General features: G+C 35.2%; 1 protein-coding gene across 5 annotated transcripts; it reads right to left on the bottom strand.

The window, feature by feature from the left end:
- Positions 1–33,835: 33,835 nt before the first annotated feature.
- On the bottom strand, positions 33,836–67,051 carry LOC131161520 (probable magnesium transporter NIPA6). Of its 5 annotated transcripts, XM_058117338.1 has the most exons (10): positions 66,482–66,940; positions 66,182–66,382; positions 43,214–43,270; positions 43,025–43,115; positions 42,753–42,913; positions 42,546–42,673; positions 42,074–42,211; positions 35,251–35,343; positions 35,055–35,172; positions 33,836–34,393 (listed from the first exon to the last, which is right to left on the bottom strand). In XM_058117338.1, the coding sequence occupies exons 1-10, from the start codon at positions 66,642–66,644 to the stop codon at positions 34,263–34,265; spliced, it is 1,281 nt and encodes a 426-aa protein (XP_057973321.1). In that variant the 5' UTR covers positions 66,645–66,940; the 3' UTR covers positions 33,836–34,262. The 5 variants fall into 5 exon arrangements, with proteins under 5 accessions (XP_057973321.1, XP_057973324.1, XP_057973322.1 ...); XM_058117341.1 differs by lacking the exon at positions 66,182–66,382 and having other exon boundaries at positions 66,482–67,051; XM_058117339.1 differs by lacking the exon at positions 35,055–35,172 and having other exon boundaries at positions 66,482–66,880.
- Between the last annotated feature and the right edge of the window lie 5,038 nt (positions 67,052–72,089).

Below are 72,089 nucleotides of genomic sequence, written 5' to 3'. Positions count from 1 at the left end.
TCAGTATGAAAATTTATGTTACAAAGTTCCTACTAATGCAGTGAGGGTGGTATGCTCAGTATAGTAATTATGTTATGAAGTTCCTACCGATGTCGGTGGGGGTGGTATGCTCAGTACGAAAATTATGTTATGAAGTTTGTACTGATGCTGGTAGGGAAGCTATGCTTAGTACGGAAATTATATTATGAAGTTTGTACTGATGCCGATGGGGAGGAATGATCATTATGGAAAGTAAATAGGCGTTGGGAGTTGAAATTATGTGATCTGTTGTATTATGTAAAATACCTATATGTGGATTTACGTACACATGGACACTCATGAGCTAATTGTGAAATGAAAATGAGGAATGAGAGAGTGTTAGTTTAATTGCATAAATAATTAGGGCGAAGTAAAACTCTCCGAATGAGGGTTTACTGAGTAAGGTGAGTGCCCTGATAAGTATCAGTTGTAACTGCACCTGAGTTAATTGGGCAAGGTTATAAATGATATCAGAGCAGAGAGGCATTACATGTATGGGTGTATAATCTCCCATATCCTCAGGAACTTTGCCGATAAATATTGGGTACATATGTGCGAGTATAAGCAGTGGTATCAAAGCTTATAAAATTATGTTTTATAATTATATAATTATGAGTACATAGATGTATATTTTCTCAAAAGATATAATCATTAAAATGAGTGTATTATGATATAACTAAACTCATGCGCCACACACTGTAAATAATTTATTTCGTTTTACTGAGAGGTGTCTTACCCAAATATTCAAATATTTTAGGGAACCGTAACAAATAAGGAGATATAGCTCATTGATAGATAGGAGCTGGTACCCTGATAGTCAAGGTAAGTGTTTTGTGTTGGGGATCTATTTGTGTAATCTCCTAGAGAATGTTATGGATTTTTGGGTTGTGTATGGATGTGTTAAACTCTGGTTATTTGTATTCTTGATAGTATATAAATATTGACTTCTGCTGTTAGGAATATGTGTATATGATGAATTGATTACCCAGTACCCTATTTCGGGTCAGGTTTTCCTGATATGGTATCATAGTTTGTGATGTGGCAGATGATTGATTTATTGATTATTGTATATATATATATATATATGAAAAATAAGGGCGTCACAGTTTGGAATCAAAGCCAAGGTTGCTAGGTTCTGTAGACTATAGTAAACAGCGAAATACAATACCAGAGTGTAGGAATGGGCTTTGATGAGAATAGGAGATGGGTAGGTTGAGATATGAGTTAGTTATTGTTACAGGAGGATATTGGGAATTTAGGGTTCTATCTTGCAACTTGGAGGAAGGAGTTTCATGGTTGTTTCTATGATTTTCTTGGGATGACGACTTCAGAAAAACCATAGTAAACTATCTCCGATTCTTGTTTCCGAGTGGTAGGACCGAATCTTAAATTGGGATTGAGGATGTTAAGATGAATGGTTATAGAAGATTATTTTATGGGTTTCATTTGTTGAGTGTATTAGTGGTGTTATGATGATAGAATTCTAAGACTATTTTTTATCATTTTCTGGATGGAGCCTGGAAGTAGCAATGCACATGCTGGAGGTGACGAGGCAGGGCCTTCCGGTATGGGCGGGGTGTAACGACCCTAATTTCTGCTATGTATATTTTTTTTAACATACTACTAATACTCTGATACCATAACATATAGTCAAAGTCAACTCAGACCCATAGGTATCAGGGGTTTACCTATTTATACATACATGTCATCGAAGCAACGAAACCATAATACACTTAACATATATATAATACCAAAGATTCATGGTTCTACATATACACATATTTACCCCAAAAATCCATCATGTCTCCGATATGATACTTACCCTGCAACTGGGGTAATACTAACGAACTCCTTTATCATGGAGCTCACTCCACTCGTCTGTCCTGATTTCCTGAAATATTTGTAATGTTAGGGTGAGACACCTCTCAGTAAGGGAAATAAACTAATATCAATGTGTGGCAACATGAGTTTTATCATGTTATAAACATATATTTTCAATAATATAACTATAATTGTAACTGATAACACATGGAAAACTATACTTTTAAACATAATCTTATTATATCATAATGAATTTTCATATTATTCAATTCATCTATTAAATATGTATAATACTGATATATTATACCTTGGATGTATATCTGACTATCATGAGTTCACCCCCCATGATTCAGGTTGTGCAGCCCGTAGGCTATATTTAACGCTGGCTGGCCTACTAGGTTAAGTCAAACATGACATATCTACACACAATTGCCTACCCATCCTAGCCTGCCCATCCTACTCTCTGTCAAACCTCTAACGGATCAGTACACAAAGGGTATCCTACACATCGCCTACACTTCAAGCTAATTATCCTCTGACCCACACTTCTTGAATACTATAGTTGCACTGTCATCTATACACTAATCTGGTCTGCCCATCCTACTTTCCGTCAAACCTTTAACGGGTCAACACACAGTGGGTATCCTCTCTTCGATCTAGCTAGCTAACTATGGTATCGTGCTCTTAACATACGTAACCATCCGGATTCTATTACTATATAATACATTTCACATAATATATTTCTATTCATAAATAACATTTTCATATTTATGAAATAAACTCTGACTTTTACATATTTTTGAATAATAGCTGTCATTTCATAATTTCTGAATAAATTTTCATATTAAAATTGATCACGGCATCTGCGCCAGCTGTCAAATCACGATATCTGCACCGGCTATCATTTACATGGCATCTGCGCTGGCTGAATTCTCACGGCATTTACGCCGGTTATATTATCATAATATACTGAAAAATATCTTAATTTCTGTACTGATCATCATTTTTCTTAAACTATTGTCAAATCATGTGTTTTCTGTGAAAACATAAAATATTCTAATCATGTTATAAGTCCACAATAAAATCATTTATACTCACGTCACACAAGTGAGTACTACTATATCTTATTATCTAACCTAGAAAACATATTTTATTGACAAAATAATATTAAATCTGAAAGTAAGGTTTCCTTAGTTCAACATCAGTATTCCCAAAACTAATTATTTCATACATATTATTTATGAAACAAATACTGTATAACATACGTTAAATTTTCTAGAAAATACCTGACTTAATCTATTCTCTTATTTGTTTCCTAGTGAACCTGCTGAAACTCTAAATCTACGTCCCACAACGTTCGAAACTTAAAACCCTAAAAATTTATATTTCCAAAATTTAATCAACTCAACCCCTAGTATATTTATCATTCAGTATTTCCCATGCTCTATATACTCCAAATTAACCATTAAAATCTAAAATACCTTACTTACCCTGGTTTTGGAGTGATGCCTCGGAACCTCAAATAGAAAATCTACTCATGTAAACTTGTAGAGGATCGACCTCTGATCGTCATGGTAGTTTCTGATCATCGATTCAGACTTAAATCGGAGTAGAATTGTAGAGAGGAGGGGAAGGTTGCTCATGGGTTTAGAGAGAGAGAGGGAGAAGAAATTTTGTTTAATAAAAATGAAGCTTGTGGGTTTTCTTTATAGCCAATACTGCTGGAAATCCGTCAATGGTTTTTTCTGGGTGTCACAAAAATCATCAACAATTTGGTCTTTAACCAAACCTTTTTAACCATTTGCCTTGTTGCCTTGCCGCAATAAAAAGAAAATTGTCGATGATTTGTTTACCTCCCCACATAACCGTCGATGGTTTGGGCTGTTCCCAAACCTTCTTCCTCTTTTTCTTATTTATTTTTAATTATTTTATTTTTCCAGCCTCTGCATTCTCCCCTCCTTTTAAAAGTTTCACCCTAGAAATTTGTAGACTATACATGTATCAAACTCTAAAGGAAAAATTCACTGTACTTTTACTAATTATCCTTACTTATGGCAGAGGAATACCATGGTTACACATACGGTTCTGGAAGATTACAATAACAAAAATAAAATTCTCCCAAAGCCCACTATATTCTATAAACCAAAACATTTTTTATACATATATTACCCTGCACTGCATAAAATAAAATAAAAAAATTACTTACCTTACCTGATATGCTACTTTCCTTTTTCTGACTAACGCAAATTCCCACTTAACAGATGTGGGTACTTTTGTCGTATCTCCTCCTCTAACTCCCACAAAGCCTCCTCCACAGCATGATTCCTCCGCAATACTTTTACTAGTGGAATTTTCTTGGTGCATAACTCCTATTCCTTCCTATGTATCCAGAATTTGCACTGGTATTTCTTCATATGATAAAGTATCTTTAAGCTTCAACTCCTCATAGCTGAGTACGAGGGAGGGATTTGAGACGTATTTCCTTAGCATAGATATATGGAATACATCATGAATCTTGGATAGTGCTAGTGGTAAAGCTAATCTATAGCCAACTAGACCCACTCTCTCAAGTATTTCAAGTAGGCCAATGTACCTGGGGCTCAGCTTACCCTTCCTCCCAAATCTCATAACTCCTCTCATCGGTGCTACTTCCAAGAACACATAATCTCCTTCATCAAATTCTAATTTTTGGCGACGAGTACCTGAGTAGCTTTTCTGCCGACTCTGGGCTGCACTAATTCTGTCTTTAATAAGTTGAACTTTATTATATGCTTGTTACACCAACTTTGGCCCCAAAACTCGCCTTTCACCCACTTCATCCCAGTATAGCAACAAACAGCATCTCCTACCATATAATGCCTTGTAAGGTGCTATTCCAATGCTGTCCTAGTAGCTATTATTATACGTGAACTCAACTAGCTGCATACACTAGGTCCAACTACCCCTAAAGTCTAGCACACATGCTTAGAGCATATCTTCTAGTATCTAGATCGTCCGCTTGGTCTGTCCATTTATTTGAGGATAAAATGCTATACTAAATGATAAATGAGACCCCAAAGCCTCCTGCAAACTTCTCCAAAACCATGACGTGAATCATGCATCTCGATCTGAGACTATAGATACCGGCACACCATGGGGTCGAACTATCTCCTGAATATATAATTCGACCAACCTGTTTATGGAATAAATGTCTTTAATAGGGAGAAAATGAGCAGTCTTCGTCAATCAGTCTACAATCACCTATATAGCATTCTGCCCATGCAACGCCAGCGATAACCTTGTAACAAAATCCATAGAGATATGATCTCACTTCCACTCAGGGATGTGGAGTGGCTGCAACTATCCTACTAGTCTCTAGTGTTTAGCCTTTATCTGCTGGCACGTTAAACATTGCTCCACAAACTCAGCTATCTCCCTCTTCATCTCACTTCACCAAAATGACTCTCGAAGGTCTTGGTACATCTTAGTGCTCCCAGGATGTACTGTGTAAAGGGATATGTACGTCTCCTTTAGGATAGTCCTCTTAATTTTAGCATCTACAGGTACGCACAGCCTGGTACGAAACCTCAAAGCTCCATCATCTAAAATATTAAATTCCTCCCCCTATCCATCATGCACTTTCTCTATAAGCTCCACTAACTTTGCATCACTCCTCTGAGTAACTTTAATTCTTTCCTATAAGGTAGATTGTAGTATCAAATTAGCAATAAATTCCTGATGCTCACCCTTTACCAACTCCACACCAAGTCTCTCCAAATCCATATGAATCAAATGCTGAATCATCCCTACTGATAGTGCTGCTCCCACTCATTTCCGATTCAAAGCATCAGCCACCACGTTTGCTTTCCTTAGGTGGTAACTAATGATGCAAACGTAATCCTAAATAAGCTCCAACCATCTCCTCTGCCTCATATTTAATTCTTTCTACATGAAGAAATACTTTAGGCTCTCATGGTCAATAAAAATTTCACACTTACCCCCATAGAGATAATGTCTCTAGATTTTCAGCGCATAGACCACCGAAGCTAACTCCAAATCATAGGTAGGGTAATTTTTTTCAAACTCCTTAAGTTGTTGAGATGCGTATACAATAACCCTCCCATGCTGCATCAACACACATCCGAGTCCCTTCTAGGACGCATCACTATATATAAAAAATTCATCCTCTCCTGGTGCAATGATGAGTCGCTGCTTTAATTCCTGGAAACTCCGTTCACATTCATCCGACCACTCAAACTTCACCCCTTTTTTGGTCAATTTAGTCAACGGCCCTGATAATTTAGAAAAACCATCTACAAATTTATGGTAGTACCCAACTAATCCCAAGAAACTTTTGATGTCCTGCACATTCTTCTATTGCACCCAATTTACTACCGCCTTAATCTTACTTGGATCCACTGATATGCCATCCCCGGAGATCACATATTTGAGGAAAGTGACCTGCCTCAACCAAAATTCACATTTCTTTAACTTAGTGTATAACTTCTTTTCCCTCAATTCTAGCAATACTAATCTCAGATAATCTGCATGCTCTTCAAAACTCTTTGAGTAGACTAGTATATCATCAATAAAGACAACAACAAACTGATCTAAGTACTGATGGAATACCCAATTCATCAAATTCATAAACGCTGTGGGTGCATTAGTCAGACCAAATGGCATAACTAGAAACTCGTAGTGGCTATATCTGGTTTTGAATGCTGTCTTCGAAATATCTTCTACTTTTATTTCCACCTGATGGTATTCTGACCAAAGATCAATCTTGGAATAGAGCTAGGTTCCCTGTAACTAATCAAATAAATCATCAATTCTAGGAAGAGGATCATTGTTCTTGATCATCACCCTATTTATCTCCCTATAGTCAATGCACATCCTTAGCGTTCCATCTTTTTTCTTTACAAACAGAACTGGTACACCCCAGGGCGATACGTTGGGTCTGATAAATCCTTTATCTAACAACTCCTGCAATTGGTCTTTCAGCTCCTTTAACTAGACTGGGGCCATTTTATAAGGTGCTTCAGATATCGGTGCTGTTCCTAGAAGTAAATCCACGACAAACTCAATCTCTTGATCTGGTGGTAAACTGGATAACTCTTCTGGGAATACATATGTCTTGACTATCGGAATATCTGCAAGTTTCAATTCTTCCTCTGGAATCTCTTTTATATAAGCTACATACCGCTGGCAACCATCCTGAAGTAGCCTCCTAGCCTGAATAGCTGACACTAACTGTGGCGAGGTACATACAAGCAATCCCACAAATCCAAATTCTTGCTCTCTCGGAGGTCTGAAGATTACCTCTTTTTTATGGCAATCAATGCTAGTGTAGTTAGCTGCTAGCCAGTCCATACCCAATATCATATCGAATCCCTACATGTCTAATACTACAAGATCGGTTGATAATATTTTCTCCTGAATGCCCACTGGATAGTTTTTAAGTACCCTTCCATATCTCACTACTGATCAAGTTGGCATGGCTCCTGACAAATCATATCTAACAGTCATGTCTCAACTCCAGTCGACTTGACAAACCCCAACAACATGAACGAATGGGTGGCGCATGAGTCAAATAAAACAACAGCTTTATATGATAAAGCAATAATCATACTTGTCACAACGTCGCCTATTGCCTCAGAATCTGCCGATGTCAACGCATAGACTCTCACTGGGGCTGCAATCCTCTGCTGGCCACCATCCCTGGGTGCCTAGATATTCCCTCCAAATGGTTTGGGAGCAAGAGCAGTACTATACTGTGCATGATAGTCTCATACTACATGACTTGATCTACCACATCAGTAGTAGATATTCTTCCCTACTCGGCATTCTCCTCTGTGTCTCTTTCCACATGTAGGACAAACTGGATATGCCTGCTCACCCTGAATCTCCCATATCCTAGTCTCCTTTCTCAGAGCTCTATCGTGTCTGTCTCCTCTCCAAGGGCCTCGATTGGACCTTGCTTGAAATCCAGGAGGAGTGGGCCTCTTTCTCTAACTCAACATCCCCACATCCCTCTAGCTACTCTCCTCTGCCACTGTGGCTCTGTCCACCAATTAAGAGAAATCCTGCACCTTTAGGACTGCCACCTGTCAAGGGATGTCATACCATAAGCCCCTCAGACATTCTCACCTTCTTAACCTCATTTGGAACGATGTAGGGAGTAAAGCGCAACATCTCCATAAATTTTACTACATATTGCTGAACCGTCAGTTGCCCCTGTGTCAGATTCAAGATTTCAGCTATCTTAGCTTCTCTAATAGTGGGAGGAAAATAACGATCAAAGAACATCTCCTTGAATCATTTCCACGTCATGACCACTCGTACGGGTCTCTGTTCCTCAAGCAACTTCACGGCTGTCCACAATCTCTCAACCGCACATGTCAACCTATACGTAGCATATGGGACCCTCTGTTCATTAGTGCAATGAAGCACCGTTAGTATTTTCTTAATCTCCTACATCCAATTTTTGGCAACTGCAGGATCAGCTCCTCCTGAAAATTCTGGAGGATTTATTTTGGCAAACTTTTCTATAGAGCAACCCTAGTCTGCTAATGGTCCTCCCTACTCCCTAAAACTCCGTGCAATCTCAAATATAGCCTACTGAGCTACACTGCGCAGAACTGCGTCTAACTCATTACCCCCCGCACTAAAGGGGCCTGCACCATCATCACCACTAACGTGAGTGCTGCTAACCCCAAGGTCCATCCTAAAAATAATAATAAACATAGTTTAAGGACCCTGTTTACATATCATAACTAACATATTTATCTAACTAAAATCTCATATCATCAATTTAATCTGACGTCCTTATTCTCAATTTAAGATTCAGTCCAGTAATTGAGAAACACAACCTGATAATAGTTTACTATGGCTTTCCTGAAATCGTCACCCCAGAAAAAACACAGAAACCAGTATGGAAACCCTACTTCCCGATTACGAAACAAAACCCTAAATGCTCATCTTAACTTTGTAGCATCAACTTACCAAATTCCAAATCTATTCCTATACTTTGTTATTATTTCCGTTGTACACTAAAGTCTACAGAACCTATCAACCTAAGCTCTGATACTAAACTTGCAACGACCCCAATTTTTGCTATGTATTTTTTTTTTCACATACTACTAATACTCTGATACCATAACACGTTGTCAAAATCAACCCAAACCCATAGGTACCGGGGGGTTTACCTGTTTATACATACATGTCATTTAAGTAGCGAAACCATAATACACTTAACATATATACAATACCAAAGATTCACTGTTCTACATATACACATAATTACCCAAAAAATCTATCATGTCTCCAACACGATACTTACCTTGCAATTGGGGTAATACTAAAAAACTCGTCTATCACGGAGCTCGCTTCACTCCTCTATCCTGATTTCCTGAAATATATGCAATGTTGGGGTGAGACACCTCTCAGTAAGGGAAATAGACTAATACCAATGTGTGGCAACATGATTTTTATCGTGTTATAAATATATATTGCAAATAATATAGCTATAATTATAACCGATAGCACATGGAAAACTATACTTTAAACATAATCTTACTATATAATAATGAATTTTCATATTATTCAATTCATCTGTTAAAATATGTATATTACTGACATATTATACCTTGGATGTATATCTAACTATCATGAGTTCACCTCCCATGATTCGGGTTGTGTGACCCGTAGGCTAGAGTTAACGCTAGCTGACCTGCTAGGTTAAGTCAAACATGACATATCTACACACGATCACCCACCCATCCTGGCCTGCCCATCCTACTCTCCGTCAAACCTCTAACGGGTCAGTACACAAAGGGTATCTTGCACACTGCCTACACTTCAAGCTAATCAGCCTCCGACCCACATTTCTTGAATAGTATGGCTGCCTTGTTGGCTATACACCAATCTGATCCATCCACCCTACTCTTTGTCAAACCTCTAACGGGTTGGCACACAGTGGGTATCCTCTCTCCGATCTAACTAGCTAGCTAGCTACGGTACCATTCTTTTAACATACATAACCATCCGGGTTCTGTTACTACATAATACATTTCACATAATATATTTATGTTCATAAATAACATTTTCATATTTCTGAAATAAACTTTGACTTTACATATTTTTGAAAAAAATCTATCATTTTATAATTTTTGAATATATTGTCATATTAAAACTAATCACAGCATCAGCGCCAGCTATCATGTCACGACATCCACACCGACTGAATTCTCATGGCATTTATGCCGACTGTATTATCATAATACACTAAAAATTATCTTAATTTCTGTATAGATCATCATTTTTATAAAACTATTGTCAAATAATGCTTTTTCTGTATAAACATAAAATATATTAATCATGTTGTAAGTCTACAATAAAATCATTTATACTCACACCACACAAGTGAGTACTACTATATCATATTATCTGACCTAGAAAACATATTTTACTGACAAAATAATATTAAATCTGAAATCAAGGTTCCCTCAATTCAACATCAGTATTCCCAAAACTAATTATTTCATACATGTAATTTCTGAAACAAATACTGTATAACATACGTTAAATTTTTTGAAAAATACCTGACGCAATCTATTCCCTTACCTATTTCCTATTGAGCCTGCTGAAACTCTAAATCTAAATCTCATGGCCTTCGAAGCTCAAAACCCTAAAATTCATATTTTCCAAATTTAATCAACTCAGCCCCTAGTATATTTATTATTTAGCATTTCCCAGGCTCTATATGCCCCAAATTAACCATTAAACTTTAAAATACCTTACTTATCTTGGTTTTGGAGTGGTGCCCTAAAAACTCAAACTGAAAATCTGCTCCAGTAAACTTGTAGAGAATTGACCTCTGATTGTCGTGGTGGTTTCTGACCATCTATTCAGGCTTAAATTAGAGTAGAATTGTAGAGAGAAAAGGAAGGTTGCTCATGGGTTTAGAGAGAGAGAGGGAGAAGAAATTTTGTTTAATAAAAATGAAGCTTGCGGGTTTTCTTTATAGCTAGCACTACAAAGAAAACTGTTGATGATTTTTTTTGGTGTCACAAAAATAGTCGACGGTTTGGTCTTTAACCAAAACTTTTTAACCATTTACCATGTTACCCTTTCGCAGTAAAAAGAAAATCATCGACGGTTTTTCTACCTCCCCACGTAACCATCAACGGTTCGGGCTTTTCCCAAACCTTCTTCCTCTTTTCCTTATTTATTTTAATTATTTTATTTTTTTGGCCTCTACAGGGGGAGACCCTGATGCAGTGCTACATAGCATCACTGAGCAGGTGATGAAAAAGATGGCTAGGAGGTCAGGGGAGCAAAGCTGAACGATTGAGCAGTTCACGCGCATGAGACCCCCATCATTCTCTAGAGAGACCGACCCATTCATGTCTAAGAACTGAGTTTAGGATATAAAGGAGATGCTGGCAGTACTCCCTTGTACTGAGGAGCAGAAAGTGTCCTTTTCTGCATTCAAGTTGATAAAGGAGGCAAAACTCTAGTCTAGATCAGTGAGACCGTTAAAGGATCAGAGACCTGAGCCTATAGCGGTGATGTGGAGCTACTTCAGGGAGTGGTTCTTCGAGCGATACTTCCAGGCTACTAGTAGAAGGGCAAAGGCAAGAGAGTTATTGCATTTGATGTAGGGGCATATGACGATATAACAGTATACTGCTCGATTCATCAAGCTGTATCGATTTTCCCCATATATTATATACTAGATGAGGAAAATAAGGCAAGGAAATCCGGGGAGGGTTTGAGACAGATTTTGTATGAGTAGGTTATGGGCTTTCAAGTCCAAACCTTCTCAAAGTTGGTAGATAAAGCTACAGTGATTGATACCAGCTTACAGAAAAGTGCCCCAGTGCAGAGCTAAAGAAAGAGGCTCACACCTCTTGATTTTCAAGCAAGTTCCAGCCAAGGACCTTGGAGGAGGCAAGATAGCAGAGGAGGTTAGAGATAGGGAATGGGAGATTGAGCGATATAGGGCAAATTGATGCCCCCTCTCTGTCCTAGATGTTATAGGAGACACCCAGAAGAGTGTCGGGTCAGGGAGGTGATATGCTACTGGTGTTATCAACCTGGCCACATGGCGAGAGATTGCCGAGTATCTCCAGTAATTTCGCCTACTCCTATACCGTATAAAATAGGTCACTAGGCACCCCAAGGCGGACAGCATAGGAATACCGCCCCAGCATGAGTCTATGCTTTTATGCTAGGAGATGCTGAGGCAATAGGAGATGTCGTGACAGGCACTGTTTCAATATTGTCATATAAAAATATTGCCTTGTTTGATTTAGGGATGACTCATTTTTTTTATTGCCCAATAATTTTTTAAATTTTATAGGATAGAAACTCAGCCATTAGATATTAGTTTGTTAGTGTCTACACCGACTAGGGTTGTAGTGTTGTGTAGAAAGGTACTTAGGAACTTTCCAGTTTGTATTCAGAGGAGGTCTTTATCAGTTGACTTGGTAATTTTAGATATGCATAGGTTCGAAGTAATTCTAGGGATGCACTAATTGGCTACTAACTACTCCAATATAGATTGTTATCAAAGATAGGTAGTTTTCAGACCTCTAGGACAACAAAAGTACAGATTTGTGGGGTTATGTGTGCATGCCCCATCACAATTGTTATCCGCCATCCAGGTAAGGAGATTGCTTATGGAGGGATGTCGGTGGTATCTGGCCTATGTAAAAAAAGTGCTGGAGGGGAGTTAAGCTAGAGGATATCCTGATAGTGAGGGATTTTCCTGATGTGTTTCCAGAGAATTTTCCGAGACTGCCTCCTAATCGTGAGGTAGAGTTTGCTATTGACCTAGCTCAGGAAAACAATGTCGAATTCTAAAGCTCTGTACATAATGGCACCTGCGGAATTGAAAGAATTGAAGGAACAAGTACAGGAACTATTAGATAAGGGGTTTATTCGGCCCAATATGTCGTTGTGGGGAGCACCGATTTTGTTTGTGAGGAAGAATAATGGGTCGATGAGAATGTGCATTGACTATAGAAAAATTAATAAAGTGACTATCAATAATAAACACCTGCTTCCCCAAATTGATGATTTGTTTAACTAGCTAAAGGGGACACAGACTTTCTCGAAGATAGATCTACGGTCTATGTACCATCAGCTCAAGGTCGGGGTGGAGAATGTTCTAAAGACAACGTTCAAGACTCGGTATTGCCATTATGAATTTCTTGTTATGCCGTTTGGATTAAAAAATACCCTTGCAATGTTTATGGATCTATTGAACAGAATCTTCCACCAGTATTTGGACCAGTTCATAGTGGTGTTTATCGACAACATACTGGTGTATTCAAAGAGCCCTGAGGAGCATGAGGAACATCTAAGGATAGTGTTTCTAGTGTTGAGAGAGAGAAAATTGTATGCGAAATTCAAGAAGTGTGAGTTCTGACTGAAGCAGGTTACCTTCCTTGGACACGTGGTATCTAGGGGTGGTATTTAAGATTCTTTCGGTGTGGAGGGGATTCTTTTTGTCAAGCCAAAGGCACCATGGGGGAGTATTATATTCTAATGATGAGTAAAGATGTCGTTGATTAGGTTAATGATTAATGAATAATGACTAATATCCAGTTTCATTTATAAAAAAAAAAAAAAAATTGATTGACTTGATAATTGTGAACATATTTTCTGTTTTGGAAGTTTACGAGACAAATGGTAATGCATGCTATTGGTGTCATTTAATTGGAAGATCATTATCTAGGGTCTAACAAATAGCCTACTAGAATTTTACCAGATCATTGTTCTATGTTAATGGATGGAGAAGGTAGTAACCAATGTGAGGACCCTTGTTGGTTTGATAATATAATGGCTGAAAGAAGCAGCTTCCAAGATCTCAAGAGAGAATTTTGAGATCATCTAAATGGTAGGGTAATCTTAGTTATACACTTCCGAATAAGCTAAAGGAGAATAACAAATCTGAAAGATGGAAGTTCTTGTCTGATTTGAACATAGTAAAGAAAGTCGTTCCAAAAATGTTATTTGATCTTGATCAAAAGTAAGTGGAGATAGGGCTATGAGCAGGAACAAATAATTTTCAAAATGAATGGAAAAAAAAAAAATCAAAGGTGATCCGGCCGAAATTTGGACATGAACTAGTTGGAGCATATATGAAGCAAAAGGGGTTGTTATTGGGATTGTTTTATATTCCGAACCAGTGACCAACCTTGTAGAGCCACTGGCTGGTCTAACCAGTTGGACCGGCGAATCAAACTGGTGGTTAGGTTAGTGATTTTAAGGTTATATATATATAATGAAACTAATGACGATGATGTGATGATTGTTACTATCAAAAGCCAAAAGTGTATTAAAAAATAACAAGAGAATAATTAATTAATTCATAAATATTGAGGATGAGAGAAAGGGATTTTGATTCAATTTATAAATTGATTATATTTCGATATATGGTTGTTAAATAGCAATTTGGGATGATGTGAATCAAAGGAGGCTAACACAAGGAACAAAAGATTATGTCAGTGTTAGATTTGGGGGACTAGAAATGCAAATTAAAGTTATTGAGTGTTGGTTCTACAGCAAGGGGTATTAGAGTATGATTTCAATCTAATCCATTTATCAGTGTTAACTATCAATTTTGATAGGATTGTTTACGAATTTTAACTCAAACTTGTAAGGATGACGATGGATATTTTATGGGGTTATATTCAACAAATTTTAAGGATGAAATTTTTATGAGGAGAGAATGTAATGACCCCAAAAATAATATGTGAGTAAGCGTAATATATATATATATATATATAAAATAAATTAATATTATATTAAATTAATGAATTAAATGAACAAATAAAATGAATAGTATTATAATGAAAAAAAAGGGATATATATCTATATATAATATTAATATAATATGATTTTATATAGAATACTTAAAGCAATCTGATGAGATTGCAATTGGAAGAATTCCATCTTCTGGAATTTGTTCCCCCCCAGCGCTCTCTCTCTCTCTCTCTCTCTCTCTCTCTCTCTCTCTCTCTCTCTCTCTCTCTCTCTCTCTCTCTCTCTCTCTCTCCTCATTTTCTCGACGAATACTCGACTGATTGAAGAAAGGAAATACCACTAGGTTCCACTCTCGGCCACAAACATTTTAACCTGAGTGGATTCATGATTAGGGCATTGTAGGCACCACTCCTAGGGTAAGGCAAATTCTCTCTCTTCTCAATTTCTCTCAAATTTTCAACTAAATTGACGATCAGACACCATCACAGGATCTTAGGTTAGATCCTTATCATTTCAATCGGAATATATTTTTGATTTAGGGATCCTAAGCACCACTCCAAGGCCAAGGTGGGGAGTATAAATTATGTCAATTATTTTAGAAACTCAACCGGTTAAATTATAATGCGATTATTAAATTGGAGCATTGGATTACATAAGATTTTTTTGAATGTTTTGGGATTAAGTTAAATTGTAGGGATTTGATTAAATAAGATTTTTGTGAATGTTTTGGAATTAAGTTAAACTGTAGGAATTTGGTTAAATGGAGATTTTGGGGAGATATTCTTGGGATTAAATTAACCTACAAGATTTCAGTATATTAGGTCTTTGGAAATATTCATGGGATTAAGCTAAACTGCGAGAATTTGATCATATTGGTGTTTTTTTTTTAATATGTTAGGAATTAAATTTAAATATGGGAAGTGGATCATACCCACGTTAATCTTTAGAATTTAATAAGTTAATGAAAGCGTGTGAGCCTAGGGATGTTAAAAATAATTGTAAGTATGAGATTGAGTTGATTGAATTGGGGAAAATGTGATTTCAAGATTTTGAGCTCCATACACCGCGGGCGGGGATTTAGAGATTTTTAGTAGGCCTCTCAGTAAGTAGGTAAGGGGAATAAATTATAACAATTACTATTGGAAATTACTAGTTGAGTAAATATGTGAAAGTGAGAATAAGATATTTTTCCTATGATTATTATGATACGAATATCAAATTAAATTGTGTGGTATATGATTTATACTGGAAATGTATTTAAAACTGGGTTATGTGATGTGCACTGACAATAATGAGACTGTGATATATATATATATATATATATATATATATATATATATTGAAATGTTTTATGCGGAAATAAAGATAAGGGAAAATCCAGTTATGTTTTATATACTGAATTGTGATAATATGAGATCTGAAATAATAAAAATGATGAATTGTGTTATGTATATATAGAAATGTTTTCTATGATAAACGAGGAAATAAGAAATATTGATATGTTTTATTGAGAAATGTTGAAATACGTGAAATGAGATACATACTATTATGAGAATGGAATATGTACCGAAATGATGAGAATGAAACAGAAAATGATGAAAATATTAATGATGTGATGAGATGAATGAATATACTATAATGTGAGTACTGAATTACGAATATATACTGAGTTATGTTTGTATACAAAGAATGTGGTTATGCCGAATTGTGAAAATGAGTTCCTACTAATGCCGGTGGGGGTGGTATGCTCAGTACGGAAATTTATGTTACGAAGTACCTATTGATGCCAGTGGGGGTGGTATGCTTAGTACGGAAATTTATGTTACAAAGTTCCTACTGATTCCAGTGGGGTTGGTATGCTCAGTACAGAAGTTATGTTATGAAGTTCCTATTGTTTCCGGTGGGGGTGGGTGTTACTTTAGTGACATCTGTGTACCTAAAACCATCTCATAATATATAACATGCAGTGGAATAAGTAAAGCATTCTCCATAGTCTATTAACAAAGTCTAACCATCAATATACAACAAAGTATTTCCATTCTCATATTACATCTTAAACTAAAAAGTCAACTCACTTGGTCCACACGACCACAATACAAGCTCTGAGGTGTACAACATAAACATCTCACATCTGAGTTCTTGCAGACACTCACAAAAAGAAACTGTTAGCCTTAAAGGCTATGTAAGCTTAATTGTCTTGTTTTGATGATAACAACCCATTAGTGGTTCTAAGCAAGATTATCTTTGCACAATAAGCCTTAGTAAGAACAAACACAAATGCAAAGATTAAGTAGATTTCTAATAGGTTAGACATCATCAAAAATGGGGAGAATGTTAGCCCTTTCAGCTACGCTATCTTGGTTTATATGTTTTAATGATATTAACCTATTTGTTGTTTCTAGTATTTTCCATCCTTGCAGATCTTATCTAGTATAGGTACAAAGTGTCAGATACACAAAGGTACCAAATTAGAAGTAAAGATAGGACCGAGTAGACATCAAATAGGAAAGATCGGAAGGACGCTGACTCGGAAGCACCAAAGCACGTCCTGAAGTTTTTATTGTGTATAAATTAATTGTAATAAGGGTTGTGTGAGTGAGTGCATATTGTAACTCTTGCGGTGTGTGTCTTGCATGATTTCTGAGTAAGAGTTGAGTCATTGCATAAGCATACTAAGACACATGAGCATATAGGATCTGCACAAAAGTAACAAACTCACAATTCATAGTTTTCTAAGTTAAAATAAGAGTTTGTCAAATGAATCCTAAAACTCAAATATATTTTCAAAGGGACAAGTTTTTAACATCATAGTTTTACGAACATTTTTATACTTATTCCCCATTGTGTTAAAACAAGTTTTTTGTCCTAAAGGTTCAAAGAAAGTCAAGTATATTTATAAAAGGACACACTAAGCATATAAGATATCAAAATGGGTTTTCAAACGTATTTTATTAATTAAGATATCTTGTATTCAAAAAGAAACTCATTTGGACAAGTTTTTATCTTCATTAGACTTAATATATTTCATATACTTTTGTCCAAGAATGTTTTGAGTCATTAAAACACTTTTTGATAAGGAAAAACAAAGCAATCGTCACTACCGTAGTGCAACCTTGAGTCCTGAACACCTTGCGGTAATTTGGGCATTACTTTTTCTACAAAAGTTCAAATGGGACGATCTTGGTGTCCCTGGAAAGCTAAGACAAAATTACAAAACTTTTACTTTGATGATATTCAGGAACCTCGTCGACGAATACAGGGGATTTTTCGACGAGTTCAACGGGCAGAATGACGCTAACGGGCTAAAAACGGCTAGTTTGCCAAATAAAATATCTTTTCTTCCCCCCAACAGCTAGTTAACAGCTCCTAAGGCTCTTGGGCTATAAATACAAGCTATTACACTTGTATTAACATGGTTTTGAAGATCTTTGATCATTGTTAGTAAAAAATATCATTTTATACAAAACCTAACACATTGCATATTAGCTCTTCATTACATGTGCTCATTCTCTTTTGCTCACTTATTGTGTTTGATTCAATTCTTAAGAGAATAGTGTGAGGTTTGAGTTGTAAATCATATTTGCTCATTGTAAGGAGCATTCTTTGTAATCTTCCATCTTCTTGTGAAAGGTTCTTTGTGAACCAAGTTGTAAGGTTCTTTGTGAACCGAATCGATAAAGACTCTTTGTGAGCGGTAGGGATTTGTTCCTGAGTTTGTAAGGCTTGCTCCACCGCGGAAGGAGTGATTATAGTAGATTGTAGAATCCTTGGCTTGGTGCTAAAGCATGGACGTAGGCTTCGTGCCGAACCACGTAAAAATACCGGTATTGTTCTTTCTCTCCCTAATACTCTTTATTTTATATCTTATGCATGATTTATATTTATATTGCAATATAATTTCTTGTATCTTATTAAGAGTTTTTATTTTGTACAAAAATATGTATTCCGCAAAAAGATTCTATTCACCCCCCCCCTCTAGGCTATGTACTCCAGGTTGGGACTTCCAACAAGTGGTATCAGAGCGAGGTGCTTGTATTTTTGGAGTAAAATCCAGAGCGTAAAAGATCAAATGGAGTATTCGGTGAGCACCTCTTCATATGGATGATCCATTTATCAACCACCAATGTTCAACGGTTCAAACTACCATGCATGGAAAAATCAAATGTCCATATTCATTCATGCATATGACTTGGATTTGTGGGAGATCGTCTCCAAAGGAGACTTCTCAATCAAAAAGAAAAATGAGGATATTCCAAAGACTTTATTCGAACAATCACCAAGTGAAAAAAAGGTTAGTTGAGCTAAATTTTAAAGCAAAGCATATTATTTTTTGTGGTTTAAATGATGATGTACATAGTCTTATTTGTGAATGTCAAACCGCAAAAGAAATGTGGGATGTACTTGAAAACATCTATGGAAACACATCACAAAATGAACAATCAAAAATATGCATGCTAGTTAGAGAATATGAAATATTTAAATTAAATGATGGTAAAGAAATTTCTTCCACGCTCACTCGGTTCACACGCCTCATAAACAACTTGAAAGCATTTAGTAGAATTTATTCATTAGAAGATTATATTCAAAAAATTATCCAATCTTTACCTAAGTCATCTATGACCATTGAAGAAGTAAGAAATCTAGAAAAACCTAAGATAGAAAATGGTTTTGTCTTAGAATCATATTGTACTAATCAACAAGAAATAATTGAAGATAATGATATTGCATTCTTCACAAGAGAAGTTAAGAAACTTTTTAGTAAAAGAATACAACAAAAAGAAAAAGAAGAGTCATGCATTGAATGTTGCAATTGTATTAACTCTAGGCATGACATGATAAATTGCCTCCTAAATCAAAATGAAGAAATTTTCTAAATGAGGATCATAATGCCATAAATGGTGCTACTTGGGATCAAATCGATGGATTGGCCACCGATGATGAAAATGAGAAAGAAGCATATCCTTACTTCATGGCTAACGAACAAGAAGATGAAGTAAGTTCGGATGAGGAGGATTATGCACCTTCATATGATGAAATTGTGAGTAGTTGTGTTAAATTATTTGATGAATTACTTTTAGTAAAAAGGAAGAATAAAAATGTTGAGAAAAAGTTTGCTTTGTCAAAACAAATAGAATTTTCTTTAAAAGAAGAAAATGAATCCCTTAAAAGGAAAAATGAAGAGTTTGTTTTAAATTTACAAAAAGAGCATGAAATTTTGAAAGAAAAGATAGAAAATTTGGAAGGAAAATTGTCAAAATCCAAAGGCAAGGAACCTTGTCTTTGTTCTATCTTGAAAGAAGAAAATTGCTCTTTAAAAAGGGAAAATGAGGAGCTTATGGAAAAAGCTAGAAAAGACCATGAAATTCTTCAAGGGGAAGTAGGAATTTTGAAAAATAAAATTGAAAATATTTTGAAAGAAAATACTCTCTTGAAAAACAAAGTTGAAAATCATGATAAAATCATAAGAGGAAAAGAAAACATAAATAAATCTTTGGAAGTTAAGAAAAATAATGTTTCTAAAAAGAATTCAAAATCCTTTTATAAATCACAAGGTTATGTCTCAACAAGCAAAAATAATGCAAATAAGTCAAGACCCTTGCATGAAAAACAAGATTTGCCTATATTGTGAAAGAAATGGTCATGTTAGATATTTTTGCCCATTTAGAGGAGTTAGAGGCAAAGAAAGAAAAATGAGCTCTTTGAATTGTTTCCTTAGGACCTAGGATTAGGATTTAGGTTTCGGTAGATTTAAACCCCACCTAGGTAAAAGTATTTAATGAGCGAAAAATCCCAAATTTTGAATTGTTTAAATTACTTTGTTGGGAATTTTTGAAAAACATGTCAATATTGATGAGTTCAAATTATGAAACCAATGTGATGCTTTAATTGTATATGTCATTATCAAATGGTTCCTTTTTGAAAATGTTGGCTATTATTTATGGGATAAATAGCATGTGCTCTAAGTTTATTAAATGGAAATACCTTGTTTTCTCATATAAGTTTCTAAGGTTTTGAATTTAAGTTCAAAGACATGTTATGATAGGTAAATCCATCTCTTATGGAAAAGAGATGTATTTCTTAGTCACATAATTCGTTTTGATGATATATGCTCTTGTTTGAATACATAGTAGAATATCTAAACATAGCATTCGTGAATTGAGTTTTTAGTAAAAATAATCATAACAACAGGTGGCATTCTAAAATGAAGCATTTATTTTGATATCATATGTTTGAGGAATACCTTCCCATTAGTGGCAAATTAGGAGAACATGTCTCCTATTTTCTAAGAGTATTGTCAAATAAAACCAAGTTAATTGAAAGGTATATTTTCCTCCTTCTACTTTATCTCATGCCATGATTCATGATTTACATGTTGTGTTAAATTCATTAACAAATCATGTGTTATATTTGCATGATATCTTATGAGATATCTTAAAAGAAAATTTTTTTTTACTCATAAGATTCTTGTTAGGTTATAAGGGGTAATAATGTTTTAAATGCTTAAATAGTGTTTTGTGCTTAAAATTTTAAATTTTAGTATACATTATTATTATACTAAGAACCTTAGGAAAATCAAGCCAATATGAGAACTTTAGTCAAACATCCAATCTATTTCGCTTAATATATATATATATATATATATATATATATATATATATATATTGGTTATTATATGATAGTATTGGTTATTGCATACTTAAGTAAAGCCCCTAAATGGATAAAGGATCTTAACTAGTTAAATAATTTTTTAAATGCTATATACATATGTTTTTGTATGAATATCTTAAAATATAGCATATTTTGTCCATCATACAAAATTGAGCTTTTACGAATTAATTATAGACTTTACACATATAGCCCTAAACTCATCTTGAAGCTTAAATGATTAATATATTTAAGAGATCATAAAAATTTTTGTGCTTGAGCTGTATCATTAAGGGGAAGTAGCAAATTTAAAGTTCATCCAATAAATACTTCAGTGTATTGTGCTTATTTTGGAAATATTTTTTTTATATATATATTATATGCTTCATGTGAACTGAACGCTTACTATCCATTACTTTCTAAATGTTATATTATTTGATGAATAATTTATATTGATTGAATATGCTAAACTGCATGCTTGATTTGAACGTCATCTACTTGGTCGATGCAGATTTGTGCATTGTATGTTGGTAGTTTACTAGGGTCTGGCATGTTGAATTCATTGATCTATTTTATACATGCTAGTTAATCAACTGAAATTATGACTTCATAAGACTTATTTTTTAGATTCTAAATATTTTTGAAAGTCTTATGCAGTATTAGTATGGTGACCAAGTTGAACTTAGTGTTTTAACCTTAAGTGGTCACTTAGACTGGTTCATGTACATTGTCATTAATGAATATTTATAAATGATGCATGATAAAAAGATCATTTGCATGAAGATTCATTGGTAATTATAAGTCTTTGCATGTTAAATGATCATGGCTTGAAATCCATTGCATCTGGGTTGAACTTTGTGAATTTTTTATAATGCATACTGAATAATTGAATACGTAGTGGTACATGTTGAATCCTAAACATTGTATGTTATATTGAAAAACATGCAAAATTTTCAATAATCCTTTGAATTTTCCTAAAATGCTCTAAATTATACACATGCTCTTTACCAAGTTGTTTGGACACATTTACCATGCTTAAATTATAAGCATGAATATTTTGTGCTTTTTTTGAAAATGTCCATTCTTGAATGATCATTGAATGATTGATCTACAACAAATGGTTTAACTTCTGAATCATCATTCATAAGTTTGGAAGGAAGCCAATCTAGGCTTTTCTAATATTATGGTTTAGCACCCAAAATTTTGGTATATGTGTTTAGCACACACTCACCTCACCACCATAGAAACTAGTCTTAATAGGCTCTTAGAGTATTTTTAAGATAAATGATTAGCACCTCTCTTTTTGATGATGATCAAAGGGGGAGAAGATATTTGAAGTTATCCATGGGGATAAGATTTATGGTGTTATATATGTCAAGGAAAACATGATGTATGTGTTGGGGAAAATATGGAATGCATGTTAAAAGTTCAAATGAACATAAATTATTTTTATGCCTCATATGCATATAATAAGGGGGAGAAAATTATAAATATCATTTAACAATATGCATAAATTAAAGGGAAGCGCATAAATTAAGGGGGAACTTTAAACATACCCCATGTAGAACACCAATGGTTTGTCATCATCAAAAAGGGGGAGAATGTTAGCCTTAGAGACTATGTAAGCTTAATTGTCTTGTTTTGATGATAACAACCCATTAGTGGTTCTAAGTAAGATTATCTTTGCACGATAAGCCTTAGTAAGAAAAAACACAAATGCAAAGATTAAGTAGATTCTTAATAGGTTAGACATCATAAAAAATGGGGAGAATGTTAGCCTTGTCAGCTACAATATCTTGGTTTATATGTTTTGATGATATTAACCTATTTGTTGTTTCTAGTATTTTCCATCCTTGCAAATCTTATCTAGTATAGGTACAAAGTGTCAGACACACAGAGATACCAAATCAGAAACAAAGATAGGACCGAGTAGACATCAAATAGGAAAGATCGGAAGGACGCTGACTCGAAAGCACCAAAGCACATCCTGAAGTTTTTATTGTGTATAAATTAATTGTAATAAGGGTTGTGTGAGTGAGTGCGTATCGTAACTCTTGCGGTGTGTGTCTTGCATGATTTCTGAGTAAGAGTTGAGCCATTGCATAAGCATACTAGGACACATGAGCATATAGGATCTGCACAAAAGTAACAAACTCACAATTCATAGTTTTCTAAATTAAAATAAGAGTTTGTCAAATGAATCCTAAAATTCAAATATGTTTTCAAAGGGACAAGTTTTTAACATCATAGTTTTAAGAACATTTTTATACTTAGTCCCGATTGTGTTAAAACAAGTTTTATGTCCTAAAGGTTCAAAGAAAGTCAAGTATATTTATAAAAGGACATACTAAGCATATAAGATATCAAAATGGGTTTTCAAACGTGTTTTATTAATTAAGATATCTTATATTCAAAAGGAAACTCATTTGGACAAGTTTTTATCTTCATTAGACTTAATATATTTCATATACTTTTGTCCAAGAATGTTTTGAGTCATTAAAACACTTTTTGATAAGAAAAAAAAAAACAATCGCCACTACCATAGTGCAACCTTGAGTCCTGAACACCTTGCGGTAATTTGGGCATTACTTTTTCTACAAAAGTCCAAATGGGACGATCTTGGTGTCCCTGGAAAGCTAAGACAAAATTAAAAAACTTTTACTTAGATGACTTTTTATTATTCAGGGACCTCATCAACGAATACAGGGGATTCGTCGACGAGTTCAACGGGCAGAATGACGCTAACGGGTGGAAAATGGCTAGTTTGCCAAATAAAATATATTTTCTTCCCCCCAACAGCTAGTTAACGGCTCCTAAGGCTCTTGGGCTATAAATAGAAGCTATTAGACTTGTATTAACATGGTTTTGAAGATCTTTGATCATTGTTAGTAAAATACATCATTTTATACAAAACCTAGCACATTGCATATTAGTTCTTCATTACATGTGCTCATTCTCTCTTGCTCACTTATTGTGTTTGATTCAATTCTTGAGAGAATAGTGTGAGGTTTGATTTTTATATCATATTTGCTCATTGTAAGGAGCATTCTTTGTAATCTTCCATCTTCTTGGGAAAGGTTCTTTGTGAACCAAGTTGTAAGGTTCTTTGTGAACCGAATCGATAAAGACTCTTTGTGAGCGGTAGGGATTTCTTCCCGAGTTTGTAAGGCTTGCTCCGTCGCGGAAGGAGTGATTATAGTGGATTGTAGAATCCTTGACTTTTTGCTAAGGCGTGGACATAGGCTTGGTGCCAAACCACGTAAAAATACCGGTGTTGTTCTTTCTCTCCCTTACACTCTTTATTTTATATCTTATGCATGATTTATATTTATATTGCGATATAATTTCTTGTATCTTACCAAGAGTTTTTATTTTGTAGAAAAATACGTATTCTGAAAAAAGAGTCTATTCACCCCCCCCCCCCTCTGGACTATATACTTCGGGTTAGGACTTCCAACAGAAACTATACTAGTCTGCACCCCCTAGTTCTGCTAAACTCGATCTTTGTGATTCCCTAAAAAGATATGTTGTATACAGGGTGAGACACCCCTCAGTAAGGAAGATTAAGTTAATGACAGTGTGTGGTCAGCATGCATTTCTGTGTACACAAAATCATACATATCTCTCTTTCACTAAAAATAGTATATATACTCACTTCTCATTCTCATAGTATAAAACAGTACTGAAAACAATTACATCATTCACATAAATATACTAATATGTATAAAAGACTCCCCATGGAACTATACGCCATGTATAAACCTCCGTGGTTAGGGTTGTGCTGCTTAAAGGCTGGACTAAAACTTGGGGGATTAACCCAAACCAAGTCACTCCCTGCTAACTCTGTCTGCAGGCTTCCACAACTCACTTTTGAGTCTGATTGCCCTTGGTACGTACTTTCATAGAAGGTAACACCTTTACCTGGGTCAATCAACTAGGACCACCCAACACCACTCTCCCAGTACAGTGTGGGCGCACACGGTCAAATGGTGAAACTATCTCTAGCTACAGTACCGTGCTCATAACAACTGGGTCCTCAGGGTTCCTAGAGCATATCACACCATTTAAGTAATTAAAACTATACTTTAACTCATTCCATGTAGAATATGTCATTTTTATAAATCCCAGCCACGCCCCATTTAATACAAACTAAGGCCTTGGCCCTCTATTACAACTCGGCTCTCAACCTTTGAATAAAACTTTGTCATTCTATAAACCTCGACCTCACGCTGTTTAATACAAACTCGGGCCTCGACCCTCTCATAAAGTTCCTGCATTTCTCAAATAGTCCCAGTATGTTTCGCAAATAGTTCAATATTACACAAACAATCTCATTTTTAGTATTTCCATAACTCTCAAAATAAGATACACTTACCACACAATTTTCAATATTTAAAACACAACCCATAGGCAACCATGAAAAACGCTATATAAATGGTTTGTAGGATCAAACCGAGCTTTCCACCATTCATTTCTACTCAAAATATCATATCATATATCCTAGGTTTGAAAGTGAGACTTTTGAACGGCTGGTTTTAAAAAGAATAACTGAAAACATAAATATACTTACTCTATAAACATTTCCATCTGTTCAAAATCACTAAAACACTGCATTAACATAATCCCCTTACTTGTTTTCAAAATAGAAACCAAAAACAAACCAAAAACCAAAAAACCTAGCTTTTCGAACCAGTGAAACCATGAGATCATGTGTGCCAAACAATGAGAGAGTGATCCGAGAGCACATGGGAGCCCGTAGAAACCTTTTGAAGAAATCCAAAACCCTAGCAGAGCTCAAAAGAGGGGTTTTTGAGATTTCCAAGAAAAAATGAGCTCACTTCGATTTATGGGTGGACAGCCCAAGAGAAAACCGGCGCTAGTTTCCCCTCTTCCTACAAAACTGTCGCCGATTTTGTGGTTGATTGCCCAGTTGACCTAAAACTGTGCTCGATTTTCTTTCGACTTGGAAAACTGTTGCCGGTTTTGGCCTTGACTTGCCCAATTCCTTCTTTTTCTTTTATGTTCCTTTATTTCTCCCTTTTATATTTATTTTCCTTTGTTTTTCGAGTTCAGGTTCCTACAATCTCCCCTCCTTATAAAAATTTCATCCTCGAAATTTGCTAACTGTTATTGAACATACTCTAAACCCATGACTCAGCTCTATAGAAGAGTTAGCAGCCACCCACATAGTGGCTCTAGCACAAGTTTATTACATACCCTCACTTATGGTGGAGGAATACCATGGTTACAACATAAAATCTTGGGGGAGTACAATCTCATACTAAACTCTCTCCCAGATACCTAAAAATAACTAATAATTATACAATCTACCTCACCTGTTTGGAGCGAAACCTCTCTGAAAAGCTGTGGATATTTCTAGCGTATCTCAGACTCTAACTCCCAAGAAGCCTCCTCTATTGCGTGATTCAATCACAATACCTTCACTAAAGGTATCTCCTTAGTACACAGTTTTTGTACCTTCTGATCCAGAATCTAAACCGATACCTCCTCATATGCTAATGCGTCTCTGATCTCCAGAGGTTCATAACTTTGCATATGCGAAGGGTCTAGCACGTACTTCCTTAGCACTAATACGTGAAACACGTCATGAACTCTGGATAGTGTTGGGGGTAATGCCACTTGATAAGCAACTGGACCTATCCTTTCCAGGATCTCGAACGACCCAATCTACCAAAGGCTTAACTTCCCTTTCTTCCCAAACCTCATCACTCCTTTCATCAGAACAATTACCCAACCGGAAGTGTCATGAGATTCACATCTCTTGAGTTTGGAAATGTGGGTTCGCAATGAGGATGTTGCATTCTGTAAGTGGGGGAGAATGTGATACCCTGTGGAAGAAAGGCTTAAAAGGATTAGATGTCACTACCCATATCAAAAAGACACACATTTCTTTTCAGGAGCCTTCCCATAAGAACTTTACGGTTAACCGTGCTTGGCTTGGAATAATCTTGGGATGGGTGACCTTCTGGGAAGTTTTCTTAGGAATTGTGTGAGTGAGGACAAAACACATTAAAAAGGACTCGTGGTTGTCTATGGAGCCAGTCATTTAGTCCAATAAGGCCCGCCCCTATGTTGTCTAGTCCAAATGGAGGAGGAGAGACGCAGTACTCCCTAGAAGACCCAAGTTGGGGCATTACAGTACTACTCCGAGGTTTCTGTCGGGGGGGCCCATCCGTGGTATACTGGGTGACCATAGGTAGGCACAATCGTACTTACAGTGATAGTTTTGACTCAGCTACAAAACCGCCGGCTACGAGTTGAATCCAGCCTTTGTGCCGCACAACCTGTCATGGGGGGAAGCATGTCGTATAAGTATGTGATAGCGTGACGACACTATTTCAACAGTCCAGGTTGTCTTTTATGCATATATGAACAAATTTACAATAAATGGGCTATATTAAGTCGACAATTTATTATTCAGAAATTATGTATTTTAAGATATACTGATTAGTACAGTTTAAATGTCATTTTCATATACAGTTAAATGATAATATTTTATATTCACACGGGAACTCATGCTAGCCACACACTAATAATAATATAGTCCATCTTACTGAGAAATGTCTGACCCCATTATACAAATTTTAGGACCTTCAGGGAATCATGCCTAGCTTACCTCGAGGCTAGGACTAGACTTTTGGGAGTAGTAATCGGAACTGGTGTGATACTAGATATTTTATGTTGACAGTTTGGGATTATAATATGTAGACAGATTGTGTTATGCATGTATGTATTTTGAAATAGTTAGAACTCTGGTAAAGTGTTTGGATGTTTTAAAAATCTTCCGTTGTATGGTTTTAATTTTAGTAATGGCAGGTGCACCCAGGATTCCCTGGTTAGGGCGGGTTGCATTTATATATGTGGTTGGTATCATAGAGTATTTATACATTTCACTAGCACTCCGGGCCCACGTGGCGGGTCAAGGCGCTACACATCGAACTGAACTAGGTTTTCATTAATTAGGCATTTTGTACCAATTGTTTCACATTCATGCATTTTTTTAGCATTACAAGTACAATTTTTAAGAAAATAAAAAAAAAAATGAAAATTGGTCTTCTTTCTTAACCTATTGCTATTAGCCTTACTTCATCATCTACATAAACAATTGCCAATGTTAGTTTACGTGTTGAGCCAATTTGGCCAATTTTGGGCCAATTTTGTAATTAAAATTCAGTGTGGGCCTATTGTGGGTCCATTTTTGAAAATGACAGCCCTTGAACTTATTTTAAGAAATTAAAAGGCCAATATTGGGTCTGGTTTTTAAAAATTCAACCCAATTTGGGCTAAAGGCGGCAAGTTGAGCATCCCCAACAGCCTCACACGACTGTTCCCATAATAGACAAGGCATGCTTGCCTTCTCCTTCCCCATACATCATTTTTCAAGGTGGCTGGTTGCCATGGCCAGCCACCCTCTCCAATTTCATATAAGGTAGGAAGGGATAGAGACGAGGAAGTTGAATATATATATATATATATATATATATATATATATATATATATATATATATATATATATTTTAAAAAGGAAAGTATGGAAAAATTTAGAGATTGGAGAATGAAACTAAGGGGCTAACAAAGAGAAGTAGAAATTGACAAAGTGAAAGAGAGTTGAAGTTCAAATTTCAGAGGCCATAGAGTTCAAATTTCAAAGTCCAAAGGAATTGGTTAGAAAGGTTCAAAAAATATAGATATTGGAAAGGATTTTTTAGCAGAAGAAGTTGCGAGAAGGAACTCAAGCAAAAGGGATAAAAAAAAACCAAAAGGTAAGCCCCCAACCTTTTTTTATGAATATTTAGATTGAATAACTGAGTTTAGCAGAATGTTAAGTTGGATGCAGAAATATAATGTGTATAGAAGTTTGGTTAAATTTCCTCAGTTGCAAGCCCAAATTAAGCCCTTGTTAGTATCCCAAAAATCCAAAAATCCCCAAATAAAATCCCAAATGTCTTCCAAAATCAAAAATTAGAAATCTTCAAATTGTACTTGAAAATAGAACCCAAATCCTACAAAATTCCTCAAAATAGACTCAAGTTTTGAACTAGATATAAAAAACTCCCCAAAAACCCAAGTCAAACTACCCAAACCCATGTCAAAGGACCTACGTCCAAAAACCTAGACTCAACCCGAGGACCTGGGTTAACTTAACCTCGATTTGAGTCAACCCTACTTGGGTCCAAGACTTAAGCCTGACCTAGAAACTCGACCTAGATTAACTTTGACTTGGGTCAATTGACCCACTTAACCTAGCCCACCTACCTTGGACCCTAGCCCAATAAAACCCAAGCCTAAAACCCATCTAACTTAAACCCAGACTAGCCTAAATCCCCCACAACCCAATCCTTAACCTAAAACCAATAGCCCAAAGGCTAAGCCCAACTCCCTTGGCATGTCCATTCCCTACACCCAGAGACTAAGCCTAGCTAAATCTACAAATCAAGCCCAATCCCCAAACCATACAACCCATCTACCCATCACCTGACAAAATCCAACTTCCAAGCCCAAACTTAAACCCACGACGTTGTTTGAGACCAAAACCCTAGATCTAACCCTAACCCAACCTAAGTTTAACCTAACCTAAGCCCCCCCTCAGCTTGTTTGGTTCCAAGAAAATTCCTAAGAAAACTAAAGGATGAGGAACACAAAAGCGAAATTGAAAAACAAAAAAAGGGGCTTACTTTTTATCAAATTTGAAGGATTTGAGCTCCACTCGTGACCTAAAAAAGTAAAACAAAAGAGGGGTTAAAGGTGAGAATAGAACCAAGGGAGAGAGAGAGAAATAAAGAAAAACTAAGAGAAAGAAATGAAAAGAGATATGAGAGGGAGCAAAATCGAGAGAGAGAGAGAGAGAGAGAGAGAGAGAGAGAGAGAGGCAGAAAATGTTATGGGAAAGGAAGGAAAGAAAAGGAAAAAAGGACAAAGAAAGAATGTATATATATAGACACGTATCACCACCTATACAGTGGCATGCATGTGGCACCACTGTGTCCATAGAATCCTAGTGACGTCACCCCATGGCGTGGCACGATCTTGGCTTTTCAATTTGTGTTTTCTCTAAATTGCTAGATCGCTACTATGTCAACGATCCGCCTCCATTTCCCCACTCCAAATGCCATCTACCACATGATAAGTAATATCATGCTGATTGCATCGTGCCATGTGTCAACCCTCTAGATTTCAAAAAAGAAATTTGAGCCACTCGTTGGTCGCCACATGTTGCCGCAGATGGCTAACATGTGGCAAACTCAGGCGTTTTCCTGCCTCTACTCCTCTCCTTAAACGAGGTTGACCTAGTTTGACTCGGATAAACTCAAGGCTAACAGTTGACTCGGTATAAATTGGTTGAACTAGTTTGACTCTTTGAACTGCCTTTTTTTTATTAATAAATTATTTTTTAATCTATTTTTCATTTAGAAAATTAGGAAAAATAGCAAAAAATTAGAAAAAATTAGAGAAAAATTAGAAAAAATAGGAAAAATAAATAAAAATCTTGTGATCCATTTTTCACTTGTAGGGCCAAAAAAATTTTAAAAAAAATTGAAAATCCTGAAAATAAAGAAAAATGAAAAAAAAAATTCCTTTAAAATTTTGAAAAATTGCAAGAAAATCCTGAAAAAATTTTGGAACCATTTTTGGATCAGTTTTGATTATTTTCCAGTGGTTCCTCTTATATGATTTTTTTATGTGTCCCATTTGCTGTATGAGCATGTGTTTTATCTCTTTTTCTATGTGTCCGTGTTCCTGCATAATTGTGTGCATGTGTTATATGGGAAAAATTAAGAAAATTGTGATTCTTTGATCCTAAATTATCTCTTGAGAGGCTGAGATTCTAACAGAATCACTTCAAATTCTTTTATTAGTAGTTCTTTTAGAATCTTTGAATTATGGTATACACCTTGCAGACGTTTTTTGCATGAGTTGTGATAATTGCATGTTGTCAATATGTTTATTTGTCTTGTTTTACTTACCTATCTGATATGCCATTGATTGAAAACCTTAAAAAATTTCTTCGAATTTCAAGGATTATGTCTTCGCATGCCTTTGAGGTTTGAAGGTAGGGGGTCTTGGTCTTGTGCAAGTCGTCCTAGCAGCTAAAGGTCGGGTAATGAGCACATTAAAAATAAAGGAAAGTATTAAATAAATAAATCTCAAAAGGATGACCGAGAGTTGTGTTCTTAACTCACTTTTGGGAATCTTGAGGTTAGGATAGTATATGTCTTATGTAAGACTAACCAATATTTAAAGGTCAGATAATTGAATAAGCAAAAGAATTGAGATCTTGATCAGTCAATTTGAATCACGTACCATTCGCTAGAAGGGTGTGAAGGAGTGTTAATACCTTCCCTTTGCATAACTGTATTCCAGAATCCAAACCTAGTGACGCAGACCATTGAAACTAGTGGTATGTTAAATAAGCGTTCTAACTTCACCTAAAATAAATAAGTTAGTGGTGATTTCGTTGTTTTTTTAAGTAACCCATTTCTCGATCCAATATATCGCACTAGGTTTCATATCATATAAAATCGAGTTTGCCACTCAGTCTAGGCATTTCAAAATTTCGATCCCACTTATTTCGTGGGTCAGCCCTCTAAGACATTGCGACAATAATTTAATTCAATAAAAAAAATTATTACAACATCTCTAGTATCATTAGTATGCACTACATATTATTTCAAATTTTCATAAGGTTACAATATCAAGATAAGTATTTTGTGTAGTAATTTTTTCCATCTTCAATGGCATCGCCAGTATATTTCTATAAATAAGTAGGTACAATGTACTTCCAAATTTTTAGTTGACTGATTACCTCACTCTTATTTATTATATTTTCTAATGTTAATAATCAATGTTATTACCCTAATATGAATTTACAAAACTAGAGCCATGAAAAAAATCTCCTTTTGTTCAACTACTTAAAGAAAATTTATTAATGATGATATTTCTTTGTCTAAAATAAGCATTGATTATTCAAGTGCTATGTATATTATGCTAACCCATTAAAATAAGCATATTTTTTTTCCAACAAAAACCAATTTATGACATGCATTAATTATGTCTGACGTGATTAAAATTTTAATTAATTACATCTCCCTTCTTCTAAAAGAGTCTCGATCATTCCAAAATCCTAATTTTCAACTTTATTTGCATCAATAGTTCTCAATAAAATTAATTAGTAAAAATAAATTCATATCTGACACAATTTAGTAGCACTTAAGACTTGATTTATTATGTGTTATTGTTATTTTACCTTTGTTTGATCATGTATTGATTTACATGACAATTTTAATTAAAATTTAGTCAAATAAATGAAGATTTTTCCACTTTATAGTCCAAATTTTTGTTTTCTGAAATACAACAATATTTATTGAACAGACTAACACAATATAAATAATTATTGAATATTTCATAGGTAACCTATATCTATTTATAAATAACTCATAAATGTTTTACAATTAATTTATAACTGAATTGTATCTGCAACTTCGTCATTTAATTTAACATCCCAAAAATATTCTTACACAAATTTTAAATTTTAATTAAAAAAAAAAAAACTATTCACAATATTATCCAACTCGCAATAATTCATGATACAATAATGCCTTAAATTATTAAAACAGTACATGAATAAACAAATAAATAAATAAATGAAAGCAAAGTAATTTTTGTAATCATTTTAAAATTAAAAAATAAAAAAAATTATTTTACACTGCTAAAATAAACTTTTTTTTTTTTTTTTGCCTTTTTAATAGGGAATCTTTTAAAACTAAAAAAAAAAAAAAAAAGTGCAATTTTTTATAATTTTTTTAAAAAATTATAAATAAAATGAAAGTTATTTTCCATAATTAAACAAATCCACAGGCCCATTTGCTTGTGAAAAATAATTTTTATTTTTCATTTTTTCCATGAATAAATTCCAAAAAAGATACATTATCATTTGAAAATTTCAATCCTTATGAAGACTTCAAGAAGATTGTAATTTTTCAACTTTACAACATTTTATATGAAGCAAATGAACATAAAAAGTTTTGTTACTATTTGCCTGTGAAAAAAAAATTATTTTTCATTTCTAAATTTTCAAATAATTATAAAAATACCACTTTATTTTTTAATTTCTAAATTCATATAAAAAAGTTTTAAAAATTTTAAAATCTTTTGCTTTATATAAACAAACATAAAAATCTTCTAAATGCATGCAACTCAAATTTAAGTCCAAAAATTCACGATCCTAAATACCACTTATATATTTTTAAAAAAACTAAAAATAAATTATCTTTTTTGTAATTATTTTAAATCTAAAACTAAAAAAATTTTAAAAAAAAAATTGCCTAATACAACTTTTACTTTCTGACTCATTGATATGAATCTAGAAAATCAAAAGATGAAATTTTTATTTCTTTGAAAATATTTTACACAACTAAACAGCCTCTTAATTTTCTAACAAGAATGTTTGGTGCAATGAATTTATATGATCGACCATTTCAATTTAAGAATGAAGTATTACCCAATGGGCAACTCAAAACATACCTCAAAACTACGGAGTCCATTAAAAAGAAAAGACTGAGCCTGAAATTCTTCAAAGTTTAAAAATAGAACAAAATTTTCATTTCATTGAAAGGAAAAGGGCTCACTTGTTCTTACAATCAGCACTCCTATGGCCTTAACTTGTTCGAAGAAAACAGATGGACGTATATTAAAAAGTAACAGAATGGATAACAAAAACAAATTAATCATACAAATACAAACACTTCATTTCTATGCAACTCTACAGAGCAGAAAGAGGTGGGGAAAACTATTTAGAAAGACAACCCAGAAAGGAAATTACCATGACAGGGCGGCCTGCACAAAGAATTATCGACACCACACTGCAAAATTTTACCGAAGTAGATCCCGAAAAGGGAGAATGTCAATGACAATTTCACCCTCAAGACTGCTAAAAAATCTGTTTATCTGAATTCTACTCTGCGGAACCTTCGGTGGACTGCAAGATAGAAATACCTAGACATCTCTCATTTGAAATGGTCATGTCGAAGGATCGCAAAAATATCAGGGCGCAACTCTTCATCATCTTTCCGCTTCCATATTTCACCATTGACAGGGATAAACCAAGATATTTGAGGAGAATGTGATGCATACTTATCTGCACATTTTCAGATAGCATCAAACTAGTTAAAATTGAGTGATTTTGCATGAAAAATGAGAAAGTGGTTGGAGATCATGACCCTTCTGTTTATTGACACCTATGCAAGGGGTAAGCTTCAGTAAAAAAATTTTTAATGGGGATAACCGTCTAACTAAATCTACAACACAAATCACATACTCAAAAATCAGATGGAGGAACTTACCCCAAGTTTGGAGAGACACTTTAACTTTGGAATTGTATTGAATTTTGACAAGATGCAATATAAAATTGTATTTAAATTTGTCCAAATCCAAACCCAAATCTAAGGTCTGAAATCTATGCATCCAAACATATGGTTAAAGTTAACCACTATGAAGTTCAAGACATCTTCATCCTTATGTACCAATATTTTTTTGGGGGTCTGCAGCATCTTGTTTATGTTGAGCATCCATCCTTTGTTTAATATAATCATTACCATTGTCATCACGTTGATTAAAAGTTCTGCAATGGGGCTACCTTGTCATTGCTATTAAGGGGTTACCATGTTAGTGTGTTATTGTGTTTGATAAAATCATCATTATCATTATCATCATCAGCTTGGCAAGCAGAGTCAAAACCAATCATACCCTAGTCTACCTCTGTGCAGAGTCAAGTCCATTTATATGCTACACTTGCATACCTGCAATAGGGGGCGGATCTAGTTCTCTTGTACTATGCAAAACCATAGTGCCAGAAAGCACGGTTATGAATCCACAGAGAACTGAAACAATATTGCTTGCACTTTGACCAGACCAATCCTTAAATAACAGAAAAAGGTACATTAAAATTTGAAAAAGGAGAAGGCAAAAGTCATACAATACATGCATATGAGGTACCTTGAACATTATGGCACTAGCCAAAATTGTGAAAGATGTGAACATAGCAAAATAGATTGGAGAAACAACTGCAGTGTCAAATGTGTCCAGAGCCTACAGAAAAGGCAAATTGGTTATTAAGCTTGACAACATGACCAACAAATAACAAAGAGAAACATAAAAAAAAAATTTTGTACCAAGCCAGTGAACAACTTTGGTCCAGATAAAGCTTGCAAAACTTTACAATATTTCCCATAATTGAAAAGATTTATGTCCAATTGTGCCACTTCCATATTTTTCAATATTGGCCCAACACTCTGTCAACCCATATACTCACCAAGTGCATTGGTGTAATAACTGCAAATCCTTTTTAAATAAGAATTATAAGACCTTGCTATTAAAATTTTAAAAAAATATGACCTAGTTTAAAATTGGGTAAATCACAAGTCCCTAAAGTTTTGCTGACTTGCACTTCATTTCCCGAAGTTTTACTTGTAAAAGTTCAAATCCCTAAAGCTCCACATTCAGGCTAGCAATCTCATCAAAGCTGAAATTGAAATCTGAAGGATCAAATTGTTACAATTAAAACTTTAGGAAGAGATGTGCAATTCAGTGAAACTTTAGGGACAAATGTTGTAATTTGTCCTTTAATATTTATGCCCAGGAAGTTGCAACTAATAATCCCACAGAAATTCACATGGGCAACATTAGAATTTTTTTCAAGAACAAGATGATGAAAATAGTTTTAAGAAATCAAGGATTCTTAATTCCCTATTCTACATGTCATTGACTTGAGAAGCGCCACCTTCAGTTTCTATAAAAGTTCAGGACACATCTTTCATTTTCTCCAAAATTAAAACATAAAAATAAGTAAATAACACAATGCTATTTTAGTCCTACATTTTTAAATGTTGTAGGGCCCTGACAAGAATGTCAGCCAACATCTTTTTAAGATGAGATCAGCTAATGTGCATCAACCCTGGTAGATGATAGCCCGTCAATACATTTCAAATTCTGGACCTTAATGGGTGTGTTGTTAAGTTTTTAGATACCGTTTCCTGAATTCCAAAAACAAGGAATGCAGGAAATACAAAAAAACCTGTTTGATTAGTCATTGTTGCAAAACCTTTCTTGGGATTGTATCCCGGACTCCCGTTTTTAGGGTTTTATAAAAAGATGTCAGCTATAAATCAGGATACAACGTTAAATTCCCAACTCTTTCCCCTCCTTCTCTAGTCATGTTCCACTTCCGCCTACCTCCTCTTTCCTCTTTGTCACCAACTACCAACCTCCCCGGCCACTAGATGCTTTCTGTCAAACACTACCACCCACCTCTGCCAGATGTGTGACATCAGCTGCTCAGAAAATGAAAGAACTTCAAAAAGATATTAATGGATTATCAAACACATGAGCTATTTTCATTTCAGAAAAATAAACTCAAATGTAATTATCCAAACACGTTTTTGCACAACTAAACATTTTAGTTACCAGTGCAAAATATGTGAAATGGCCATTAAATTCAACAGGAGGGGCCTACACACCAAAAAATGGTCACCACATCCATGTAAGTCAGCCCTTTCTAATAGTTTTATCATACTATTCATTTGGCGGAACCAATGATTCCATTGAAGTCGATGCAAAAAGTCTCCTTTTTCTCTTGAAAGATAAAAAATACACATGATTAAAGAAAGACGAGCATAACTTCTTTTTTTTTTCAGATGATAAATCAAGTCTAATAAAAAGAATAAATAACTACAATGAAATGACGATAAGAAATCCCCAAGAAAAACAAAGAAAAAGAAAAAGAAAAACTAACAAATTATATCAAAGCTGCCTTCCAATCACTTTGGATATCAGACAGCAAAAGACCACCCAAAAACCCCCAAAATAATGAGCCCAAAAAAGAAGCAAGAAAGATAACATTCTCCCAAAGCAATATTGGAGAAGTCTTTTGATCTTTAAAAACTCTAGCATTTCTTTCCAGTCAAAGCGATCATAAGATTGTAGAAAACAGCAGTGTCCCAAAATATCCTCTCTCTCTCCTTCTCAAAACCCCAAAACTTCACCTTCAAAAAATCCTGAATTGTAGCTGGAGCCACCCCAATCTCACCAGAGTATGAAAACAAATTGTTCCAAATGCATCTTGCTACTTAACAATGCATGAACACTATCATTAGACTCATTGCACAGCACACAAATATCAGGAACGAGGGCTCTGTGAGGCCTCCTTATTTGTAGCACATCATTTGTGTTGATCTTGTTAAGAATTAAAGTCCAAATAAAGACCCAGAATTTAAAAGGAATCTTTGCTTTCCAAACAGCTTTGTGTAAGACAAAAGGACTAGCATTTGTGGATTTTATGAGAATGGAAAGAAAGACTTTGAAGAGAAAGACCCTGAAGCATCCCCAATCTCCCTTGTATCCCCCCAATTCAGCACACCCAGTAAAAGAATTAATTCACCAACCTCTCTTTTGTTGAAACTACTAAAGAAATGAAAATTCTAAGAAAGAGAACCCCTGTCAAAAGAATAAAAAGCCGAAATTGGTGCATTCTGAATAGTGGAGAGTCCAAACGGACGCAGCGCCTACTGCTTCTATGAAGAACATTGGATTCCAATCTTGAAACATATTGACCAAGTTAAACCTGAAAAGTCAAGTCCTGCATAATATGCTTTTTTTAAAAAAATATTTTTTATACGTATATAAATACTTTTTTTTTTGGGGAAAGCTAGATAGGTGAGTGTCAAACCCTAAAAGCCAACTAGATCCCCAAACAATAATTCTTTCTAGCTTGCCCAATTTTTTTTTGTGATAATTTTTGACATTTTCCCCCAGCAATCTTTACAACATCAGATATGTCAATTAGTTTGAAGATCTCAAGCTGCTACTGCCGCTCCCAACCAACTAGTTCTTTTGTCCAACACTAAATACCAGAGCAAAATTATCCCACCCCACAACTCTTACTTTTCATTTCCCAACTAGGAAAAAGGTATCCTTCACTGCTTTAGAATTCCTTCTTTTACCATGTTGCAGGGTCTGCCACCACACCACATCATAATTGGTAAAAAACAACTACCATGCCAACAATGCCACACCACTCACCACCAGAACATTCCAATCCTGAGGTTCCCACCATTACACAGAATCTACTTCACCAACAAAATAAACACCGCAGCAATGTCCCCATTACCTTAAATATGAGAACCATCACAACAAGGCCATCAATACCACCATCATATCCAGCTTGCTAGCCACTACTGTCCCCATTGTTACCACATGGTCATTGCAAATAAGTGAATAGCTAAATAACAACATAATCAAAATTTTACTACAAGAATGCACAGTACCAACTATTAAAAACTTTTTAAATTGCTTATTTTCCGATTGGAAGAAAGTTCCATAAAAAGGAATTCAATATGTAAATTATTTTCAGCTATATACAAAGACATCTAAAAAAAAGACAAAACTGACATTTCAACCACTGACAAGAGATGATACTATTTTTTAAAATCTCAATCACAAGTAAAATAGGTATTGGAGAATGTCTATTGACATTGAAAAATGACTATTCCATAAGCCACCCAATCACAGAAAAGAAGATGTGGGAAAATACAAATGGGCCTACTTGGCCAAGAACCGTCTTTTAGATTCCCTTTTCTGCCAATAAATGAAGAATTTCAGGCTGATTTTCAGCATAACTCTCATTCAAGGTTATGTTTTTCCACGAAATACACATCTGGATTATTTCTCTGGTTTATCATCCAATAGCAAAGAAACTGCACTATAAGCAAACAGTAAAAGTTCAGAGAATCTCTTGTGCTACTTGTTTGAATCAGGCTAACAAAGCTTTCCAATCATGCAGAATATCACACAAGCAAACACTAGCCAATGCTGCCAAAATAATTTTAAAAGCTCCCAGTGAAGCAAAAAGGAATCATGTCACAAATAACCAATAGGCAAAGTACAATCAGGAAAAATCTGAGTCTTTCTCTCCAAGGTCTTAAATTTCAATTTCGACTCAAATTTCGAAGCTCCAAAAGTACAGAAATTTCAATTTCAATGTCGATTTTGATTTCGATTTGAAAAAATAACGGAAATTAGTAGTAAAACATGGAATTTTTTGTGAAACTTTAGAAATGGTTAACAAACATAATAATTTAAGTTTTAGAACTAATATATTACAAAATAAATACATATATGTTTTATATGAGGTGAAAAGTTGCAAAATAGTGTGTATCAAACACATTTGTAAGATAATGTACATTAAACATATTCAGTTAATACAAATGAAATTCATAAATCATTTAAATATTATTTATTACACAAATAATGATAATTTAGACATGAATGGTCAAATAAAATGTTACTGTAAGTTTATTTTTTTATATAATTTCAAAAGCACTTGTAATAATTTCTTGTTTCGATAAAATAAATTAAGATAGAAATTTCACTTCACTCCTAAATTTCTCATTTGAATTCTAACCGAATTTCATCAAATAGTTAAAATTTCAACAAGTTTCGCTAAAATTTCGAGATTTCGATAAATTTTGGATGATTCAATGAGATTTCGACAGAAATTATGCAAGATGGAAATTGACTGCCATTTCGATTTTGAGCGTGACAGAAATCGGAAATTTCCACAATTTCATGAAATTTAAGACCATGTTTCTCTCTAGCCAAACCACCATAAAAAATAGCAAACACTACACATCAGTACACCACCATAATCTCTATGCATCCATATGCCTTCCAAAACCTATAAAGCAACTAGCAGAAAAGCCTCAGAAAACTAGGACACCCGTCACACACCCAATACTATTTAAATAAATAAATGTCTAGCCAAAAAAAAGAAACAGAGTCTCATCTGCAACAGATTGTTGGTGTTGAACTCCTTCAAGGATGGCCCTCCACAAAAAAGCCTTAATATTACAAGGAATCTTTGTTTTCCACAAGCGATAAAGAAGAGGAAAGAATGAGAAGAACGACAATAAAAATAAAAAAATCCAATGGAGAAACCACCAGAGACATCCGAACTTCAAAACTAACATCCCCTCTATAGGAACAATGAAAGAAGTACAGCAAACTAAAAAGCAAAGACAGTTTCTCAACTTCCTTATCATAAGTCCTATGAAACACAAGCACCATCAATAATCAAAAACAAAGAAATTGGCAAATCATGACCCAAGAAAGATCTCTCAAAAACTGATCCACCAAAGCAATGTCTCTAGAGTCCAAATTTCTACACCCCCCTCCTTTTCAGATCTACCAATTATCTCCTAACTCACAAGAAGATTTCTCCTCTTAACCATTCCTACCTAAGAAAGTTCCTCTAAACCCTCTAAAATGGGTAATTGGGGAGGATTCCTTGTTTCAGAATTAGAATGTTGCATTATTTGTCATAATGCTAGATCATATAAATATGGTGAAGGATAGGCAACCTCATTGAAACTAATGTACATTTTCACACCTTCTAAACAGAAAGGAACAACAAAACAGCAAAACAAAGGATACCTTTGAGAAGGTGTTTTTTCTGTGGCATCTTTCCAAATTCCCAAGAATGTGATGCCCATGGCATCTCACTCCCACATTTGTTTGAGCATGGGATATTGATCTGGCGGGCATATTCACATTCCTAGGAATGAAATGCTTCCCATGAAACATGAGCATCCTATTCCCACCCACCCCCATGGGCAAGTTTCATGTGAATCCTAGTTTTTAGACCAAATTGCCCACACTATTTTGGATTTTGGACAATAATGCCCCTATAATATAATCATACTTTATTATAATATTTAAAATAATAAATTATTAATAAAATAAATTTTAAATTAGTATAAAACATTAATTTTTTTTATTAAAAAATATATAAAATGTTAATTAAATATATGTACATTATTTTTAAAATGTCTATTAAAAGTGTAAATATTTATGTTAATTAACATTTTAATTGACATTTGTATTTTATTAAATAAAAGTGATATTATATTTATATATAAACTATTTTTAAAATGTCTATTAAAATTGTAAATATTTAAGTTAATTAACATTTTAATTGACATTTGTAATATATTAAATAAAAGTAATACTATTTTTGTCTTATAAAAATTTCATGTAATTGTTAATATTTCAAAATCATATTGCACTCAATTATTTTGATTAACCAATTATTAATTTTTAAATGTTTTAAATTTATAACTAATGAACATTTTAGGGTACAGATTTAATTAAACACATATTTTTAGAAAGTTTTTGGGTAGAAAAATATAATTATTTTCATGTATTAGTTACACACAAGTCAAGAGTATAATTGGTCATCTTCTTGAAATACCTTCTAGGATTCCCATGAACCAAATATTAACATGGGAATCCTGCGTACATTCTTGAGAATCTTACAACACGAACCAAACAAAATTATTCCCATAAGGCTGGCATACTATTCCCAAGAAAGTGATTCCTAGGAATGCGATTCCAAAGGAATATTCTTTATGCCATGAACCACACGACACCTAAGGATGGTGGAAGAACACATCACCCAACCATTGTCTAAATAGTTGTGGACCAAGAAGGATAGGTTACCATTCAAAAATTTGTGCGTATGCAAGACTCATCCCTCATACTCCCAATGGCAATTTTTTTTTTGCAGTAGCTCTTTTTTTTAATCAGCAAAGATTAATTATGTTAAAAATAGACATCAAGGGGGTGCCACCCAAATACAAAAGAATTTTTTTTTTTTTTTATCAGTATCATGGGAGGATGACATTACATGAATTTGATTTTCACTACTTTTACTTACTAAAATATAGTAGCGTTCATTTATATATATATAAAGAAAGAAGACACTGACCTTGTTTAAATAATTCAGTTGAGTAATAATGCAGGTAATTGCAACCATTAGAAAAACCCATGTCTGGAAGTGGGCGACCTGGCTTGAACCCTCTAGTGTAAGTTTTATGGCAATGCCTATGGCTTTAATGCTCATAACCTGCAAAAATAACACAAGATTAAACCAAAAAAAAAAAAAGGGATGTATCAAACCTTACCACAAGTGGTTGATCTAATCATAGAATATTCTTATTGAAGCTGGAAAAATGCACAAGGAAGAGAGAAAGCATACGCATACATTTTTTTTTTTTTTTTTTATACATCACGACAAAAAGTTCTATGCCATTTGTTTGTTTTTGCAATATTAATTCATCTCAACATATTAACAGTGAATAAATCACAGATTTAGGGGACAATGCAACTCTGCTATGCCTTGGGTTCTGAATCAGCATTCAACAGAAGAACTAAAAAAATAATTAAAAAAATAAACTAACCGTCAAAGATCCAATTATGGAACAAATGCCAATATAAACCATTATATTTGTCTGCCCATAGCGTGGTTCACAATACAACACCAGCACCAGGACTACAGCTATTGCTGATGCTGTGTACAAAAGAAAAGCTGGAAAACATGTCAAAAAGCATCAGTAGGAAGAAGAATGAATAACAATAAGAACAACAGTCAAAGCTCATCAGTTCACCTGGTTGAATTGCTAGTTCCCAAATTTCTTCCACTGAACTCAAACTACGTTCACTAGGTGCATGAAGCACAATCAATGTAGAGCCCACAATACACAAAACACACCCGAGTATTCCCATTTTCCGCAACTTTTCTTTCAATAAGAAATGTGCCAAAACAGCACTGCCAATCAAATTAAGACAGCCAAACCATTATTCATTACAATCACCCTAGATAATTTAGAATACAGACGTTATATAATTTTTTTTTTTTTAAAGTTAAATCCAGATTCACCTCACAATTATACTCAAAGCTCCAAGTGGTGTCACCAGTACAGCGGGTGCATAAATGTACGCTATAAAATTGGCAATTTCTCCAACCACCACTGCCAAAACATGAAAAGGAAAGCAAATATCTAATTTAAATCCATTGACAAACATAATAAATCAGGTCAGAAATCAAAATTGAGCAATACCAACTTACTGGTGACCATGCCGACCCACCAAAGTGGCTCTAACAAATAACCATATCCACCTGAACCTAGATGCCATGAGCAGAAAAATTCATCATTATAAGTATACCAGACTAAAATCAACTGGCCTACAAACTATTCTAAGTATACGGATCATGAGTTTTACAATTAAAAATAATTTAAAAAAGAAAAAAAACATATACCACATCATTGAGAAAAAATTAAAATAAATAACAACAAACAATAACCAGATATTTTCAGGCAAGCCAGAAGAACAAGACCAAGAAAAGCAAGAAGAATAAAGTTCACATTGTCTGGTTAAACCTCATAGATTTAAGCTGTTGTTGACTAGATATGGGGATATTTTGGGACTTGAGGTTATTTAACTAAAAAAGAAAAAAAGAAAGCAAGCAAACATACCAACCAACCAGCCAAATAAAAGGTTTTAATTAGTTGTCATCAATTTCAAACCATTCCACTGGAGATTGATTCTGGTAAGTAAAAAAGCACATCGTCAGGCCCATAGTTGCCTCTGGGGGATGTCTCCAATGCTCAAATTGACAAACGATAGAAGGATGAAAATGAATTAGAGTTGTAAGGAACAGGTATGCATACTTTACTCTGCACCTCATGGCCTCCATTTATAATGCTTGGAGAGATCCTGGGGAATTAGGACTCTTTGTGCCTACCTTAACACACCATGATAAAGCAACATTGGTTGGAGAATAGAGCTTATCCCTCGGTGAGCCATGAGATTCTCATGGTTGTCATGTTTATCTATCATAGAACCAAGGGGGTTGAGCTGGAGTTGGGGCATGATAATTTCAGCCCTGACATACCCCAATGACAACCTGGGCTGACTTTGGAGGTGACCTAGCCAGATTTGGTGGGGAAATGGGTTTGAGCGTCTGGATGTATTCTGTAGAGGATCTTAAGGATTAGTGGGCCCAATCTTGATTTTATCCCCAAAAAAATTTTCCCTGCTCCCAAGGCTTAAGGTGTCAGGCACCTCAGTGAAAGGAGTAACCCAGAAACTTTCTCAGGCAAATTACCTTGGCTAGCTTAGTTTCTCAGCTTGGTGTTAGCTGCTGCACATTTTCCCAGATGATTGCCGTTCATGCATTCTTGATCAGCTTGACTTTAGATATCTAAGGTGGTTAGTCTATTGGCTTCAAGGATTTCCTCAGCTTGGTGGATAAGTCTTATTCATAACAAGTCAGCTCTGTCATTTGGTTCCACAATAGGCCATAGCATTTTCAAAGATGAGCACTGAAAAGTTGCATGTTTTTCCCACCTACCCTGCCTTTGTCCCAGAAACCCTACTAGTTTGTGGCTAGAAAGTTGAGAAATGTCTTTTCAAGTATCTCCTCATATCCAAGGGTAACACATGCGTCCTTTTCATTTCCCATGCAATAATTGTTTCCACTTCTGCAGCCACCCCTGCCCGAGGATAGGGAAGAGGGTACATGTTGAGCCTTCATAGGCCTTTGTGTATAGCCAAATCCAAGCCATCCACCCCATCTTGAATTACGTCGTCAAATGTTTCTATATATAAAGCCTATTTTTCCTCTCTTTCATCACTTAATTTGTTTTGTGCTATTTCGCTGTTGGATTGCTACCAGGCTGCTTCTCGTTTTCTATTTGTCCTTCTCTGCCTTCGCCTTTTCCCATCTTTTCTTTGGTGCATGAAGTGTGGCTGCTTTTCCATGATTTGTTTGTTTTTTTTTAAGTATTTTTTGTTATCCCTTTTTTCACTTTGGACATTAAGTCCCTATTTTAGTTTGGGATTGGTTTTTCCCATGTTCATCTTCTTTTAATAGGGCAAGAGGTGTTCCTTTTTGGTTCAATTGGAACCTTCTTACGCCATGTTGGCCACACCCCTGTTGGAAGTTCCTCGAAATCATCCAATTTCCATGATGATGGAGGGGGCACATCGGGAAATGTGTTATCTAACAACCCAAAACCTCCTCAATTTCCATTGTTATATCTCTAAGATATCCTTAAACAATGATTTTTTGAAGTCAAATCTTTGCCTTCCCCTAGGAAGCATCAACACCTAAGAGTTCTCAAGTGTCAGTATTTGACAAGTTTTGGACACAAACAAGTACCCAACACATATCTGACACAAAAAAGACATGTGCCTAACACTTATTATAAAGTAAACCAAAACAAAACAAGCCTTAATACCACTAGGTGGAACCAGTCAGATGAATCATTGTCCACCAATTTACACAATCGTAGGCCATTTCCTCCGATAATTTGAGGGTTATTAAACCCTTACTCGCTATCTCAGTCTAAGTTATTTTATCTACCCGTACTCTTTCTATTGCCCCTACAAGTAACTAGCTCACTCCTTCGCACTGGTGCACTACTTGGCCTATGTTGCAATGTCCAACCATCTGAGTCGCCCCTTCCTTATCATATCGTCTATAGGTGATATGCCCAACTTACCGCAAATATGTTTATCACTTAATTTATATTTTAACATTATACCACCCATCCACCTTAACATTCTCATTTCAACAACTTTTACTCTTTGGATATGTTGTTTCTTATTTTCCTAGCATTGATCCACATAGCATAGCCTTTTACAATCATCTTGTAAAACTTTCCTTTTAATTTTAAGGGTATTCTACGACCAATAAAGATTCATATCATAGAGATCTAACAAGTATTATGCTAGCTGTCAACTACCTAACGCAACCCTCTTTCTTGACCCAGGCTTCGGACACTTGTTAGAAAGTAAATTAATTAATTTAACTTTTGAAGAACGGGCCCAACACTAACATATTTTGTGCTTTTATTATATTTCGTGCAAATTACTGGTTCTTAGAGTAATGTTTTCCGCATGCTTTATTGAGACTTGCTTGGTCATTCATAGTCATTGGATTTTTTTTCATTGTTGATGATACTTTAATGATTATGTTGAATTTGATGATGATGTGAGTGTCAAGTTATGAAATATGACTCTAAAATTAATTAATTGATGTACTCCAGCCATCCCAAAATCCTAGTTTTGCCTAGTATTCTTGGCTCACTTCTCTTTCAACTTAAAGTTCACCACGTTCAGGTAGGCTAGTGGTATATTACTACATTACTTCCCGACCAGACTACTCATACTCAAGCAGTAGCACCGGTCTTGGTGGTAGGGCAGTAGGAGTCAAGGCAATAGGATCAGTATTAGGAAATAGCTAGGAACGGCAGACTCAAGGCGATGACTAGTAGATCCCTTTCTAATAAAAAATCCCGGCTCGGCTCGGGAAAGTGCTGGCAACAACAGAAAGGAAGAGGTCCATGTAGCTGCTGCTGAGGGAGGCTGCTGCTGATCAAGACAAGCTGGAGGTCTGTATTCAAGAGTCGATATAGTTCTATTCTGTTCATCGTATCAGAGGTTATGTTCCTTTTTGCTCTTTTTTGGGCTTCTTCTCATTCTTCTTTGGCACCTACGGTAGAGATCGGAGGTATTTTGGCCCCCAAAAGGGATTGGCGTTTTGTAAGGTTTTCAAGATGGGCCCTTGCAATCCCAAGTGGAATAGACAATTCTTTAATGCTTTAGACCAGGTTGGTTGAAGCTTTGACTCGAGATGGAAGGAGCTTCTCAAACGCCATGGTCATCTCTTCTTCTAGTTTCATGGTTGACATTTGTTACTTGATCCTATATTTTTTTGATGTCCTAGGTTGCATAGCTCAACAAAGGAACAACTTACCTTACCTAATCTCTTGAGGAGTTAATTGAGGTCTTTGGTGGACCATCTTGGCTTCATAAAACAAATTAGGAACTTCTTGGCAAGTATAGGCTTGCCCTAGTTATGTCTGATTCCCTACCTCATGAAGATAGAGACTTTGCCTTGTTCTCTTCCCTCTAATTTCACTAATCACACATTTTAGTGTCTATGGGCAGAGATGAGCAGCTTGGTTATTTTTAATGCCCTGATGCACATATCCAAGAATTTTAAGGCAAATAAGGACAAATCAGAGGCCAAGCCACCCTACAAGAGATCTCAAGTTGTGTTAGGTAAAGACCAATCAAATCCCTTAACAAACTATCACAATTATGCCAGCTTAAAATCAATTATGGGCATACCTCAATTAGACCTGTCAGGATTCTATATTCATTACAGCAAAAAATACAAAGTCTCAACACGGCAACAAGTTCTAGAAACTTGCATGGAACAAGAAAGCTCAGTGGTTTCAAACCAAACCTCCATTCATCTCACTCTCTTTTCTTCTTCCCTCTTGGCCTTTCCCTTCCTCAAAGGAACTTTGAATAGCTTGTGCCCATCTCTTATTGTGTTGTCGCCTACTTCAAGTTTATGAGTACACTTTTAAGATTATATCGCTAAATTAATCTTTTTTTAAAAGAAGGGCAGCCTAGTGCACAAAGCTCCTACGTATGTGGAGTTCAAGGAAGGAGCGGACCACAATGGATCTATAGTACACAGCCTTACCTTGCACTTTTGCACGAGGCTGTTTCCAAGCCTCGACCCCATGACCTCCAAGTCACACGGCGACAACTTTATTGTTGAACTAATTTAGTTCTAAATAATCTTTGTAAATAAATAGCAAATTTTTCAAGTGATCCATCTCCTAGAGCAGCATGCACACACATTCATGCAGTCAATATTCAAGGCCTTTCTGATGGCAAAAAGCCTTTTCTTGTAAGCAACTTATCAACAACTTCAAGATCAAGCCCAAGGTTTTAAGATGCTTACAAAAGTCACGCTTCATAACAAATGGGGAATATGAATCTTTAGTTCTGGTAATTTACATCAGCCCACCAAGTTTTCATCAAAAGGCATCCAAGGTATGAATAATTTTCACCATCCACTATCTGCCTTGCACAGATATTTAATTTTGTGGAGATGATGTTTTATTAACTGAGTCCATATGAACCCGATATAGGAGAATTGTGGAACTTCAACTAAGAATCAAAGAGGGGTAAAAAGAAACTGAAACTTTGCCTCTCAATGTGGTGTAGCTCAGCATAGTCATGGTAACTTGCCACATGTTTGTTGCAAGTGAAAGAGATATTTATTTATGAATACAAAATTGATACATATTATTGCCTAAGCGCAAATAAGTGATATTCCCACCATGCATTTGACAAAATGTCTAGGGTCTAACCAAATTTTCATTTTTTATTTCCTTTCCCATGCCCATACATTTATGCCACCATGTCCTAGCTATTGCAACATTCTTGTTCGTTAAGTGTAGAGGTGATTTTAATTAATCACATAATCATTATATTTTAAATCCAAGAGGGCATGACCTTTATGTTAGTGTGTGGGGTAAATGGAAACCATTGGATTGGCTCCCTACAAAGTGAGTGAATCTGAATATAGTTACGACAGCTCACCAAATGTTTGTTAGAAAGTGACTGACAATCTTGTAGGCAATCCCCTCCACATATACTTTTTTCAAATAAGAGAAAACTATTTTAAAAACCAAAAAATAATGTCCAAGGAAACAGTCTGTCTGCATGGAAGCAGGGTTAAGGCTGCATACACTGACAACCCTCCTCCCTATCCTCGCAAAGCAGGGACCCCTTGTGGCATGGGGATGCCCTTTTTGGAATAGGACAAGATGTCCTCAAGATACCAAAAGAAGCTAGGACCAGAAAGAAGTGAGTTTCCTCCAATTTTTTGAAGGTCTAACAGCAATAAACCCCAAAAGACCCCTAAAAAGTGGACCCATGACAAAACTAAAAACATCCCATAATAATTTAGGACAAGACACATGGCCCATAAAGATTCTCAAGTTCCTATCAATCCAAAGGGTCCATAAGGTAGCAAAGACTGCTCCGCTCCATGAAGCACACCCTTTCTACCTGAGCCAAAGTCCCTATGCTTCACTAGTAAGAAGTCTCCTACATTCCAAGGTGCCACCACCCCTCCACATATTGTTAATATAGCATGCCTTGGCTTTTGCACATTGCCACTGCCCATCGGTTTACATTAGATATCTTGATTTTTACATTGCTACCTAGATAGTAGAAGGAGAGTTATTGATTACCCATGCAGTATTAAATGCATGGATTGTAAACATTTAGTTATAGTCTTATAATTAAGAAATGGAGCATTATATTGGCACCAAACGTAATCTATAATTTATAATGGAGAGTATCCCAGATTTTCTTTTTTTGTGGCTACATATCTCTATCTTGCTAATCTTGAATATGAACTTAAAAAAAATGCAACTATGCTGGCCCTTAATGTTCTGACAAGTACTAACAAGCTTGCTAGTAGGTACATACAACTATCGAAATTCATTTTTTAAGATTATGATTAAATTTATGGGAAAGGTAGTTGTGTCCTCAAAATGGAGGGAAATTGGTCTACTTGATTAGCCTAATGCTTTGCCAAGTTCGCATCCTCACGGTTTAGTGCCCGCCTTACTACAATGAAAGGTGGCTCTCACATTCATTGCACACATTGTTAATGGTTCACTAAGTGATTGGTATATGACTTAGAAATAATACAAGGACTCTACTCATTTTTTTATCAACAAAGATAAGTATTATAGAATAGAGGTATGGGGATGCCACCCAAAGTACAAAGGAAACAACAAGATAAATACATCCCTTACAAAAAAGTATCAAGGAAATCAAGGATTACAAAGGAGTCCTGCCAATCAACCCAATATGCCAACTAGAGATCGTAGCAATCCACGATCCTTAACAGCTTGATGGGAGAAGCAATTCCTTCGAAAGCTCTTTTGTTCCAAGGGAATGAAGGATAGAGACATTCTTCCTTCCTTGTTTGATCTAATCCCTTTCCAAGCCCATAGTTTACCCTCCACCGTAGCTATAGTGACCAACTTCTGCCTAACCATGGAAATGGCCATGTCCCATATTTTCATAGTCCAAAAGCAATGCAAAAGGACATGATCAATCATTTCTGCCTGCTCCAAGAATAAAAAGCATATATTAGCAAGAGGCAAGCCCTTTTTTCTTCTAAAGATTGTCCATGGTAAGGAACCTCCAACGAGTTGCTTCCCATGTGAAAAAAACAACCTTTGTCAGGGCTTCCACTTTCCAAATTAGTTTCCATGGAAGTTGGTGCTGCACTCAGTCGGGAGCTAAGGTGTTTATAGAATGATTTGACCATGAAGTTTCCATCCTTGCTCAAAACCCATTAGGCTCATTAGAAGGGGCCCGACACTGGATCTTATAGAGATTTCTATAAAATATGTTAAGAGTATCAAGCTCCCAATAAAAAGTATTCCTATTCATGAGAATATTTCGAACCGACCCCTGATGGGTGAACTCTAGGTATTGGCTAATAAGGGCATCCTTGTCGCAAGCTAGCGTAAAGATGGAATGGAAAGAAGAGCTAAGCTAGGATTTGCCACACTAGATATATCATACTTGAAGAACACATCCTCTCCATCCCTCACATGAAAGTAAAATGTGAGAAAATTTCTCCTATCCTCTCTTGATGTATCTCCAAACACCTATACCATGAGCTTCCTTCAATTTTTTAGAGGTCCAACAATTATGATGGAGACCATACTTGATAACAATGACATCCCTCTAGAAGTGATTTTTCTCTATTATGAATCCCCAAAGTCATTTCCCAGAAGAGCCTTATTAAAGATGAGAAGGGATTTGAAGCCAATACTGGCCTTTTGCAAAGGTGGTTTAACCACCTCCCATTTAACAAGATGGTATTTGAAAACCTCACTCATGTTCCCCCAAAGGAATCTTCTTCGAATACCTTCCAATCTCTTGGCTACCGCACTTGGGATAAGGAAAAGAGACAAGTAGTAAGCTAGGAGGTTGGACATAGCACTTTTAATGAGCGTGAGTCTACTTCCTTTTGACAAAAAAGTTCTTTTCAAACCAGCAAGTTTCTTTCCAAACCTGCCATTGATGGATTCTAAACAACCTTATCCTTGAACTTGGCTCCTAAGGGGAGACTGAGGTACGTAATAGGAAAGGCTCCAAGTTTGTGGCCTAAAAGACCTGCAAGAAAAGGTCCCCACAGAATGAATTAGTTGCCATATGAATTAGTTGATATAAATTATGCCATAAATTGATGTCATGATCCTAGCACACAGTTATGAATTGATAAACACAAGCAATAGCTAAAGGCATTGCTATTTAAACACAAAGGTTTGCCTAGAATATTTTGTCATACAATTACACACATAGGCCCAATGCACATAACACAATTTTATTATATGTATACTTAAATCTGAGTTTAATTTTTCAACCTTCTTGCAATCCAACTAAATTGAGTATGCATATTAATTTCACATATGCAGAAAGTGCTTAAATTTGTATAAGTCCATATACTTCTAGTGAATGTCATTACTTTATCATTCATTGGAATGCATTCAGCCTACTTATAAGACTTTATAAAATGTTGGAATCATGTTGAGGACATTATTTATTCCTACCACTTAGACTATTGCTTGCTTGACGAAATGATGGACCAGTGGGTGTACATGATTGACACTCTAATAGGAATAGGTATGGACATGCCAACATAATTTTTCAAATATTACTATTTTCTGCTGAAAAATCTAGGACTACTGAAAATATAGATGTGTGGGGAGCTAGCCACTACCACCAAACAAAAAATATGCTAATGACAACATAAGAATGTGCCTTCTCTTCAGAAATCAATGTACAGGGAAATGGTAACCACTCAAAGATATTTTTTGTCAACTAAATTGAAGGAAGAAGTCAGGAAATATTCATGCCCAGAGTACATATGGCCCATTATATCCCATAATATTAGTTAGGCACTGAATCAAAATCTACTGACAACTGAAAGATGCAGTCTCTTTAATAGTGTGGCTCCTCAAGCTTCGCAAATAGAGGGCAATTCTAATATTCCTAAAAGGGTTGAGCTTCAACTGGAGGAGTTGGCTGCATCTTCTTTGCAAGCAAATGGATTTTTGGATCTTGGTATGCAGGATTCAGTAAAAGCCAAGAATGGTTCAGACAGACCCAGCAGTCCAGATGATGATTCTGCTTCCTTGGTGAGAAAAGTGGGCTAATGAGAGGTTGGCTAGCAAGCATGCTTCGCCTACTATTGATGGGGGAAGGTATGCAAAGGCTCAGGCAGTTTGTGGGGGCGATGTTCAAATTAAGTTTGGTGTTGTGGGGGAACAAAAGCAGAGATATTTTAATGGTCAAAAGAGGGATTCAAATGAAAAAGATATTAAGGATAAGGAGGAAAAAGCAATGGGGAATTGAAGGATGAGGATGATGTCATTAGTGAGTTAGCATGTGATGACATTCTGTTGTTCAATGAATTTAGGGTACAGCATGGGTGTATGTCTAAGTCATCTAACTTACTTGGGGATCTATCGTATGTGCCACCATCTCCAATGGAGAGGTTTGAAGGGAGTTCCTGTTTTTGACAAAGATGATTTGGGAAAAGAACAGCAGGATTTTGCCTACTCCTATGGAAGAAATTAATGGGAAGAACATAGCAGCCTAACACCTACTGGATAAGATGGGTTATGGCTATCTAGTCATGGAGGGAATGAAGTTCATTTGATAGCGCTAGAAAGGTGAAGAAAGGCCAACGGGAATTCCAGTGGGATTAAAAGGGGTTTTCTTAATCAAGTTCAGTTAGTTATTTTATCCCTGTATTTTGTTTTATCCTTTCTTTCTTTGGCAGTGTCTTTTACTTTTTGAGGATTTCTTGCACCCCCTTTAATTGTAATTTCTCATTTCTTCCACAAAGGCCTGCTTATGAAAACAAAGTGGCTCAGACACAGTAAAAACCTTCTCAAGAAGCCTAAACAGAACACAACTCAACCACAATACCAACAATAGACATTGGCGCATCCATTGTACCAACCGGCCAATAGATGGCAGCTTGGCCTCAGTAATGACCTGTTCAGAAGACAAGAGGCCTAAACTGACTACAGCTTGGCTGCTGTACCAACCTGCCATAAGGAACAGAGCAGCACAACCACTGTACTAAATTTCAAAGACAATAGGTCTTAAAAGTTCGCAACTCAACCACTATACCAACTTGCCATAAAGAACAAAGCAACTCAGCAGCTATAAAAATGTTCTCAAAAGAAAAAAGGCTTCAATGCCTGACAATCAGAAGAAACGAGACACAAAGGCACAAGCCTGTTGACCTAACTGGGCTTTTCAATCAGTTTTGGTGATAACAAACAAATGATAATCTAACTCGGAATGGTTGAGTAATGATGTTTCAGGTTTGACAATAATACAAGGATCATTATGGAACATCAAGCTACATTCATTAACAAGTGATCCAAGAGAAGCTCAAAGCAACATCAGATTGATCAATGCATGGGGAAACTAAAACCAACTCAAGCTAAAGTCCAGGGGATTTCAAAGTGACCATGAAGTGGAAGATTTTAAGCTTAGAGTATAAGGTTTTAGGATGAGCAATGTAAGTACTTCAAAGTTAAATATCTATTGAAATATCATTTGAAACTCTTTAGGGGAAAAATATGGACTTAGAGACCTATTTTAAAACCCTGGAAAATGTTTTATAAAAGAACAAAGAAAGAGACCAAAACATATTTTTGAAATGGAAATAAAAAACCAAAAAGCATACTGCTCAGAAGACTGAAGTTACGGCTCAGAAGACTGAAGTGTCAACTTCAGAAAACTGAAGTTTAAGCTCAGTCGTCTGAAGAATTACTTCATAAAACCGAAGATTAAGTTCAATCGTCTGAAGATTTATTGGTGAAACATAGAAACTGGCAGAAGCACCTCAGAAGATTGAACTCTGACTTCAGTCGTCTGAACCCAAAACTTCAGAAGTCTGAATCCTAACTTCGGACTTCTGACCCTGTGCCCAGTTCAAAATTTTCAAAGCATTAAGGAACTTCAGTCGTCTGACCTCGATACCTCAGAAGATCAAACACTGTTAAAGGGCAAATTTTTTAAATGTTTTAAATTTTAAATATCAGTTACTTTTGCCCCAAAATTTCTAAAAACTTGGGAAATACTCCAAGTAAACTTGGGCAAAACGAAAACACTTTTGAAAGCCTACAAATACATGATTTTGCAAATCAAAACATACCAAGAATTGAAAAATATGCTCTATGCTCTCTTGCATTCAAAGTCATTACTTGCTAATTCTCTTGCAATCTGAAAATGCTGACATTCTACATACTGATTTCTCATCTGGAGAAAAGGGGACTTGGTGAATTCTAATCGTGAGCTTCGAATTGTATTTCATCTTTGATATTAAATTCTAAAGTATATAGATTTGAATTGTACTAATCAGCTCTGTGTGTGAGCACTCTTTGACACATCTACTTGCTGTTTCTCTTGTAGTTATTGGACGATTCCAGGCTTGTTGGATCGTTGACCGAACGAGGGAAAACCGTTTGAAGAGGCGGGCTCTAGCCTACTTGAGGAAGCAGTTGTAAAGGTGTTGTTCCACTCGGTAAAGGAACTAAGCTAGTGGAATCCTTTGGTAGTTTGCCAAAGACGACGACGTAGGCTGGGGATAAGCCGAACCTTGTAAATCTCGGTGTTCTTCTCATCCTTATTTTCTGCACCATATATCCTTGTGTATGCTAAGTGCAAGTTGCAAGGCTTAACATCCATATCCAAAGAAGACTCTTGATTTTAGAAAGTACGTTTTAATTAACCGTTTGCGGAAACCCATAAGGGAGTACGTTGGTTAATTTGCGGAAATCTTGATTAAGAGAAGCGCAATAAAATTCCATTCAAAACAGGGTTTTGCAAACAACTACAGGGCTGCTACCAAAAAGCTTAACATTTTTGAATGATTGATTGATTTTCATACTTTGGTTGGTTGGATTGTGTTTTTAATTTTCAGTACTTTGTGGTGTGATTTGGTTGTAATCATTAGCTGATTGATTTACTTTCTTGTTATTGCATTAAAACAAGTAAGAGGTAAAAAAGAGGTTAAAATTTTTAAATAATCCAATTCACCCCTCCTCTTGGGAAAGTTATTCTAATTTCAATTGGTATCAGAGCCTAGTTATAGTAAATCTTAACAAGAAGCTATAAAAAGATCTAATGGCACATATAGGAGTAGCTCCCTTCGGAGAGGGTCAATCCTCAACCCGTCCACCAATCTTTGGTGGACATAACTATACTTTTTTGAAAAAACGAATGCAAATCTATCTTCAACATATGGATTGGAAAGCTTGGGAAGTAGTCATGGATGGAGATCTAATTCCTACTAAAATAGTGGATGGAAAACAAATTCCTAAAGAGAAAAAGGATATGACCAATATAGACTACAAAATGCTTCAAATAAATTCAAGTGCCATAAATGCCTTGTATTGTGCTTTGGACGCTAAATTCAATACAGTCATAACCTGCAAAACGGCCAAAGAAATTTGGGACAAGTTAGAAGCAACATATGAAGGAACGGTAGATGTTAGAGACAATAGGATAGACATGCTAACTAGTGACTATGAAGCATTCAAAATGAATTCAGATGAAACAATCACTAGTATGTATACTAGATTTACTCACATAATAAATTTTTTAAGTGCCTTAGGAAAGACCTACACTACCTATGAAATGATTAGGAAAATACTAAGAGGTATTCCCTCCATATGGGAACCAAAGGTCACTGCAATTACGGAAGGTAGGAATCTTAAGACCACCTCACTAGATGAACTTATAGGTTCACTACTCACCTATGAAATGACATTAAAAGAAAAAAATCCTAAACCTAAGCATAAGAAATCCATTGCCTTAAAAGCATCTAGTAAAAGCTCAAGTGAAGATGAAAGTGAATCAAGTGACCCAGACCAAGAAGAATTAGCATTCATCACTAAAAGACTTGACAAGTTCTATAGGAGAAATAAAAGGTTCCCTAGAAAGTTTAGTAAAAAGAAATCTGAAAAAGGGGAAACAAGTAGGAAAGAAAACAAAAGTAAAAATGATCCTCCTATATGTTATCATTGCAAGAAACCAGGAAACATCAAGCCGGACTGCCCTTTACTCAAGAAGGATAAAAAGAAGAAGAAGGAAGCCATGAAAGCGACATGGGATGATTCAAGCTCAAGCGATACAAAGAACGACTCAAGCGGACAAGAGATAGCAAATATGTGCTTCATGGCAAATGATGAAGAGGTAAATTCTTATTACTCCTCAACGTAATCTAGTAATGAATCTTGTGATGAATCTTGCGATAGTATGCCCTCCTATAAAGAACTACAAGCTGAGTTATTTACCTTACATAAAAGGTTTATTAAAGTCTCCAAAAGAAACATAACTTTGAAAGAACAAAATAAAACATTAATAAAACAACTTGAACCTTCTAAATCCATTGAAAAGGAGAAAGAATCTAGTATTGGAAAATTAGAAGAGAAAATAAAAGATATGACTCAAGAAATAGGCAAAATACAAGTAGATGATCTAAATAGGAAGGATCTAGAAATAATTGAACTTAAAAAGACAATAGAGGATAAAGAGAAAATCATTTATAACTTTACCAAAGATAAAGAAAATTTTGAAAGAATGATTGGACAACAAAGATCACATGGAAATAGAGAAAGAATCGGATATAATGGAAAAACAAATAAAAGAAGTAAAAAGTTGTTGGCCTAACCAGGTTTTTCAATCAGTTTTGGTGATAACAAACAAAGGACATTTTAACTTGGAAAAGTTAAGTTTTGATGTTTCAGGAAAACAAGGATTATTATGGATCATCAAGTTTGATGACCTTCAAAGAGAGTCAACAAGAAGCTTAATATAGCTTAATATTGACCAAAGCAAGGGAAGCTAAAACAAGCTCATGCAAACATCCAATGGACTTCGAAAGCAACAAGGGAATGGATGATTTCAAGAGATTAGCAAATAAGATTCTTAGGAAAACCAATTTAAGTACTTCAAGGGTTAAATATTTATTGAAATATCTTTTGAAGCTTTCTTAGGGATTATGTGGACTTAGAGATTTTCTAAAAATCCCAGAATAAGTTTTATAAAGTTTAAAAGAAAGAGAGCAAATCAGTTTTTGACACTAAAAGAAAAAAAATCAGAAAAGAATTCAGTTCAGATTACTGAACTTCAACTTCAGATGACTGAAGAACATCTTCAGACATCTAAAGAATAAGTTCAGATGTCCAAAGATTTTCTGGGAAGAAACAGCAACAAGCGGTAGCAGTTCAAATGACTGAACTTGAACTTCGGTCGTCTGAACCCGATTCTTCAGTCATCTGAACCTCCTCTTCGGTTGTCTGACCCTGTGTCCAGTTAATTTTTTTAAAGGACTTGGGAACTTCAAATGACTGAACTCGAGTGTTCAGCCATCTGAACACTATTAAACAGGCAAATTTTTTAAAATTTAATATTCTAAATATCAATTGCTTGGGCTCCAAACTTTCTAAAAACTTGGAAATACTTCGAGGAAACTTTAGCAACAAGGAAACTCGTCTGAATGCCTATAAATACATGGTTTTCTAAATCAAAACAAACCAAGTCTTGAAAATCTCTCATAAGCTCTCTTGCTCTCAAAGTTTCATCTTGTTCATCTCTTGCAAACTGAAAGTGCTGTGATTCTGAGATTCTTGATCATCAATTCCTGAAGTTATATTGCTGATTTCTCATCTGGAGAAAAGGGAGTTTGGTGAAATCCTTCTTAAGCTTCAAAAGTGTATTTCATTCTTGATATTTAAACTTTTGAAGTACATAGTTTTGAATTGTACTAACTTGCTCTTTGTGTGAGCATTCTTTGTACACAATCTTCTTATTGATTTTCTTGTAGATTTTGGACGATTCCAGGTTATTGGATCATTGACCAAACGAGGGTATATTGTTTGGAGAATGCGGGCTCTAGCCTTAACAAAGGAGTGGTTGTAATCGATGATTTTTCCGCCCGGTAAAGGAACTGCAAATAGTGGAATCCTTTGGTAGGTTTTGCCAAGGGCGAGGACGTAAGCTATGTTGAAGCCGAACCTCGTAAAAGTCTCGTGTTATTCTTTCTTTTCCCTGCTCTTTATTTTTCAGCAATATTTACAATCTGTGTGGTTGTTCTAAAATTGAAAAACTCTAAGTATTTGATTGTTAAATAGACCAAAAGATAATTTGTTTTGGATTGATCAGCATTGATTGCAGAAACCGAAAGGGACTACGTTGGTTGATCATTCTTAACTTATTAATCTGAAAGTTTGTTTAAAAGCTGAATATTGGGAGGAATTGTGCATAAGATTTTATCTAACACAAAGTTTATACTAGTACAGAAAATTTTCTTATTATTGATTAAGTGGTTAATTATCTTGTTCATTGGTTGAGTTTCTTAATCTTGTGGTTACGTTTAAGTATTAATTGAAGTAATAAAACAAAAGAATTAAAAAGGGATATAAAATTTTAAAATCCCAATTCACCCCAATCTTGGGAAGCTATTCCTAATTTTAAAAGTTATTCATGAGGTATTTTGTTAAAGAAGCAAAGCAGTATGCTAGCACTTCCTCAACCAATATACATGAATATACTACATACTACATGTGCAAGAATAAAGGACATGTGATGTTCAATTGCCCACTCAAAAGGAAATATGTTAAAGTTCCAGGTGAATGGAAAGTTAACAATGGAACTAGAAATAATCCAAAGAAAGTTAAGAAAATTTGGGTTTCAAAAACTAACACCATGAATCCTACATTGTAGGTGTGCTTTAGGACAACACCATCAAGGGAAAAGTGGTACTTGGACAGCGGGTGCTCAAGACACATGACCGAAGATAGGACCAAGTTCACCACACTAAAACAAAAAGATGGGGGATACATGACCTTCAGTGATAATGTCAAAGGTAAAATTGTTGGCATTGGTAAAATAGGTAAAGAACCCTCTCTTACAATTGATGATGTGTAGTTGGTAGATGGTTTAAAACACAATCTTTTGAGTATTAGTCAATTAAATGACAAAGGTTTTGAAATAATTTTTAAGAAAGAAAAATGTATTATTCCAAATCCTAAGAATAATGAAACCTTATTCACAACTCATAGGGTAAATAACGTATATTGTATAAATCTTGATAACCTAGTTAATCAAAATGTGACTTGTTTGGCTGCCATGAATGAAACTAGTTGGCTTTGACATAGGAAACTAGGACATGCAAGCATGAACCTAATATCTAAACTATCCAAAAAAAATTTAGTAAAAGCATTACCGAATACAAAATTTATAAAAGATAAGATTTGTGATGCATGCCAAAAAGGAAAACAAGTCAAAACAAGTTTTAAAAAGAAGAAGTATATATCAACTAGTAGACCCTTAGAACTCTTGCACCTAGACTTATTTGGCCCTACTAGAACACAAAGCTTAGAAGGCAAACAATATGCCTTTGTAATTGTAGATGATTATTCAAGATATACTTGGGTATTGTTCTTAGCAAATAAAGATGAAGCTTGTAACATGATAATCACTCTATGCAAGAAACTACAAAATGAAAAAAGCTATAATGTAACTAACTTTAGGAGTGATCAAGGTAGAGAGTTCAAAAACAAAATGTTGATAAATTTTGTGATGATCATGGAATAAACCATAACTTTTCAGCACCTACGAGTCCACAACAAAATGGAGTTGTTGAAAGAAAAAATAGACCCCTCCAAGAAATAGCAAGAACCATGATAAATGAAAATAATTTACCTAAGTACTTTTGGGCGGAAGCTGTAAATACAGCTTGTTATATTATAAATAGGGTATCTATTAGATCAAGTCTAGATAAAACACCTTATGAACTATGGAAAGGTAGTATTTTAATGCAAATGTTTTATTCTCAATAATAAAAATGATTTAGGTAAATTTGACGCAAAATCTGATGAAGGTATCTTCTTAGGATATTCCACAAATAGTAAAGCCTATAGGGTTTATAACAAAAGAACTCTTACTATTGTTGAATACATACATATAACTTTTGATGAATCAAATCACTATGTCAAAGAAATTAAGAATGATGAAAGAGAAGATATCTCAGAAAAAGAAGATAATCTTGAAGTAAAAGAAGAAAACAATGATGAAACTTCAAATGAAAACTCCATAGAAAACCAAGAACTACCAAAAGAGTGGAAATATGTTAAAAGTCATCCAAAAGATCAAATTCTTGGAGAACCATCAAAAGGAGTAACCACTAAAGCATCATTAAAAAATATATGCAACAATTATGCATTTTTATCTCAAGATGAACCCAAGAACATTGAAGAAACCTTAAAAGACGATTCTTGGATTATGGCTATCCAAGAAAAACTAAATCAATTTGAAAGAAGTCAAGTATGGGAACTAGTGCCTAAACCTAAAGATCGTTCAATCATAGGAACTAAATGGGTGTTTAAAAACAAGAAAGATGAAAATGGGGTAGTAGTTAGAAACAAAACTAGGCTAGTAGCACAAGGATATAACCAAGAAGAAGGCATTGACTACAATGAAACCTTTGCCCCTGTAGCTAGAATGGAAGCAATTAGAATGGTTCTTGCCTATGCAGCCCATAGGGATTTTAAACTATATCAAATGAATGTAAAAAGTGCGTTCTTAAATAAGTATATAAATGAAAAAGTTTATGTAAAACAACCAGCAAGTTTTGAAGACACAAAACATCCCAATCATGTATTTAAATTAACTAAAGCCTTGTATGGTTTAAAACAAGCTCCTAGAGTTTGGTATGAAAGACTAAGCAAATTCCTACTTAATAATGATTTTTCAAGAGGAAAAGTTGACAGCACCTTATTTATAAAGAATAAAAACAAACACATGCTAATAGTACAAATATATGTGAATGACATCATTTTGGAGCTACAAATGAAGAATTATGTAAAGAATTTGCAAATTGCATGCAAAAAGAATTTGAAATGAGTATGATGGGAGAGTTGAATTATTTCCTAGGGTTACAAATCAAACAAGCCAAAAGTGGAACTTTATAAATCAAACAAAATATATTAAAGATGTGTTAAAAAAGTTTGACATGGAAGGAAGTAAACCCATAGGAACTCCTATGAGCACCTCAACAAACCTTGATAAAAAAAAAAGGGAAAATCAGTGGACACAAAACATTTTCAAGAAATGATAGGAAGCCTATTGTATTTGACCGCCAGTAGACCAAATATCATGTTTAGTGTATGCATGTGCACTAGATTTCAATCAGCACCTAAGGAATCTCATCAAGTCGCTGTTAAAAGAATATTAAGGTACTTGGTAGGCACTCTTGATTTAGGATTGTGGTATCCCAAGGAAACTGATTTTGAAATGATTAGCTATTTGGATGCGGATTACGCTGGATGTAAAATAGATAGAAAAAGTACTAGTGGCACTTGTCACTTTCTAGGACACTCACTAGTATCTTGGTTTGCAAAGAAGCAAAATTCCGTAACTTTATCCACAGCCAAAGCCGAATACATAGCTGCCGGGAGTTGTTGTGCACAAACATTTTATATGAAACAACAACTAAAAGACTTCAATCTTGAATACCAAACAATACCAATTAAGTGTGACAACACAAGTGTAATAAACATTTCTAAAAATCCTATTTTAAACTCAAGAACTAAGCACATTGATATAAGACATCACTTTCTAAGAAATCATGTTCAAAAAGAAGATATAATACTTGAATTTATCAAAACAAGTGATCAATGGCCAGATATATTCACAAAACCTCTCAGTGAAGAAAGATTTATAACCATAAGGAGAGAACTTGGATTAATACATAGCAGAGAATGGTGTTAGAAAGAAATTATAAAATTTTTCTGAACTTCAGTTGTCTGAACCTAAATCCTCAGACGACTCAACACTGTAAACTGTAGGTTCAGATGGTTGAACCTAGAACTTCAGACGTCTGGGAGGCTACTGAATTTTCAAATTCAGGATCTGGAAATCTTCAGATGACTAAAGATAATCTTCAGTATTCTAAAGTCGCGGAGTTTAAATATAACAACTCTTAAAAAAACCCTAATTTCAGACATCTGAAGTCTGTTCCATCACTCCTCAGAACTCACCTCTCTCTATCTCCCTTCACTCTCAACCAAAAATCCCTCAATCCGAAGCTCCATTCACTCTTCAAAAGTCAATCTCACGTAGTTTAGGGTTTTCCAATCAAGTTTTTCCGCCTACTCCAATCATGCCTCGCACCAAACAAATGGCAAATCATGGATCTTCTTCAGGAAGGGATGAACAAAATATTGAAAAATGGCTTGTCACACCACAAGCCAAACTTCGTTATCGTGCCTCTCTTGGCACCATTGATCCTATTCTGGGTAAGGTGGTGTTAGATATTTCCTTCTTCACTGCTGAATTTCCTGAAATTCTCCCATTATTTAAAAATATAGGATGGTATGATTTCATAATTCAGCAACCCAAAGGCATCTTTCCTCATCTCGTCAAAATATTTTACGCAAACTTGATTTATGAAAATGGCATTTTTTCATCTGAAGTTAAAGGGAAGAAAATTCTTTTAAATTCTGAAATACTATCTCCTATCTTCAAAATCACTCCAGGAGAATTTGAATGTCCTACTCCCACTTAATCCTGGATTTTGGAACAAGGTTTTACTCCCGAAATCTTTCTCCCATTAATTATGGACAACGAACCCGTATACTTTGGGCATCCTCCGTTGTATAAGCAACTCAATTTAAAAGCAAATTCTACATAAGATAATTTCCTATAATATTCTCCCCATACAAGGTTCGTTCAATCATCTTTCATACATGGAATGTTTTATTCTTTGGTGTCTTCTTAAAGGTAAAAAGCTAGATTTGGCCAGCTTGATTATAAAATGGATGTGTGCCAAACTAGAATCCTCTAGGGTAGTTCTCCCCTACGGTGGCATTCTCACCCTTCTCTTTGCTCATCTTCATATCTCAAGTGCTTCTGAATTCTTTTGTTAAATGAACCCAATATGATCTTTTCAATCTTACCACCTTAAAACAAATGGAGTACGACAAAGGCAAAGAGGGTTGGTATTTTAAGATTGGTAGACCTCAGTGTGCTCCAGCTACCTCAATAGCAGCTCCTCCTCCTCATACATATGATCAGGGATCTTCACAAGATGCACCCTCGTGGTTTTTGTCCTTTCAACAAGACTTCTCCACTTTCTTATCTGAAGTGCAATCTAGGATTCAGAGTATCAAGGAGAAAGTTACCTCACTTGATCAACGCATAACTCGGATTGAGGAACATCAGGCAAAATCCTCTAGGGGTGGTGATCCCATGGACATCAGCTCAGCTCCTCGCAGTGAAGCTGATAGCTCTGAAGCAGACACTGAGGACGAAGAAGAAGGATCTGAGGAAGAAAAAGGACAAGAAGAAAGTCAAGAAGAAGAAGAAGACTAGGAAAATGAAGAAACTAGGATAGATGACAAGCTGATGATGTAGTTCTAAGTTGTTTGCATTGTATGATACTGTTTGAATGTTTTTGAGTTGTTTGCTTGTAAATTCCCTCTATGTGTAAATACATCCTTGCTGTTATAATATGACTCACTTTCCTATTCCTTGCTTCTTTTTGAATAATGACAAAGGGGGAGAAAATATTGTTAGCAAAGATAATACAAAATGAGAGCTAAAAGCTAAGAGGTAATATGCTAAAGGAAAATATGGTAGATAAGTGAAATATGCACATAACTTGTAAAGATGCAAATAAAAATAAATAAGTTACACAAATATCATACTTTATGAGCTAAACAGATTCAATATCATACTTTATGAGCTAAACAAATTCATATTGAATAAAGTGACATACTTGTTAAAAATTACTACATGTTGGATGATATGCTATTTGTTTACTTAAAATTTTTATCATTATTCTTATCAAATGTTAAAAGGACACTTATTGTAAGGGGAAGTTCTTTTTCAAAGGAACTCTTATCTTTGCTTCTTGTTTGTCATCATAAAAAAGGGGGAGATTGTTGGCCTAACTGAACTTTTAAATCAGTTTTGGTGATAACAAACAAAGAATAATCTAACTTGAAATGGTTGAGTAATGATGTTTCAGGTTTGACAATAATACAAGGATCATTATGGAACATCAAGCTACATTCATTAACAAGTGATCCAAGAGGAGCTCAAAGCAACATCAGATTGATCAATGCATGGGGAAACTAAAACGAGCTCAAGCTAAAGTCCAGGGGATGTCAAAGTGACCATGAAGTGGAAGATTTTAAGCTTAGAGTATAAGGTTTTAGGATGAGCAATGTAAGTACTTCAAAGTTAAATATCTATTGAAATATCATTTGAAGTTCTTTAGGGGGAAAATATGGACGTAGAGACCTATTTTAAAATCTCGAAAAATGTTTTATAAAAGAACAAAGAAAGAGAGCAAAACATATTTTTGAAACGGAAATAAAAAACCAAAAAACATAATGCTCAGAAGACTGAAGTTACGGCTCAGAAGACTGAAGTGTCAACTTCAGAAGACTAAAATTTAAGCTCAGTCGTCTAAAGAATTACTTCAGAAGACCGAAGATTAAGTTCAGTCGTCTAAAGATTTATTGGTGAAAAACAGAACGTGGCAGAAGTCTGAACTCTAACTTCGGTCGTCTGAACCCGAAACTTCAGAAGTCTAAACCCTAACTTCAAACGTTTGACCCTGTGTCCAGTTCAAAATTTTCAAAGCATTAAGGAACTTCATTCGTCTGACCTCGATACCTCAGAAGACCGAACACTGTTAACGAGCAAATCTTTTAAATGTTTTAAATTTTAAATATCAGTTGCTTGTGCCCCAAAATTTCTAAAAACTTGGGAAATACTTCAAGTAAACTTGGGCAACACGAAAACACTTTTGAAAGCCTATAAATACATGGTTTTGCAAATCAAAACATACCAAGAATTGAAAAATCTACTCTAAGCTCTCTTGCATTCAAAGTCATTACTTGCTAAATCTTTTGCAATCTGAAAGTGCTGACATTCTGAAAATGTTGATCATCAATCCCTGAGTTCTACATACTGATTTCTCATCTGGAGAAAAGGGGACTTGGTGAATTCTAATCTTGAGTTTCGAATTGTATTTCATCTTTGATATTTAAATTCTGAAGTATATAGATTTCAATTGTACTAATCAGCTCTGTGTGTGAGCACTCTTTGTACACATCTACTTGCTGTTTCTCTTGTAGTTATTGGACGATTTCAGGCTTGTTGGATTGTTGACCGAACGAGGGAAAATCATTTGGAAATGTGAGCTCTAGCCTACTCGAAGGAGTAGTTGTAAAGGTGTTGTTCCGCCCGGTAAAGGAACTAAACTAGTGGAATCCTTTGGTAGTTTACCAAAGGCGAGGACGTAGACTGTGGATAAGTCGAACCTCGTAAATCTCGGTGTTCTTCTCATCCTTACTTTCTTTATTTTCTGCATCATATATCCTTGTGTATGCTAAGTGCAGGTTGCAGGGCTTAACATCCATATCCAAAGAATACTCTTGATTTTAGAAAGTACGTTTTAATTAACCGTTTGCGGAAACCCACAAAGGAGTACGTTGGTTAATTTGCGAAAATCTTGATTAAGAGAAACGCAATAAAATTCCATTCAAAGCAGGGTTTTACAAACAACTACAGGGCTGCTACCAAAAAGCATAACTTCTTGAATAATTGATTGATTTTCATACTTTGGTGGGTTGGAATGTGCTTTGAATTTTTCAGTACTTTGTGGTGTGATTTGGTTGTGATTATTAGCTGATTGATTTACTTTCTTGTTATTGCATTAAAACAAGTAAGAAGTAAAAAGGAGGTTAAAATTTTTAAATAATCCAATTCACCCCCTTTTTGGGAAAGCTATTCTAATTCAAAGCTTCTTTGCTTCAATGGGCCTAGGCATCCCCCAGGTGTGCCTTTGCCTATTATGGTGGCCTTGAAGGGCTGCACACATAAATGCAGAGCCACTCAGTGCTCAAACCAACGGAAATTCCTCCAAGTAGACCCATTACTTCACAAATGTTGTTTCTAATGACAGTTGAACAACCATTACTAGATTTCCAAATCTCATAAATACTTACACCACCACTCCCCCCCCCCGGGGGGGGGATAGGTCCCTTCTAAACCCTAAATATCAATGTTCAAGGAATCTATGACTAACTTAAGCATTGTAGAGGTCTCTCCGAAACCAGCCAGGATCTCCAAACTTCTACTTCTCTTGTTTGCAGGTGATTGCCAACAAGCTGTGGACACAAGGATTGAGGAGTCGTTTTTTGAGTCAGCATAATCCTTTTCCTCCCGAGAATTATACCAGTCAGAATTATTTCTCCAGCTGGAACGGCATACAGAACTGTACACCTAACTGTATGCAAATTCCGTCCAATATAAGTAAAAGACGATTAGACGATTACAAAACTAGGGTATAGCTGCATTTCAAACTAAATCTTGAAACTTCACTTACTGGCTCGAGGACCCAACGCGCCGGCACGCTGTAAACCCTTCTTCTTGATGATGAAGCTGGATCCAATGAACGCACTAGAGGCGATGGCAAGAACAAAACCTTTAAGATTATCGGTGGAAGAGGAGAGCACGGATTCTCCCGGGGTCACCAAAGAAGCAGCCATCGATGACTGGGTGGTGCAATTTTCATCTGAATTTGAGAAGGACGAAGTACTGATGAGAGTTCATTCGAAGTGGGTGATGGGGTAAGTGGATGAACTGGAAGCCCCGCGCTGAAGGCGAGCATGCAGAGACTGTGAATTGATGGAGATGTGAATCGAAAGTGAGAGAGACGGGAAAAACAGGAGCAGGAGGAGGCCGAAGAAAATCAGCTCGTCACCTAACGGTCCGAGAGAGACAGAGGCTAACTGCTCCTTGCCAGCTTATTTATGGGTTTATTTATACCAGTCTTTGGATACGCGATCGCCACAGCAGCCTCATTTGCTTTTTAAAAAAAATAATAATAATTTTTCTTTTTTATTTTTTTTGCATTTTCACTTCTATTTCCTTGGATGAATTTGAGACAAGTCACTCCAAGGGTTTAGGTGTTGGGAAAGCATTAAACTCTCAAATAAATGAGTGAATTCCAAAGTTCTTAGTTGTCAATATTTATTTAATTGAGCTTGACTTTTAGAGCTCCTTTCTTTATTATACTAATTATTTGCTTCATTTACATATTTTGAAGGTTTCGAAGCTGATCTTCGAATATCAAAATACCTTTAATCTCTTCTTTTAAGGATCTTTTGACATCTTTTGTGGAAGTGTGGGGTCAATTTAATCAAATTCAAACAATCCTTGATTAACTAAGAAAATTAATTGAAGGTTTTCTTTCTCTTTCTAAACTTTTAAGAGCATATTTCGATTTTAGATTAAGCTTGCACTTCAATTTCACATTTTTAAGCTTTGAACCATCCCATATTGAGATAAAGGGGTATCCTTACTCCACTATTGTTCTGGGAAAAAAGTTAATTTTTTTTAATTTTAAAATTCTTTTGAATTTCAAACAACCTAGGGGGGAGTTAGTTTGAGAATGAGAAAACTTATGTGAGAGAAAAATTTAAGTGATAAAGTAAGACTTCACATCAAGATTCCGCTAATCCTCCATCAACTTACTACGATTTATATTTATGTTAGTTTTCCAAAATTATGTTTGTTAGCTTTGGTGGCTACATAAGCTTAATTGTCATATTTTGATGATAATGATAACAACCCATTAGTGGTTCTAGGTGCATTAATCTTTATATATTAAGTTATGATAAGTACAAACAAAAATGCAAAGATTAAGTAAAATCTTAATAAGTTAGACATTATCAAAAAGGGGGAGATTGTTAGCCTTTATGGTTACATAATCATGTTTAATGTGTTTTGATGATACTAACCTATTTGTTGTTCCAAGTGTATTCCATCTTTGCAGATCATGTTTAGTTCAGGTACAAGTGACGAATACATAAAGATACCGGATCAGAGGCAAAGATCAGACCGAGTAGACGTTCAAGTAGGAAGATCAAAGTAGACACTTACTCGGAAGTACTCAAGCACATCCAAGGAAGTTAGTATAAAATTATATGTAATGGAGAGTGTTTGAGGTAGGAATTATTGTAACTCTTGCGGTTTTGTTTCACACATGATTTCTGAGCAAGAGTTGAGCAAAATTACATATGCATACTAGGACACAAGAGTATATAGGATTTCACTAAGTCACAAACTCAATACTCATGGTTTTCAAAGATAAAATAAAGAGTTTGACAAAATATCCTATACTCAAATATGTTTTTAAATGGGACAAGTGTTAAGTGGTATTTGTGTTATAATCTTTTATATACTTGGTCCAAAATAAGTTTTATGTCCTAAAGCCTCAATAAAATTCAGTATATATTCATAGGGAGAAGTTTTAAATCATATTAGTGTTAAAATCTTTTACAAACTTGATCCTAATTAGGTTTAAAATCTTAGTTATGCACCTATCAAATTTCCTGAACACCCTTTAGTATTTGGGACATAACTTTTTCTAGTAAAGTCCAAAAAAAAAAAAATGATCTTGCCATTTATGGAAAGCTAAGAAAAAATCTCACAACTCTCATGTTAATGACTTTTTCTAGTTTGGGGTAATGGTTGACAATTTTGGGTAATTCATCGACGATTTTAGGCAGAATGCTAAAAGTCGACGAATTTAGGCAATTAGTCGATGAATTGGGGCAAATAGTCAACGAATTGGGTCAAATAGTAGACGATTTGCATCGAGATTCAGTCCCTAACACCTATAAATGACTAGTTTTCAATTTAAACATATAATATATCATCCTAATGGCCATAAAACGGCTAGTAGTCCATTTTGCCTATAAATACAAATCCATAGACTTGATGAAATATGGTTTTGTTGATTTTTACATAGTTTTCAATTTAAACATATAATATATCATCCTAATGGTCATAAAACAGGTAGTAGTCCATTTTGCCTATAAATACAAGTCTATAGACTTGATGAAATATGGTTTTGTTGATTTTTACATGAGTTTAGTGATTAACAGCTTTTAAATACAAAACCTAAGTACTTTGCCTTTTTGTTCTTCATATCAAGTGCTCAATTTCTCTCTTGCTCTCCAAATCTTGTTTGACTCATTACTTGAGAGATTAGTATGAGGTTGTGTAGTATTTGATATCAGCTTAATTAAACGAGCATCATTTTGTATCTCATCTTCTTGTTGTAAAGGGATTGGTTCCCGTATTGAAGGTTCTTAGTGAACCAGTGTTCAAGGTTCTTGGAGGACCGATTTGCAAGGCTTCTTGGTGAACCTTGTAGCTCTTGGTGAACGTTGAGGGATTTGTTCCCGTGTTGTAAGGCTTCTTCGCCGGTGAAAGTGTTTGTTAGTGGATTGTGGAAACCTTGAGTTGGTCTCAAGGCGTGGACGTAGGCTTGGTGCCGAATCACGTTAAAATACCGATGTTAAGTTTCTTTACATACTCTTTACTCTTCATTTCATATCTTGTGTATAATTTATACTTCATATATTGTGATATAATTGCTTGCATCTTGCCAAGATTATTATTTTATAGAAAAAAAAAAGCGAAAATATGCAAAAAAGTCCATTCACCCCCCCTTTTTACTCTACATGTCACAACCTGCCTTTTATTTTTTTCATATATATATATACTCTTTTCCACATAATAACATATATAATAATTATGCTAAGCTTTCATAGTCATTATCAACCTAGTCCCATAGGTACCAGGGATATATCTGTTATATAACTCTAACCCTATCTCACCTACTTACCCTCCTGACAAGGTAGTTCGGTCAACTCCTACCGCTGCGGAGCTTTATCTACCCTTCTACCAAGATTTTCTCAAATGTTTGTATGGCCGAGGTGAGACACCTCTCAGTAAGGGAGATAAACTAATATCAATGTGTGGCAACATGAGTATTATTCGTGATATACATATAAATAGTACATAATTCCTAACCGGTATAAACAATTGTATCATATCTGAATTAAACATTCATAACATAGCTTAACATACTAAATTTCTATACTTGGAAAATCATCTTATATAACCATATCATACTTGAATTATTACCCAGGATAGATAGTTAGTTAACTATTGTCATGTCTTACCCCCCCCCCCCCCACATGACAGGGTTGTGCAGCCCGAAAGTGGGACCTAGCAATGGCTGGCCGACCATGCTAAGTCAAACATAGATGTGTAAGTACGATGAGTCTATTCCACCTGTGCCGAACTACCAAGGGAACTACGACACTTCCATAAAGCCACATCGACTACCATCTCCCACACTCTACATAAGATATGTGGTAGCACTAATATATTCATAATCATGAACATATAGCTATGGTACCGTACTTCATAAAACTAAACTAACCTATCCGGGTTCTAATAACATATAATACATTCCATATAAAAAACATAGTTGTTTCGTATTTTAGAGTAATATTTGACATAAACATATTTCATGATTTCTTACATATCATACATACTCACGATATCAACACCAGCATAATTCATTACGTAAAAATTACGACATTTATGCCAGCATAATTCATAACGTAAAAATCACAGCATTTATGCTAGCATAATTCATAGCGTAAAAATCATAGCATTTACCTCGACATAATTCATAGCGTATAAACATAAATTCTTGCACTATTTAATATAATCTTAAAATCATAGTTCATGTACTATTTTTAGGGTTTTCCTAAAAACTGCTATAATATGCTTATCTAAGAAAACTCATAATATTTCAATATAACATAATTTTCATGGAAATATTATACTCATGCCACACAAATGTACATAGTTTTATAAACTCATAATTTATTATGAAATTATATTTCCATATAAAATCTGTTAAAATCATTTTCCTATTCAACAGCAGTCTTTCCAAACATAATTTTATATCATACATATTTTTCTAAAAATAAATGTTGTTTAATTATAATAATTTCATGAAAAACACTGACTTAATTTATCCCCTTAGCTAACTTACTAAGAAGCCCACAAAATATTCCAAACCTACACTCGCGTGTTCCCCCATACAACACCCTAAAATTGCATTTTTTCCAACAAAATTTTAGTATTATTTTATCTAAAGCATTTTCCTCAGTCCAGAAATACCAAATACCTTATAAAATTTAAAATACCCAACTTACCCAGATTTTGGGATGGTGCCCAAGTTGGCCTAACTAATCGTCGAATCGGCCAAGGACAAAGCCGAAATCGAAGAGAGAATGTGGGAGAGATGTTTTTAGAGAGAGAAAATCATTGCATGAAATTTTCCTTTGTTGAAACCCGAATTTGACATATTTATAAAACACAAATTCATCGACGAGACATGTCACCTCGTCGACGAGTCCATGAAGGGAGTTCGTCGACAAACACTTACTCCTCGTCTACAAGTTTCAAGCCCTAAAATCAGCCTTCTTGGTAGTGTCTTGTCGATGAGACATGCGTCCACATTGACGAGCCCAAGAGGCCTATTCGTCGATGAGCACTCTGCACTTATCGACGAGACCTTGCTGAAACCTTTTTTGAAAAGTCCTTTTCTCTCCTTTATTTTATTTACATAATTTTTATAATCCTTCGAGTCTCTACATTCTCCCCTCCTTATAAAATTTCGTCCTCGAAATTTACTATATGTATTAAACACCATCCTTTGAGGAAAATAGGCTACTTATTTTATTACTTACCCTTACTTGTGGTGGAGGAATACCGTGGTTACATTCAGTATTCTGGGAGATTACAAATATATAAAATAAAAATTCTCCAAAACCAAAATACTACCTACTAATAGAAAATTATTACATGTACTAACTAACCTACATAAAATAAACTTAACATATTTACTTGCATCTTTCCTTAATTACCGTCGGTCCTCACTAAATAAATGCGAGTATTTCTGTCATATTTCTTCCTCAAGCTCCCATGAAGCTTCTTCTACTGCATGATTCCTCCACAGGACTTTTACTAATGGAATCCTCTTATTACGCAATCCCTGTTCCTTCCTGTCTAAGATTTGCACTGATATCTCCTCATAAGCCAATGATTCTCTAAGTTAT

This window comes from Malania oleifera, chromosome 8 (genome assembly GCF_029873635.1).
Source record: "Malania oleifera isolate guangnan ecotype guangnan chromosome 8, ASM2987363v1, whole genome shotgun sequence".
In the NCBI taxonomy this organism is placed as follows: Eukaryota; Viridiplantae; Streptophyta; class Magnoliopsida; order Santalales; family Ximeniaceae; genus Malania; species Malania oleifera.
This window is presented reverse-complemented; position numbering and strand designations above follow the sequence as displayed.

Coding starts and splice junctions, on each gene's coding strand:
- LOC131161520 (XM_058117338.1), bottom strand. CDS start 66,644: ATGGCTGCTTCTTTGGTGACCCCGGGAGAATCCGTGCTCTCCTCTTCC. Junction 42,914..43,024: donor GCTTTGAGTATAATTGTGAG/GTGAATCTGGAT, acceptor TTTGATTGGCAG/TGCTGTTTTGGCACATTTCT. Junction 34,394..35,054: donor AGATCCGCCCCCTATTGCAG/GTATGCAAGTGT, acceptor GAAAATGTGCAG/ATAAGTATGCATCACATTCT.